Raw genomic sequence first — 72,089 nt, forward strand, 5'->3', positions numbered from 1 at the left:
ATCTCCTCCTTGCACAGTTGGAAGTGATTGGTAGGCACACCATTTGGAAGCAAGCATGCTACAGAAATCAACTGAAGTTACATGCAAATAAATGATTCTGAACTTGGAGTGAAAATCAACTGAGGGCCAAACTACAAATGACGAATGACACTTGAACGGCAAGTGTATTCCTCCCTGTTCACTTGTCCTCCACTTGCTCTCCACTCAATCCACTTGCCATTCAAGTGCCATTCGTCACTTGTAGCTTGGCCCTCAGACCAATACTTTGGATGAACATGATGCAGTATGGGATGTAAATTCTTTATTGGAAACCTTGGAGATAACATCCTGTAGAATCAAAAATAGAGAAGCCCCCAATGCTCTTTGACTTCATGACAGAGAAGAAGGCTTGGAGTGAATCAGTAGACAAGAAACAGGATCACATGCATAAAGCAGGTCAACTCAGAGTCTCTCTACATGAAACCTCCTACACGAGGATGCTCAAGTGAAGGGAGATGCAATATTAGCTGGGAAGCATAGTTTAAAAAGAGCCAAAGAGTCTGTCAATTTCACCTCTCTAGAGCCAGCAGAGATCGCTCCTCAGAAGGTCTGTTTATTTCATCTTCACCTCCCTGAAGGACCCTGAAGGACCCTCTGAGCAGCAATCTTTGCTGGCTCTAGATAGGTGAAATCGACAGGCCCTTCAGCTCTGTCTTTTTAAACTACGCTTCCTGGCTAACATTGCATCTCGCTTCACTTGAACATCCTCATGTAAGAGGTCTCATGTAGACTGACTGTCAGATTCTACCATTTGCATCCATACACAGCAGCTTCCTTCAAGAACAGTCATGGTAATCTGAATCTATTTGTTGTACCATCACTGCCTGTTAGAGATGGGCACGAACTGAAATATGAACCAAAGTTCATGATGAACCAGGCCGGTTCATGGTTCACGAACCAGTGGTTCGTCAGAGCCCATTTCTGATGAACCGCCATGAACTTTAGGCTGGTTCGTTTGGTTCATTTTTTGGTTCATCACTGCAGACAGCCTGGCACCGATCAATCAGTTTCCTAGGCAACAGGAGATGGACTTCCTGTAGACCTTCTGCTGACCTGGAAGTGACCTTCTGCTGGCCCAGAAGTGACCTGCTGACCCTGAAGTGACCATTTGCTGACCTGGATGTGACGTTTTCATGAGCCAAACGAACTGGTTTGCAAACCAGGGCAGGTTCATAAAAGTTCTTGGTTTGCGGTTTGTGAAATGCGATGAACCATGAATAGCACAGTTCATTTTTTCCAGTTCGTGCCCATCTCTACTGTCTGTGTCCACTAGACATTTGTGCCCAGGTAGAATATTAGTCATGTTTAAGCCCTAAACTTCAATAACATTTGTACATTTAAGACCTACAGATTAAAGTTGGACTGAAGCATACCCATCTTTTTCTAAATGGCATCCATTATGTGGAACTAAGTCCTCCTAGACTTTCAGATAAACATAACAACAACAACATTTGATTCATATACTGACCTTCAGGACAACTTAATGCCCACTCAGAGCAATTTACAAAGTGTGCTGTTATTATCTTCACAACAATCACCCTGTGAGGTGGGTGAGGCTGAGAGAGTTCTTATAAGCTGTGACTGACCCAAGGTCATGCAGATGGTTTCAAGCAGAGGAGTGGGGAATTGAATCTGGTTCTCCAGATTAGAGTCCCATACTCTTAATCACTGCACCAAACATATTTAAGGTTGCAGCCTTAGTTCATTTTTCTGCCTGCTTTATCTCTATTTTTTTTTAAAAAAGCAACAAGGTAAGTCAAGCAACATGGTAATTTATCACAGAGTTAAATGCCACGTACTTTGTGCTTGCTCTTTTATTTTTACAGTTTGTTAATTGCAGAGGAAAGGGAAGCAAAGCACATTTTCCTTCTTTTACCACCACAGCGGCTAGGTAGTGCCTCAATATTCAACAAGGAACAGATGGGGAAAGCAAAAAGTACTGATTAGTATCTCATGGAAAAGAAGATCCATGTGCATGCAGAAACAAACAATGCCTCTGTATGATCTCAGTTTGCAGTAAATCATGAGTGTTAAGAAAATGAAGCATTTTCCATGAATAGAAACTGGATTAAGAGCTCAATACTCATCAAGATGAAAATGCCTCATTTTCAACAACTATTGTAATCAACAAAAAAGATGTTGCAATGTCTTAGAATTTACATTTTCTATGACCTGTGCTGCAGAAGCACTGCTTCTCTCTATCCAACTGCCAGGGTAAATGACAGGAAATATCTATGCCTTGTATTGTCGAAGGCTTTCATGGCCGGAGAACGATGGCTGTTGTGGGTTTTCCGGGCTGTATTGCCGTGGTCTTGGCCAAGACCATGGCAATACAGCCCGGAAAACCCACAACAGCTATCTATGCCTTCTTTTCCATCTCTATTAGTAGCAAGTTGATGGAATCCTCAAAGATCTCCAGTTCAGAACTGGGGCTGTGAAGGTCCCAGGTTCAGTCCCCGGCATCTCTAGTTAAAAGGATCAGGTAGTAGGTGATGTGAAAGACCTCTGCCTGAGACTCTGGAAAGCCACTGTCTGTCACAGTAGATAATACTGACGTTAAAGGACCAAGGGAGAACCAGTGCGGTGTAGTGTTATAGAGGATCTGACTAGGATCTGGGAGATGCAGGTTTGAATCCTCACTCTGCCATGGAAGCTTGTTGGGTGATCTTGGGCCAGTCACACACTCTCAGCCTAAACTACCCCATAGGGTTATTATGAGGCTAAAATGGAGATGCGGAAGATGATGCAAACCCCTTTGGGGAGAAAGGCATGGTATACATGAAGCAAATAAAATACTTAAGGGTCTGGTTGAGTATAAGATATCTAGATCAATGGCAAGACAGTGTTTCACAGAAATGGATGCCTTTGTGAAGAAGATTTTTTCTTGTTTCTGGCCCATGGATATCAGTAAGGTGTTCTTCTTCTTTCAACAATGACATGAATATCAGTAATAGAGCATTTTTTCATTTGTTAGTTGTGTGCAAATCTCTGTTGTCGCCTTATTCTGAGCTCCTGTGTCACCCTACCTGCCAAAGTACTGAGATTTCCTATGAATACAAAAAGAACCACTGGCTCATTGTTACTCTTACTTAGATCATGTTCTTTGTATTAGATTTATTCCTTTTCCTCTTCCTTTTCTCTTTTTTCTGTGTTTAGAATTGTCATTGTCTTTTTAAAACTTACAACTATTTAGCACATTTCTGCTTTCCAGGAATTCCAGGAATTCAGGGTGGCACTCATATGAATAACACCTTTTATTCTAAAAAAAACCTTCTAAGGTATTTTAGACAGCGAGAAAGAATGTCTGGCCCAAAGTCATTGATGAATTTCAAATGGAAATTTGAGCTTGGGTATTTTCACTTAGAGTCTAACTTGGCTCTCACAGTGCTTAGAATTAAGCTTTATAAAACTAAGACATAACTATATCGCTGAGTTCATCCAAGACAATGAATGGGAGGCGTCTTCCTATATGCTTTTCACAGAAATTTTGCGGCTGATTTATTTTTACATTTATGAATGTACAGGAATTTTTTTTATGTGAGACATTTGGGCATATTGTGAAGAATCAAGGAAAAACCTAAATATATACTGAATACAAAAATGCTCATGCTCATGAAAAGTAAAGAAAAAAAACTTCATAAATTTTAATTCTCGTAAATATTTATGAGTTTTGTTCTAAATTCAGAATCAGGTTAGTTCCCATTTTTGTTCAGATGGCCTCCCAGTCTTTCATTTCATGAAAAGACTTCATTTCATGAAAGACTTCATCTGCAGTAGAATCCATTTCTCTAACCCACTTTCATATTCTTCCACTTCCAACTTATTGGGCAGGCCAAGTCACTAGGCAGAAAAATCATTCTGGCTGGAGCTGTCTGAATTCATACCTACAACCACTGCAAAATATCCGTTCCGTTTTTTTCCGTTCTATGTGGAGGCAGTTTGGTATAGTGTTTAAGAGCAGTAGGACTGTAATCTGGAGAACTGAGTTTGATTCCCCACTCCTCCGCTTGAAGCCAGCTGGGAGATCTTGGGTTAGCCCCATCCACCTCACAGGGTGTTGTCATGAGGATAATAACAACACACTTTGTAAACCACTTTGCGTGGGCATTAAGTTGTCCTGAAGGGCAGGATACAAATCAAATGTTATTATTTTGTGCACATGGAGCAGGAAAAATAGGGGGAAAACTTCCTACATGCTATTGTGACACAGCGAAACAGCTTGAGTGGGGAGGGAGGAGTCCCTCATCTCCTCTCAGAGGCATTCTGAGGTCTTTTGGGTGCCCCTTTATTTTTTAACAGCTATCCCCAAAAGCTGCTATATGACTGCAAGGAACCAAAGTTGGGTCTGGGGGATCCCGACCCAACTTGTTAAAAGCCTACTTGTCTAGCTTGATCATCAGTCTTGACCGAGGAGACAAATGAGAGGCTCTCTCAGGAAAATAATGTATAGATTGAGAAGGGAACTAGCCCCAACTAGAGGTGCAGGGATTACCTACTCCCTAATGGAAAAACTCTATATACAACAAATTAAATATAGAATTTTTAAAATCTTTTTAGAATAGCTTGAAACATATGTGCAACGTGACCAAATGCATACATAAATAACTACAATAAATAATCCTAAAATACATACAAAAGTCTAGTGCCATTCTATCAGTTAAACACATTCATATATATATTTATACGAAGGCATGCACAAAAAGCATTTCCTTCATCCAAGGATCACCGGCCATATATCAAAACAATATTATAATAAAGTCCAATATCATGATGACACATTCCCTCCTTTTCCTTTAGGTGTTCTGTGGAGGAACTCTCATGTAGCCATCCACAAGCCAAAGATAAGTAATAGAAAACATCAGACTACAAGTGTCTGTGCTAATCTAGCTCAGTAGATTCATGTATACACTGAACAGGATAAATGGCAGACTCAAACCCTAAAAGATATCCCAGAATAAAGAGTAGATTCAAACCCTAAAGGATCTCATAGGTCACTTGGGGAGGAGGAGTTAATTAATTAGGCAATTGACTTTCTTTTCTTATTTGGCTGGCTACCATTAGTCACAGAAGGTTAGGTTAGATACGTCCCAGGGCTATTCTGATGGGGCACCTTGCATTTTTAAAATGTTATGAATATAAATGAACAACCACAACTTTAAGGCCATGTGGTAACCATTCCCTCTCTAAATAAAGCTATGATAATATCAGTCAGCAAAGGACCAAGTAAATCTCTGTATAGGCAAGCCCTGTCCATCATCTTCAAGGCCTCCTGGAGGACTGGGGATATGCCGCAAGATTGGAGAAGAGCGAATGTTATCCCAATCTTTAAGAAAGAGAAGAAGGATGACCCAGGAAACTACAGGCCAGTCAGTCTGACTTCTGTTGCTGGGAAGATATTCGAGCAGATTTTAAAGGGATCAATCTGTAAGCATCTGAAGGACCGCTCAGTGATCCAGGGAAGTCAGCATGATTTTGTCCCTAACAGATCTTGCCAGACCAACCTGGTTTCCTTCTTTGATCGAGTGACCATCTTACTGGGTTGGGGGTACTCTGTTGACGTGATTTATCTGGATTTCAGTAAAGCCTTTGATAAGGTCCCCTATGACATTCTGATGGGCAAACTGGAAGACTGTGGACTGGACTATAGGACAGTTCGGTGGATAGGGAACTGGTTAGAGGACTGCACCCAAAGAGTGGTGGTCAACGGCATTTCATCAGATTGGAGGGAGGTGTCCAGTGGGGTGCTGCAGGGCTCAGGTTTGGGCCCGGTACTTTTCAATATTTTTATCAATGATCTGAATGAAGGAGTGGAAGGGCTGCTCATTAAATTTGCTGATGATACCAAATTGGGAGGAGTAGCAAACACCCAAGAAGATAGAATTAAAATTCAACAAGACCTGAATACTCTGGAGAAGTGGGCAGCTGTGAATAGGATGCAATTCAACAAAGACAAGTGCACAGTATTACATCTGGGCCACAAAAATGAGAAGCACAAATACTGGATGGGGGATACATTTCTGGGCAGTAGTATATGTGAAAGGGATCTTGGGGTAAGAGTGGACTGTAAACTAAATATGAGCAGTCAGTGTGATGCGGTGGCAAAAAAGGCCAATTCAATCCTTGGTTGTATCAAAGGGGCCATAGCATCGAAATCACAGGAGGTCATAGCCCCTCTCTATACTGCCTTGGTCAGGCCACACCTGGAGTATTATGTGCAGTTCTGGAGGCCTCACTTCAAAAAGGATGTGGACAAAATCGAGAGGGTGCAGAGGAGAGCGATGAGGATGATCAGGGGTCTGGAGACTGAGTCCTACAAGGAAAGGCTGAGGGCCTTGGGAATGTTTAGTTTGGAGAAGAGGAGATTGAGGGAGGACATGATTGCTCTCTTTAAGTCTTTGAAAGGCTGTCATTTGGAGGAGAGCAGAGAGCTGTTCCAGTCGGCAGCAGAGGGTAGGACTCGAAACAATGGGCTTAAATTACATGCACAAAGGTACTGGCTGGATATTAGGAAGAACTTTTTTACGGTCAGAGTAGTTCAAAAGTGGAATCAGCTGCCTAGGGAGGTGGTGAGCTCCCCTTCACTGACAGTTTTCAAGAAGAGGCTGGATGAATATTTGTCAGAGATGCTTTAGGCTGATCCTGCACTGGGCAGGGGGATGGACTAGATGGTCTGTATGGCCCCTTCCAACTCTATGATTCTATGAAGCAAGAGAGACAGAAAATAATCCAAACAGATATCACTTTTTAAAAACTTGTATTGAGACTTTGACTTATACTGAGAGAGCTATATTTCCAAAGCAGAAGTGAAATATTTGTGATTTAACAGTGCAATCCTATGCAGTACAACCCTACTCTAAACCTGTTGATTTCAAAGGGCTGTAGTAACTATGCATAGGAATGCAATGTCATTTATATTCAAGGTAGTTGGCCAATTAATCCTAACAAGCTGGTAATGACTCCTCTCCAACCAGATGTGAACATAATCCAGTAAGGGATGGTACAGAGTGCTGGTAGCTTCTCTTTCAAGTCCTCTGAGAGTGACAATACAGGTAAGAAATGTATGTTACTTTCACCCCTGTCTCCAACTGATTTACCAGGTTGTTCAATCACTACCCATGAGAATATTCTGATACACTAAAAATCCCAAAGTTAAAAATCCAGCAGAAGACCATTTTAATCTTCGAGGACATTCTATTGCTGATCTAAGAGTAGTAGTTCTCAAGCACAGAAACTTCAAAGGAAAATTACAACAAAAGATTGCTGAAATGCAGTTTATTTGTAACTTCAGAACAATGGAACCAGGACTTAATAGGGACATCACAAATCTAGTTTATCTTTAAGGCGGTAGTGGACCTGAATCTTGCTCTTCCTCTACATGAAATCTGAAGGTGCACTAGTAACCAAGGTTGTTCGTATCCCAACATGGTTTTTTAAACAATATAGGTTGGTTTGGGAGCAAGTGCCACCTGCTTTCTTGTAGCCTTCCTTCATCTACCTCTGTAACCCAGAAACCTTGTGCCAGCAATGATAGAGGAGAATGCCTGTCAGATTGCAGATTCATGTGACAATATGTACATTTGAATCAGTCATCAGATTCAGCACTACATATAAAATTTTCTTATTGCTTCAAAGCTTCTTCAGTATGACTCTTTGTTGTGCCAATTCATCTATTAAGTGAAAATCCTAACCTTCACATGCTCCAGGAACCATGTGATGATGTCATTTTCAGGAAGTGATGTCATCGCGCATGGTGCGGCTGCCCCCAGGAGCGCTCCTGCTATTCAGGCCCACACGTGTGCCCGTCTCTTAGCTGGGAGCTGGGCCCTCCACCATGGGCCTGGCCAGCTCTCTCCCTGGGAAGCCTGGAATGCTGAAGGGGTGAAAAAGCTGAAGGTTCAAAAGCCAGCTGGAAGCTTTGAAAGCTCAAAGCTGCACTTTTGAAAATGGGAGGAGGAGGAAGGGGTTCCCTTCCTCCTCCTCCCTCTCCTGATGGGAGGGGGGAGGGGATCCCTCCCCCCTCCCATTTGGTGAAATAAACAGCTGGATCTTCCCCAGTCTTCAGCTGGGAGGGGAGGAATCCCTCTCCTCTCAGCTGAAATTTAAAGCCCGCCTGGGGTTTCCCTGGCTTCAGCTCAGAGGGGGGACTCCCCCTCCTCTCAGCTGAAGTTTAAAGCCCATTTGGGGCTTCCCTGGCTTCAGTTGGCCCATGAGGACTTCCCCGCAGGCCAGCTGAAGCAAGCCAGCGTGAGGTTGCAAAGGGTCCCTTTCCCTGTGGCTTGCAAGCTGAGGGGAAAGGGCTCTTTAACTTTTAAAACCCAGGACTTCAGCTGGCTGGCAGGGAAGTCGTGGGCTGCATGGGAGGAAAGAGAATCAGGTGGGCGGGGCCACCAAATACAGTAGAGGTGTCGGAACCCCATTCCACCACATTCAGTCTGGAAAAAAGCCCTGTGTGTACATAACACATGATTGCCAGTGAATGAGTGAACTGCTCCTGAAACAAAGGAGTGGGTGAAAACTGAAGGTTCACAATAAGAACACAGAGAACAACAATAGCAACAATAAAAGCATATTCATACACCACAGGACAAAGTTCCTTGAGCTAATCCTGAGCTATCACTGTATATGCTATATTCCTTAAAACTAACATTAAACAAGAGTCCAGTGAAACCTTAAAGAAAAAAATTATTCCAGTACAAGCTTTCATGAATTAGAGTTCACTTCATCTGATGCAAGATTTTAGTCATTGAGGTGTCACTGGATTCCTGCATCATTTTGGTGCAGACTACTGACATTGGCAATCCATCTGGAACTTAACTCAAACAATTCAGCCTTCAGTGGCACCAGCTGTAGAGAGCATTCAAAGTGCTCTCCAAAGAGTCCACACACTGATGTGAAGAATGATCCACATGAAACTAAGCCAGGAGAACATTTCATTTGACAAATTTCATAAAAATCAGTTCTAAGAAACTCAGGTTCCTCCTTATCTCTAGTCCAGGACAAACCTTTACTATAACATGCCATGAAAGAAATCAAAAAGACCCTAGGGAGGCTGCAAAGACAAATTTTGAACTTGTAATTGGCAATATGGGGAAACCATATTCACACATTTTTTTTACAATGTGTCAGGGAAGCTGGAATATGGAAGCCGGAAGCACCTTTAGGGAATTGTAATGCCCTAAATAATACTCAGAATTCCATTGCTTTGTTCTACTTGGGAGTAGGTTCCAGCAGGGCATATTTTCAAATAAACATTCAAATTCAAGGGTGGCTACTTTAGTCAATGTGATATACATTCTGTATGTGTGCCCCAAAAGAAACAATGCAGAAGATGTTGAAAAGCCTGGCTATGACTGACTCTTCAGAAGAAAAATTAAGAAATTCTGACTGGGCTAGAAAGATTGTCCAGTGAAAAGAAAATAGTAAGCTAGGAGAAGCGCTAGCAACATCCCTTATCCTGAGGCCTGGTCATGGAATATGGATTTTACATAAGCTTAAGGAGGTTTCATGCAAATTTAAAATGTATTTTCTTGGAAAGAAAGACACAAAGGCAGATATCATCATTAATGGCTGCTTTTTAGAAAAAAGAAATCAGAAAGTTCTTCTGAAGCTCATTAAACAGGGATGAGCAGATCACTTGCAAGGTCACCGCTGCAAAAGAGGAATGTTCTGCTTATAAAAGAGGGGGAAACAGGAGAGAGTTAATAACCCACATTACACAGCAGGTTGTGTTCCAACAGCTCTCGGCATTCAGACAGGTTCATTTTTTAATCAGTTGCTGATCCCGGTTGAAAAATGTATAAATGCTAATTTGAAGAGAGGATTACATAACAAGATTCAACTTGCTTTGTTAATTACTTTTTTCCTAGGTAACAGCAGAAATTCACTAGCACGGATGTTTTAGTAAACCGAGGACACAGACCATTAAGAATGGATTAAATCTATATTTCTAACCACCCAAAGTTTCCCCCCTTCTTCTTTACCTTGCAGAATCTATTTTAAAATCTATTTTATTATCTTCCTGGAGTGAATGTCCAAGAACAAGAACAGTGCTTTGGGTTCCTCATTCTCTACAGTGGTATGATGGAGGCTGCTACAAAGTATATATGAAATGACATCAAATGTACCACTACCTGCTGCATTTTCATCTATGACCTTGTAAGAAATAGAACCTGTTTGTACCTGCTTTTGAGCCAATATTATTGGGATTTAATTAAGAGATTTCATTGAAAATGAACTTTTAGACCAGGATATGGCATCCCACTGGAGGATTAGTAATAACCTACTTATGGGAGATTAATGTGGAGGAAAAGTTGAAAGTGGGAAATGCATATGTGGGCACAATGGCTACCATAGAGGTCATACTGAGGATCACTGAAGTACAGCCACACTAAGGCAAGGAGCCTGAATTGATCCAAGTTTGATAGGCAGGTCCCAGGTGAGCTTCAAGCATGGTCCCAGGTGAGCTTCAAGTACCAGGTCCCAGTGAGCTTCAAGCATGAATGCGGATTTGCACCTGGATCTCCACAGTTTAGTCCATAGCAGAGCTGAACCGTAGAAGAGTGGTGAAAAGGAAAACTTGGGAGAATTTCATTACCCCCTCCCAAACAAAAGGAAGACAAAGCGAAAGCCACTCATAAATGTAGATCTCGCAAGAAGTTCCTCAGCCTTTTAAAACTACACCCATTTGATTTGCAGTCTGATTGTTTTCATGACAAAACAATGGGTGTTGTTGGATTGCAAGCCCTGACTAATCCACTTTTTCTATGATCCATAACAGGAGCAATCATGGTGTGTTTGTAGTTGTTGTCAGGTGCAAAAATATGACCATCAAATACATATGGTAAATATGGGAAAGAGTCAATTAAGCCAGGTAGCATCAGGAGCCGTTTGCATTCCACTCTCTGCTACAGAATCTGCATGTCCTGCTTATCAGTCACTGACTTTAACCACTTTCATAGGTTCAAAGAGTTGGTGAATGTGCATAAGGGGAGATCAAGATAGCAACAGGAAGCTCTGCCCAAGACCTGAACCCCTGAAAGTGCAGAATTCTCAATGGAGAGAACCTTGCCAACCTTCCTAGACTGAGTCCTTGCCTAGCTTTTCAGTTCATCCTCCCACGCTCCCTGTCTTACTGCTGCCACCCCTGAATTCACTTGCCTGATCTTCTGTCTGCACTAGCTCCAGCCTCTCAGACTTTGCCTTGGCTTCATAACTTTTCTGGTTATTCAGTTTATTTATGTATTTATTAAAACATTTATACTCCACCTTTCCCCATGGCTTAAGGTAGCTAAAATATCAAACTACAATGAACCCCCCCCCCACCTAATAACCCAAGTGTGCATAGAGTTATCATTATTTGGGTTGGAGCCACAGAGTGTTTATGCTTCACAGACAGATTACTCAGATCTAGATCTATTATGGATATGTTTAGTGATTCCCAGTCCATATGCTTCTTCTGTGGACTTAACATTCATACGTGGAAAATAACAATTCACCTCTAGAATATGAATGGAGTCATTTCATGTTCCCTTATAATCATTTTGTGAAATTTACTTGGCAGTGACTCTAGCATATTAAAAAAAAACTTACTAATGGAAAAAAAGGAGAAAAGATGATATTCTGGGCATGTTTCTTCTTTCACAGCAAATATGTAAATCATTAAAACATTTGAAATCCAGTCAAAGGGAGCTGGATTTCAAAAGCCTTCAGAAGGAAGTTGTCGTTCTGATTGCTCCTGGCAAGAAGCTAGTGGTGACTTTCCTGGCCTTAACAGTCCTGGTGACTTGATTTGTACGCTGTGCCTAGAGTCTGGGCTATTCAGACTGGAGGATACCTTCAGACAGACATGGAACTAATCCTATTTTCCAATGGGAGAAGAGAAGCCTTTGCAGAAGGATCTCTTAGCACAGATGCTATGCTATATTTCACCTCATGGTAAAATCCTTACCAGTTCAGTGGGTGATTAACCAATGAATTTTGATTGGAAAAACTCATACTGATAGAGAGCAGGAAGTTCAGCTCAGCTTAGTTTGTCCCTCTGTAGATAGGCTCCAAGAATCATGGTGTTTTATACTTTCTAAGTGTACTGGTATAGTCCTCCAGGGGCCAGCGTTCAGAGGCCAGTTACCACCTGGCAGCAAAGAGTAATCAAAGTCCAGTCCAAAAGTCAGGGATTCCAGGAACCTGGCTAGTTCAGCTGAAGGTCAAGAGGTCCAGATAACAAGTCCAAGTCCAGTCCAGGGTCAGGGGTTCTAGAGATGCCAAAAGTCAGACCCAGTCCAAGGGTCAGATTTCCAGAGGTTGGGTAACAGCAAGGACAGTACAGCAGCCATAAAGTGTACTTGTTGCATTCGCAAACTGCTGCTTCTTCTAACGAAGACACTCCCCCAACATTCTTTTGTTTCTACTTAGCCTTAGAAGCCTTGGGTGGCATTTTCCAAGACTAATTTATTTCAAAATAGTAAGTTAAAGCTATTTTAAGAGTGAGAGACCTGGGAGCAGCAGATAATGGCTTCTGCTCTGCGAGCCATCGAAACTATGCCCTCCCGTTGTCATACTTTTCTGAATGGGAACTGTACATGAACACTAATGGACTTCTACCACTAATGAACTTCTATATCACATGAACAGAATGTGTGCATGAGTGCCCGATCGTCTCTCTTTTTTGTGGTGTAATTATGCTTGTAAAAGGCCTGCACTGTATATTGAATTATAAGTGTGTTTGACTCTATAAGTCTTCATCATCCCTCACCCTATTAGGAAGCATCCATTTTGGTTAGGGAATGAACAGGTCCTACTATATCACTTCTTTTAAAATAAGAAGCACCACTGTTATTATAATGGCCCCACCGGAAGGCTGGCAAACCTAAGAAGAATACATTATGTACATTTTGAGTTGAGTCCTAGCTGTGTTGTGATAAAGGAAGGATATTCAAATAACATAAATAAATAGATAAATAAAATACTTTTTGACCTACAAATGGTCAGGCAGTTCTTTGACCTTTAGGTCATTGTTTCCTTTTATGCTAAAATCCCCAATGTTCAGTAACACTAACTAGACAGGACACCAGGAGAAACCTTACATTCATGTCCACTCATGCTGCCAATCTGAAGGTCATCTCCATCCCCAGACAAAAAAAAAAATCAAGACATATTTGTCTTGAACTTTTTTTCAAAGAAAATATGATTCTCTGTTTTGACAAGCTATCTAGAAGGAGAGCATGAAATAATCTACTAATGTAAGATGACACAAGAATGTTTGAATAATAGATACCGTAAAAACATTAAAGGAAAAAAAAGAGTACCACTGGTTGTTTTATATTCACAATTACTTTTTTACAAATTAAAAACTTTTAAGATGCCAAACTGCAATTATGTTAACGTTATGACTCAAATCCCAGAATACCAATACTGGTGCACATACATCAAAGAAAACACACAACCAAGGAAATTTTTGGTCTTCTAAATATTTTATGTAATTTCAGGCACAAATATAACATTTATAGCTTGGCCAAATAAGCATTTCCTAATGAGTAAAGGCAATTACATTTCATATTTTCCCCCCACCAAAGACTGGCCTCACTTGCAAACAGGAGATCAGGCAGAGCACACATCCTGAAAGTTCCTGGCAGCATTCGTGTTTGTTTATGTGGGGTTACTGCCTGCCTGCTACATTGCAACTGTGTTAGTCACATCACCCTATCATGCTTCAATTTCAGAAGCAGCTTAGAAGCAAAGTATTCCTTGTGCTACTCAGTCCTTTACAGTGCTCTTACTGATTAAACTCCACATAGTGGCTGGGTTCAATGTGGTCTATCAGCCTGCGTAGACTTAGAACTGTATTTTTTCCTTTGGAGAGGCAGGACTGTACACCTACCAACCACTAAGTATGGTTTAAATGTAAAAGCTATAATGGAGCATGTGTATTTATATAGCTGGTGAGAGACAGGAAACAGAACTGGGTGATTAATCATATAAAGATAAGAATGATGGGTGACTGTCAAAGTAAACAGTCATTTTAAAATAAATGGAAAGAACTCAGAAGCATAATCTGTTTCTCTGTCCCTTATTACACAGCAATTTTAGGTAAAGAAAAGGTGTATGAAAGAGAATTTTCATGCATAAGAATCTGAAGTTTCTATAATAAGTTAAACATAAGGCAATTTGCTGTATATCGGCCTGTGCCACATATTTAGGTTGTGGTCTTTCAGCCATGTTGAGTACATTAAATTTTCCTCACATCTCAGCATTTATTGTTCCTTCCAGCTACCCATGTTTTTAATTTAAAATACTTTTAAAACTCTCACTTTTTGTGATAAATTAGCTAACACAAATAAAGTAGCAAATCTGTTGAGTGAGATGAAATCTTAAATTTTTTTCAAAATGCTGATCTGCAATCAAAGAATTTTCATGTTGATTTAAAGAAACAGAGCTGCAGTTCCTGCACTTCTTGATTTTGGAATTTTGCCATGTATCAAATTTTCCCTGGCTTTGTATGCTGCAAATCTAATCTGGCAATATTCTGTGCGTATTGGAAACGTGATTTGATGTTTTGTCAAAGTGGAAAATGAGCAGTGAACATTGTGTCATTGGTCATGATGACTCAAAAAGAGCAATCCTAAAGTGGCATACTTGGAATTAGACATGGGCACGAGCGGAACCCCCCCCCCCCGAACAAGCTGTTCGTTGTTCGATGCCATCCATGAACAACAAACAGTAATGGACATGACCCTGTTCACAAACATGTTTGTTGTTCATGGCCATTTAAAGATCCCTTTAAACTCTCAGCTGGCAGGTGGAAGGGGGGATTCCCCCCTCCCGCTGGCCATCTGAGAGTTTAAAGGGCCCTTTCCTGCCACATGCAAGAAGCAGGGCCCTTTAAACACCCCACAAACTGACCTTTCTGATGTCCAATACCCACCAAATTTGCAGGGGACATAGTCCTCACTGTCCTCCAAAGACCCCCCAAGTTTCAGAGAGATTGCACCCTGGGAAAGGCATGATCCCTTTGCTGTCATTTTCTCTTTACAGTGGCAAAAACGGGACTCTCTGCTGGAAGTACTTTGAAGGGTTAAAGCCAGAAGGAAAGCCAGGAGTTTAGAGAGAGTTCATTCCCTGCCTCCGGTTGCCAAGGGAATTGATTGCAGGTGCCAGACTGTCTGGCTTGACGAACAGCTGACGAAGGCAACAAAGGAAGCTTGCAATGACCTCTTGTTCATTTAGAATGGGGCCTCATGAACGGCTTGTTTGCGAACAGACTAACGGGCTGTTCGTGGGTTTTTTCTGTTCGTAATGCTGTTCGTGCTCATGTCTACTTGGAATCCTACTGAGGTCTATTCAATGGGCTGATTCCCAGGAAATTGTTCTCAGAATTGCACTGTATGTTATTTAGGAAGAATAATAACACTTCATGTAGAAATTTCAATGTTCTAAATGATTCAGTTACATTATCACTGTTATCTTTACAACAGCCTTGTAACACAGACCAATATTATATATTATAGATATAGTTCGGCCCACTTGTCCAGCAGCTTGCCTGCTTAAGGATGGGGGCTCTTCTTTGCCTCCCTGCCAGAGGAAGAGCAACAGTCTCTTGCCTAGCATACAGGGATTGAGGAGGGGCAGAGCCAGAGAGTGTATAAGATGGTTCTGCCCCTCCTCTTTTGCAGTTGATCTTTTGCTTGGTGGAGGAACGGAGCTCTGCATTTTCCACAAGCGAGGCCTGCTGAGTGCTGCTGCTGAGAGCACCCTGGTGCTGCCCTGGGTGGACTCTGTTTATTGGCCTAAACCTGAATCATGGAGCATGCTGACGGCTTATTTTTAGAACCTCTCTATGTTATATGGAACTATTATGGGAAAAACTGGGGCCAGAGGATAAGTTCCTCACCGTACATGTCCCCCAACCCTATTTGATTACTTTTCTGCTTCACAGCTCAATGTGTTCTTGGTAGGAAAATGAGGAAAGCGCTTTTCTTCCAATCCAAAACATATCCACTCAGGGATTTATATATACTTTCAAAAGGTTCAGGGACTTTAAAACTTTTTGCATCATGAAGTGAGCAGGAAGGATGAATTAAAGCTAGGCAATGTAAATCACCCAACCCTAATACCTTTTGTACAGATAGATGAAATTGTTAAGAACTTTGGTCATCAAGCATGCAGAAACTCTGTCTCATTTGTAGGTGGCCTAATTTCATTGGCCTACCAATAGCCACACAACATTTGCAATTAGAACAAATGATTAGAAATACATACAAAAGAAAGTGAAATATTTAGGGATTGAGCTGACTGCGAAAAATATAGACTTATTTAAAAACAACTATGAGAAACTGTGGCTACAAATAGAAAGAGACTTGATAAAATGGAATAAATTAAATTTGTCATGGTTGGGAAGAATAGCAGCAGTGAAGATGAATGTGTTACCACGTGTGATGTTTTTATTGCAAACAATTCCAATTATCCGAGACTTCAAACAATTTGATAAATGGCAAAGAAAAATTTCAGACTTTGTGTGGGCAGGCAAGAAACCCTGTGTGAAAATGAAAGTATTACAAGATTCGAAAGAAAGAGGTGGACTGCAACTGCCAAATATAAAATTATATTATGAAGCAATTTGTTTGGTTTGGTTAAAAGATTGGATAACGTTAAAAGACCGTAAACTGCTGGCTTTGGAGGGATATAAAAAACTGTTTGGATTGCATGCCTATTTGTGGTACGATAAAGTTAAAGCGGACTCTATGTTTTTGCATCACTATATTAGAAGAAGCCTTTTCACAATCTGGAAGAAATATAAGGACTATATGGAAGATGGCATTCCCTCATGGGTGGTACCATATGAAGTAATAGATCCGAGAGCTGTCTATAATGAACAACAATGTTTAACTTATAAAGAGATAATGTTGACGGAACATAAAATGTTAAAAATAAAAACGGAAGAAGAGTTATCTTCTCATTATGGATGGTTCCAATACAGGCAAATCAGAGATCTTTACAACTCGGACTGCTTAAAGGGAGGAATAAGATGGGAAAACTCAGAATTAGAAGAAGTGATTTTACAAGAAGGTAAAAAAGAAATTTCGAAAATTTATAAAATACTTCTAAAATGGCATACGGAAGATGAGACAGTCAAAGTCCAGATGGTGAAATGGGCAATAAACTTTCATAAAGAAATAACAATGGAATCTTGGGAGCATTTGTGGAAAAATACATTGAAGATTTCAACTTGTACCAATATCAAAGAGAATGTTTATAAAATGATGTATAGGTGGTATTTAACACCAAAGAAAGTTGCGCTAGGAAATACTAATATGTCAGATAAATGCTGGAAATGTAAAAAGCATGAAGGATCATTATATTATATGTGGTGGACTTGTGAGGTAGCTAAGCAATACTGGGGAGATATAATTGAAGTAATTAACGGGGTTTTGCAAACTCAAATAAATAAGAACCCAGAATTGTTGCTACTGAACTTGGGAATGGAAGATGTTCCAATGCAGTACAGAACATTGTTATTTTATATGATTACAGCAGCAAACTTTTATACGCGCAGAAATGGAAAGTGCAAGAAATACCAACCATAGAAGATTGGATATACAAATTGCTGTACATGGCAGAAATGGACAAAATGACAAGAAAACTGAAAGATCTTGACCCAGGAGAATATATTGTAGATTGGGGGAAATTGAAACAATACTTAGAAAAAAAATGGGATGTGAAAGGAGGATTGTGGCAGTTTGAGAACTATTAATTTGTGATTTTATAAACAGAAGAGAGAAGTAACTTTACCATTAATGGGAAAATTTAGCTATTAATTAATCTAAGCTAGTATTATTATTAAGGAGACTTTATTAAAAATATACAGTTTAAATAGTGACATAGAGAATGGATATATTAGTGGATTTGATATAGTATATATAAATGAATTCGAATATGCTTAGAGTAAGAGATATAACATATATATGATTTAGAAGAATATAGTTGAAAATAAGTTAAGTAATAAGATAGGTTAAAGGTTGGAAAGCTGTTCGAAGTCTACAAGGAGGGGAGAGGGAAAGGGTGGGGGCTGATATAATTTAGGTAAGATGGGGAATGTGTGTATTAATTATGTACTCACCAATAAAAATTTAAAAAAAAGAAATACATACAAAAGTATCATATGTAAAATCTACTAAGTACGACCATTTCTTTTGAAGGAAACTTTCCTCCCCTTTGAAAACAATTGGAAACACACATATGATTGATTTTTATGGCAGATTTTCAGATTCCTTTTTCAACATACACATGGAAAAGGATGATATATGATATACGATAGAGTTTTAAAATTGACATAGGGGTGTGTATTCATTCGATAGGACTTGTATCCAGATCTTTGCACTGGCATCACAGTTAGTGCATTCCACTCTTACTTGGTGACACAGAACAATGTGGAAAAATTAGACTGGAAAAAAGGATCTCATCTTTTCTTTTTCCTAGCCAAAGAACAACACCAGGAGTGGATTAATTTTCTTTTGCATAGCTTTTCTGAAATTGAGAATCATCAATTCTTTGTTCTTGGACGGATCACTTTTGCCTCCCAATGATGCTGCCTTTAGAGGTTTTGTATACAACAATCCCGTCCAAGAAAAAAAAATAAGTAATTCCATTGATTTTGCAAGCAGAAGGCCATTCCTTCTCTTTCGGCTTAACTGGCTGTATTAGCACTGGACCAAATCACAGCACTTACTAATGATGTCAGCAGGATCTTTCTCTGCTGGACGACAGCCGAATTCTCTGGGAGTTTTAAAAGAGGCACTTGTGAGTTCATTTTTCCAGGATTTGAATTTCCAGACAAGAGCTCTGTCCAGTTCCATTCTTAATGTCATCATCATATACTTTAGAGACTAAAGGTCAGGTCAAGGACACAGTTTTAAATACTTTCAAAGGGATAAAAGTTGTATGTCTACCTAAATACAAACTGTTCCATTAATTTATCTCTGAGCTTATATTCTGTACTTTTTCATGTTTTTCATTCTAAGTGGAAGGTAATTGGTTCCTAACTAGTGTTCTTCTAATGGCACAATTATAAATATGCCTAATGTATGTCATATTCTGGCATTCCCAAATTTGAAGTAAGTAAGTATTCTGAAAGCTGAGCAGATGTCAAGTGTCTACTAATAAAGGGAAAAGATGGCAAAGGGAGGTTTTGCAATATTTGGGAAACTAGAAAGAAAGAAAGAGGCAAGCAAAGATTGACTTGTTTTCTTTAGCTGTTTTTAGAGTCCTACTGGAAAGCCCTCAAGTAGGTGGCTAGCATGACTAAGATCTCTAGGGCTCTTTACAAGCAAAACACAATGAACTGTTATTTAGGGAGGAGAAACATAACAATGGTAGCAGTGCTCCTTTTAGACACTTTTCTGAATCCACTGCATTTAAGCCAGTTTAGATTTATTACAATTCAAGGTCTAAATCATCAGAAGCTCAAGCAGGTAAGCTAAAGCTGTGCCATAAAAATCCACTTGCCTTTTCTTCTGTCATTCTGGAACATTTTCAGATGTAGTCAGGCACAAATCAGAAAAGGCAATAATAATATAATTTCTAACCGTCAACATCAGTTATAAAAGCATTCTGCCATTAATGCTGAAAGTACAGAAATCTTTTTTAGTTTCCATTTCAAATAAAGAGCCATTTCCAGAAGAATGTTTGGAAATAACTTGCTTGGATATGACCTAATTTTTATTGGAAAATGTGCCCTGATCTTTTTCCAAAAACATGCTTGGAGTGAGATATTGACTTTCTGAAGGCCATTCAGTGTTTGTTTTTTTAACAGCTAAGGTGGTATTAAGATATGGCTGATTCAATGTGGGAGGCAATTTCACAAATGTTCTTCATTGCCAAAAATGCCCAGTTCCACAATTTTTGTAAGAATTACTTTGTAACAGATAAAAATGTTGCCTGTTCAGGAATGCTGCCTGTTCTGTGGTTGTTCTCAGATTCCTGATTGGCTACCATCTCCCATGTGACCAAAAACATTTCCCTCACTTTACATCAGGCTCAGTTGCCTCAAGGATGTCAACATAAATAAATCTGCATGTATCATCATGAAATTATTATAACCACTGCTACTTGATTGAATGATTGACAGGACTCAGTCTGTAGAGAACAAAAAAATTCTAACACTTGGGAAAGCAATTATTATAAGCTGCAGATCAGAGAGGGAAAAATCTGAAGGAACGCAATGCAGTTAACTCTGACTCTTAGTGCACATTATTTATTTATTTATTAGTTCACTGATATGCTGCCTGTCTCCCAAGTGTGGATCCAAAGTAGCTTATATCATCCTCCACTCCTCTATTTTGTACTGGTGTGAGTGTGACTAATTAAGACATTCAGCATGGTTTCTTCTTCACAAAATGTGACCATTATCATATTACAGATGATCTCTCAAGGATAGAATGGCATGATGAGTTGGTTAGTGAAGAACATGAAAAAATACACAATATACAGTAAACAATGACCCAAGACAATGTTTTTGAAGACTTCAACTATTCAGTCTCACTGTCTGAAATATTACAAACAACATCATGGCTGTAGATTCGGTGCAGGTCTTGGGTGTATCCTTCAGGCTTTGAGAAAATGATGAAAACAACATCCAGATGTGAAAACAGAACAACGATGATTTCCTGTACTTAACTTGCTGTCTGCATGCTGTTCAACATTATATGAATATGGATCTCAACACCACTAATGCTGCATGTTATATGAATCCTCTTTAGTCTACATTTGCATTGCATAGGTACATGTTGGTGTACCTATGCATAGATTGGTGTACCATTGCATAGGTCACATTTTTGGTGTGAGTCATGCAAAGACAGATGTTGGTGTCTCACTGTAGCCTTTTTGAGTATCGTCTTGCACACTGTTTCAGAAGACCAAAATGCCTCATAATGCAATCAGTATGCATGTAGCAATTTTGATTTCCTAAAGTTCTGGATACAGAATCCAACTACACAAATCAGTAATCTTTCCATTTCATAAAACAGACTAAATGTAATGTCTTAAAATCAATTAGGAAAATTTATAAATTGTTTTGGAACCTCAAACATAAGAGTGAATTTGGCATATGGATACACTCAAGAGTCTGTGTTGATGCATAGTCCTGATATTGCATGTGGCAGCATAAACATATGCCTAGTGGTTTCAGCAATCCACTCCTCCCTTGCACAAATAGAGATCTAATTGCAGATGCCTATGTTACCAGGAAAGATTGTTCTTACGGATTTTATGGCTGCAGATAGAGCTAAAATAGTTAAGATAATGATTCTAGTTACATTTCAAGCACCCCTTTCTCCAAATTCAGGGAGGCTAAGAACATTTTAAAAGATCAAATGGCCATACAACAGACTAAATATTTACCCATATGTGGCAAGGTCTTGCAGCAGCAGAGTTGCCAACCTCCATGTAGGGAATGGTGATCTGGAGTTACAGCTGATCTCTAGACTAGAGATGGGCACGAACAGAAACCCCGCCACCAAACTTGATGTTCATTGTTCATTGCCATCCACGAACAGGGACTCACGAACAACCACGAACATGGCCCTGTTCAGGAACATGTTTGTGGTTGGCTGTTCATAGGGGCCAGCAGGCTCTCCTCCAGCCATCATCCAAGTTTGGCCAAGATTCCTACTGCACCACTCCCAGAAACCTGACCTGAGCAGGCAGCAGGAAAGGTACCAATAATAAATAATAGCTTGGCCCCAGAGCCTGGCAGCAGCCCTGGAACCTGAGGGTGGGTATATCCCTACCGCATCACTCCCAGAAACCCTACCTGAGCAGGCAGAAGGAAAGGTACCAATAATAAATAATAGCTTGGTACAAGAGCCTGGCAGCAGCCCTGGAACTTGAAGGGGTAGATCCCTATTGCACCACATACAAAGAAAATTCATGCTCCAATGCACTCTCCCTATCTCTCTATCAAAATGCCAACAGCAGCTGTCTCTCTCTCTCTCTCTCTCTCTCTCCCCAAAGCAAGAGCTGGGAGACCCCCCCTCCCCCATGGTCTTTGGTCTCCTGTAACAAATTTGGAGCTCCACACTTGGAAGGACGACTTGTCTATCAAGCTAAATTGGGCTTAGATTGGGGTTTCCAGGGCAACAGCAGGAGTTCAGACAGAGTTCAGACAATCCCTGCCTAAGTTGCCAAGGGAATTGATTGTACGTGCCAGACTGTCTGGCTTGATGAACAGCAACGAACGAGGCTTGCAACGACCACCTGTTCATTTAGAATGGGGCCTAAATAACAGCTTGTTCACAAACAACAGATTGGGCTGTTCGTGGCTTTTTTTTCATATTGCTGTTCATGCCCATCTCTACTCTAGACTAGAGAGATCAATTCTCATGGAGAAAATGGCTGCTTTGGAGAGTGGACGGTGGCATTATACTCCATTGAGGTCCCTCCTTTCCCCAATCCCTACCCTTCTTGGACTTTATCCCCAAATCTCCAAGAATTTCCCAACATGGAGCTGGCAGTTGTATGAAGCAGACTGCTTCTTGTAACTGAATGATCTACATCTTTTTTTTCAAACCATGAAGCAGTTTAGAACATTTGTTTTTATTATCTGATGTCCCCCTAGTACATGATCACCCTCATGCAGAAAACACTACTGATCCATGTTGACTGGAGCTCCCTTAATTTTGCTAAGGGGATTTCAGTTCTGATCACCTGTTATGGGATTGGGATAGAGGAAGGAAGTTTGCAGCAGTGGTATTGCTCTCTAATGTATTTTTTAAATTGCTTATTCCTTGTGCAGCTTTTTTAAAGACATAATAATCTATTTGTGTTTGAGGTAGCAATGTTCATGCAGTTGTGGTGGAACAGCAATTGAAATAGAAAAATTGCGACTATTTGTGCTCTTGTTTAGGTTTAGGTACTTACTAACGTACTTACGTACTTACTCGGTGGTGGAGAGTGCACTCAAGTCAAAGTTGACTTATGGTGACCCCCTGGTGGGGTTTTCATGTCAAAAGACTAACAGAGGTGGTTTTCCAGTGCCTGCCTCTACTTACTTACTTACAAGATAGTACAATATCTATGTTTTCTATTTTAAATTACCAGGTCATTATTTTGTTGTAATGACTATTTTGCCATATTATTGTAAAATAAATAAAACATTCAGCAATGTCATAAACCAACAAGTATGTCTATTTTTTTTAATGACCCCCTACTTGCATAAAATGTTTCCCCTTTTTTCATGATTCTACCCTTGTAGTACACTTACACAAGACACATTACATGGGAGACAATTCATATGACTGCTTTAATGGTTAGAGACTTGCTCTTTTCTAAAAAAGTAACAAAAAAATCCCATCAAATTTCAAGTTTAAACTGTAACCCTATGTCACAGCTGGATTGAGCAGCGCTATTGTGATGACAAAATTGGAGATGACCAAAGGAAGAATAAAGCACCCCACTGTGAAAGAAAGCCATTATTTTTGTTCTGCTGAGCACAAAGTGAGTGAGTATGCTTGGTTATTAATGGTACATGCTTGAAATTAAGTGTCCTTCACAGTACACTCCCTTCCCTTTTCTTTTTTTGTATAAGTTTACAAAGATGCCTGGAAGAAATACATCAAATATAATAAAAATCGATCTGAAATCAGACATGAAATGGAGCTTTCCATTCATTTCAGAGCTGAAGTTTCACATCTTGTTCCTTATTGTTAACTATGACTCAAAAAGTAATTTATATAGGAATTCAAAAATTTAGCCTGGAACTAGGGAGTAGGAATAGCATATGACTCACATAATATAAGACTTCTGCAGAGTGAACAAGTAGCAGTTTTTTGTTTTAAAAGGAAATGGTATATTTCTAGGAAGAGACTATAAAATGTCAGTTCTATGTTAAATAAGGGCATAATATAACCACTATCTTTTTTGAGTCACACAAACATAAAACGTTAAGTACAAGAATGTCATGAGGCCTGAACTTCCTTAAGAGAATGCTCCCATCTGTTGTTAGCTGACTCACTAATCTATTGATTAAACACACTGATTTCTTTATCCCTATCCCCCATACTTCACGCTGATCAAGGTCAAATGATCTGAAGCCCATATAGAGCTCCTTCACAAGAAGGGTTGGGGTTGGATTCAACCAGCTTTTCTGTTGGTGAAGGATGCTTTGAATGCCCAAAAGGCTTTGTTGAGAATCATGTGACCTGCATATACAAAATCTTTGTAGGATGGAGGGGAATTGGGTGAGACTGAATGAAAAAGCTGTTGGGAACCAACCCCATCTCATTTTTATACTGTCCTCCTTGCTGGGAGCTCAGGCAGGCATACGTGATTCTCCTTTTGTATCTGTATAGGCAATTGTGAGGTTGGTGCCCCAGGCAAGGAATACTCACCATCTCTGGATGAAAACAGGCCATAACTTTAACTTTATTGATTACAGCCACTGGAGTAATGGCTCAGCATAGGGTAGTGGATCCACTACATTGAACAGCCACTTGATGGCACACATCCTGCAAGGGTATAACATTAATCCAGGTCTCACCCTGGCGGCCCCTGCCACCCAAGGTGAAGCCTGCAATGGTCAGCCCAGACAAGTACCCTTTGGCTTCCCCCAGATTGCTTAAGGGGATCCTGAAAAGGAGGGGGAGGTGAACGGCCTGATCAATACAACTCACCGCAGTGGATCCAGCCCAATACCTCAAAGCCACTAAACTCCCACCGGCCAGGCTGGAATGGTGGCAGGGACCACAAGGGGGTGCTGGAGAGGAGCCAGGCCCCTCTTACATTCCTCCTCCGCTCGTCCCAGCATGCCCCTTGCCTTGGACAAGGGGCTTGCCCTCTGCCCCAACATCACCTCCCATTGGCAATGTTTCCCACTGGTGATTCTGCGAGCCCTTTTCCCAGGTTATTTTTACACCAAGTCTGTTAGGTGAGGTATACTGAGACACAAGATGAGCTTTAGATCCTCAGGTAAGTTTAGTTGTCAAGTGAGGATTTGAAATATTGAAGCTATTGATTCCAGAACTGGCACCTCAAAAGCTTTTGGTTGATTTTGAGAAGGCTTGTATGAATGCAGTGAGGATTGCCTTTCCACACGCTGAAGTCAAAGGGTGTTATTTTCACCTGTGGCAGAGTCTCATCAGGAAAATCAAGAGTATTGGCTTGAAGACTGAATATGAAACTAAAATGAACAGCCAGAAGTGACCTGCCTATGAAGAAATGGAAGCTTTCTTTGAACGAATTGTAGACATTTGAGTATCTACTCCATTGTACTTTTTGGAACTACATGCTTGCAGGCAGAACTGAATATCTTGAAAAGGCTGAAGGTATTTCATGTTTTGCTGGACCCAAAATAGCATCTAGGATCCATCAGGATCAGTTCATACATTATTTCTTAACATATGACAGCTGCCTATTTGCATGGGCCATATACCATGTGAACTGATTAATGGGTTTTGGACACAATGGCCTCTCTGTCAGTGAATCTACAAACTACACTTTTCTGGTTGTACAAGGTGTTGCGTCCTTGACTGAGAGAACTAAAATATTAGCCAGCCTCCTTTTCATACCTTGGCTAGTGTTACAGGCAGGCTACCCAAGTTTCATTTCATTCACACTGGTGAAGGCCAAATGTGTGTTCTATCTCCTATACAACTAGAAGAACATACTATTTGCTTTAAAATCAGTTTTTTGAAAACCATCTTTTGATTTGAAATCTCAAATCAGCTTGGATGATTTATGACTCCTTCATTTTAATGAAGCTCTCTGAATTGAACAGTCCAGAAAAACTCCATCTTCCTTAGTTGCTATAAATTATGTAAAACTTTAAAGGGGTATAAGAGAGCAGAAGGCATGATACTATGGTTATTATAAGGCAATTGGGATAGGTTTCAGAGGACCAAAGCTTTATCTTTTGGCTGTCATACATCCCACATAATTTTTGCAAAGTTGCTTAAACTCTTTACCATTATTTCACAGATCAATAAAGGAGAAAAATTGGCTTTGCCGCACATGGTGTTGAGAGCACTAAGGCTGAAAATCTAAAGCAATTTCTGTACCTTTTGTTGTGGAGTAGTCACACAGAAATCTGTAGGGCTTCTCTAAATAAATGGTTCAGGATTACAGAGTTAAATTGCAACTGATAATCATTAAAGTTAGCAGGAATGTTACCTTGATAGGATGGTTTAAGTGGACCTTAGAAACCAACAAGATTTTAAAGGTATGAGCTTTTGAGATTCAAAGCTCTCTTCTTTAGATTCAGGGAGGAGTGGAGATCCCTTGAATCTTTATATCCCAGTCAAGAGGTGGGAGGGATGAAGCAAAGGAGGGAGTCAGGATGCAAAGATAAAATGCAGCTTGCTTAGAGCAGAAATTAGCATCTGTAGTGAGATAAGAATCCTACACTTCTACCCCACCCCCAGGAGTTCCACTGTTCTGAACTCATGTTCAGCAACCTCACATTGCAATCCATCCCTGAAGTTTCTCTGCTCAAAGACAGCCATTTCCAGGTCAGCAGTGGAGCCTCACAAAAGATTAAAATGTTCTCCCATTGGTTTTTGAGAGTTGTGATTTTTAATGCCAGATTTATGTTGATTCATTCCCCTGTGTAGAGACTGACCAAATTTGTCCAGTAGAGAAGGTGGAAGGGCATTGCCAACAACTGATGGCATATATAACTTTAAAAGATGAACGAATGAATGAACCTGAGATAGCACAAGTGGTGCCACTGGGCTCAAATCCTGCTGTTGTACTGCAGACCACATGGCTACCTACCTGAAACTACCTTGGTAGGATGTGTAAGTCAACTGACAATTAATTAGAGAGAACAAAGCATTCTCTAGCTCTTAGATGAGCTGTTCTATATGTTGATTGTGAATCATTAAGCTTCTCTGAGGTGAATTTATTTTACAGTTGATTGGTACCAGGAATATCAAGCCATCCATCTGCAGAAAGCACATGGAGTTTCCCCACGTTCTTCTGCATTGCTGCAGATATTTCTAATCCTGGGAATGATCATTCCTGGGATTAAAGTATCCATGCAGAGGAACAGACATGAGGGTCAGTACGCTGCAATGAGGACAAGGAATGAAATAGCCCCTCCCCTCAGTAGAGGCGCAGTTGCAGAAGAGGAAAGAGGAGTGGTTTCAGCTGCTCGTCCATCTACACTCTATCCCTTCCCCTCGATCAATGCAGCTGTTTTTCCATGTGAGACTTGCTACCCTGAGATTGATCTTTCTATGGGTTAGAAAAAGCTGCAGCTAACTTTCTTCACACAGAATGGTAGGATACTGCCAATATTAGAGATACTTTCCACATAAATGTTCCACAGGTCTTTTAGATGTTGAGTTCATCTTATTTATTTAGGAAGTATGTTTCATGGCAGATTCATTTGCATTTAGTAAGGTATTATTGCACATAGCTCTTTTTAAAAAGGTGAAATCCTACTAATTGGTTGGTTGCTGAGGTGGCCCCACCTTTTACCCTTTGGACCTGCTCACCTGGCAGGCAGGTGGAAAAGGAGTGGGGAGGCAGCCCGGGACCCAATGTGGCACATGGCAAAATGGCAAGTGCATGCTCCAGAAACCCCAATGATGCACTTCCAGTTGAAAACCAGATGCTACAGGGTCTCTGTGGGGACAAATCAGCTCCAAACGTCATGAAAATGCAATGTTTGGGGCCAATTTTGCCTCCGCCGAGACCCCATCACTTCCATTTTTCAGCTAGAAATGATGTCATCAGGGCCGCTGGAGTGCACATGTAAGAGGAATGTGGATCGGGACTCCACAGCTGCCAGAAACCTCCTGCCCCCACTTTTGAGGTATGGGGGGCTGGCAACCCTATGCTAAGGGGGATTTTATTTATTTATTTTAAATATTTCTACTATTTTTCTCAGAGCAGGCTCAGAGCAGCTTACAACTATGCATGAAACATTAATAATGAAAGGCTAGAATATGTCATATCATCACAATAACCAAAAACCATATATGTCACCCATAAGCAGCATGATAACATCATCAGAAAACCCTTCAAAATAAGACACAGGCAAGAACGGAGCACCTCCATAGGCAGCCATTCTAGAGTACTGGAGAAATCAACAGAATAGCCCTGGTATGAGTTGTCATTAGACATGGGCGTGAACAGCAATATGAACTAAAAAAACCACGAACAGCCCAATCTGCTGTTCGCGAACAAGCTGTTCGTGAGGCCCCATTCTAAATGAACAGGTGGTCATTCATTGCTGTTTGTTGCTGTTTGTCAAGCCAGACAGTCTGGCACCTGCAATCAATTCCCATGGCAACTCAGGCAGGGATTGTCTGAACTCCTGCTGTTGCCCTGGAAACCCCAATCTAAGCCCAATTTAGCTTGATAGGCAGATCTTCCTTCCAGGTGTGGACTGGAGCTCCAAATTTGTTACAAGAGGAAAAGAGCAGGGGGGAAGGGAGCTCCCAGCTCTGGCTTTCAGGGACAGACAGCTGCTGTTAGAGAGACAGGGTGAGTGCATTGGAGCTTGAATTTTCTTTGTGTGTGGTGGGATAGGGATCTACCCCTTCAGGTTCCAGGGCTGCTGCCAGGCTCTGGGGCCAAGCTATTATTTATTATTGGTACCTTTCCTGGTGCCTGCTCAGGTAGGGTTTCTCGGAGTGGTGCAGTAGGGATCTTGATGGCTGGAGGAGAGCCTGCTGGCCCTCACGAACAATGAATAATGAACATGTTCATGACAGGATCATGTTTGTCAGTGTTCATTGTTCGTTGTTTGTGGATGGCAATGAACAACAAACACCATGTTCGGATTTTTTTCTGTTCATGCCCATGTCTAGTTGTCATCAACCAAATCACTTTTTAGGAAAGAACAGTGAGAAGGAACTGGTACAAAGCTGGCACATGTTTGTATTCTAGAGATGATCCTTCAGGTGTTAAATCCAGCTGGTCAATCTTGTTTTTGAGCAGTTGGGTATTGTCTTTGTAGCAAGGACTACGTGTGTGCAAATATTTGTATCAGGTTACAGAACTATGTGCAATTACTACTCTGTGTATGTGTAACAGCTACTGGGGTAGGATGACAGCCTAGACCACTTGGACTTCAGAGGAAAGCTGATGTGAAATAAGAATATAATGAAAATACCCTTAGACAAACTATCAAACTATGTCCTTGTTGATTTGAACAGCAAAAACCAGCAGCTTTATTAGGATACTTTCCCCGCAAGATCTAGCAAATCAATAAAATCTTCCATCTGTGAACTGATTTCACAGACTTCATCTCAGAAGTTATTTTATTTAGAGTTCTCAACTGATGAGAGGAAAAAGGTATGATGCTCTCCTGTGCCTTCCTCTGTGCAGAAGAAAGCATAGCTTGTATGAAACATGGACCTAATTGTCATTACTAAGGATATGCATTTGGATATCCTGAAACTGAAAACATATCCAGAATTCACTGTTTCAAGTGGGTTTGAGGATATCCAAAATATCAGAGGCATACTTGAAAAAGTTCAGGATTTTGAAATTCAGGCCCTGAAAACATTCAGGATTCCTGATAAATTGCAGGGCCTTGCCTGCTTCTCCTCTGTCTTGTTTTGATTTTTGCATCCTGGCCAACAAGAGGAAGGGGGGAAATGAAACAGCTCTCCCACACAATGGAACCCCAGGGAAGGATCAGGAGAGCTGTCTCGGGCAATGAGTAGGAGTCAGAGAACCTCACACAGCCTGGAAGATGGTTGTATAAACTGGTGCTCGCCAAGCCGGAGCAGCCATTTTCTTAGAGAGTTATTGTCTGCTGGCTGCTTCTGCTGCTGCTGACCTGGGGGACTGGCTTTTCCTCTGATTGCCTTGCTTCAGTCCACTGCTGGACTAGTTTGAATTGACTGGTCCATTCCTTCCTTCTTTCCTTCCTTCCTTTTCTGTATTTCAGTGGGGGAGGGGGAGAGTCTCTTTGGAAGGGAACACATTTGTGCTCTCTTGAATGGAGGGTTTTTTTTTTTTGGGAAGCCATCATTTTTGCTGTTTCTTTATTTACAGTTGTTTGGCTTTTGTGTGCATGTGTATTCTTCCCCTTTGCTGTATCTTGAGGAGTGGGAATGGGATTTTTAAATGTTAGGAGGGTTGTTTTTGTATTTAAGGGTTGCTTTTTTTTCTTTTGGGTTTATTTTTTGCCTTTTTACTGTAGGAGTAGCTCTTGATCCTCTGCAAGTTCTAAAAAATGTCTCTTTAAAAATCCATTTAAACCTCTTTTGGTTTTAACATTTTTGCTGCCTTTTTTAAAAGTAGTTTGTTTGGTTTTGTGTGTTTTTGTGATTTGGTGTTTGGGTGGTTTTTAAAAAAGGGTATTTCTGTGTTCTGGTTGTATTTTAGGCTTTTTTTAAAGCATTTCTCTATGTCTCTCTACACAAGATATCTAACACATGTTCTTCATGTGTTAGGAGATGCAATGTTAGCCGGGAAGTATAGTTTTGAAAGACAGAGCCAGTGAAGATCACTCCAGAGGGGATGGATTCTCTCACAGCCCTCTGCTGCCTCTAGTGTCTCCCATTTGGAGCCTTTGCCCTGTCAAGGCTCAGTTAATTCAAAGTTTTAAGCAGTGAGGGTGGCAGGGTAAAAGCTCCGGAAGGGGCGACAGTCTGGCATGCCAGAGGTGCTGGAGGGCTGTAAAAGAATGCGTCCCCTCCGGAGTGATATCCACCATCTCTGTCTTTCAAAACTATACTTCCTTGCTAACATTGCGTCTCCTGACACTTAACAAACACACACCCAGGTGTTCTGTGTAGAGAGAATTTTTGTTTGGTTTGCCTTGGCTGGTTTCATTTAGAAGGGCATTTCTATTTGTATTCTTGATATGTTTTAGTGAGAGGGTTTAGGTTAAAAACTCTAGTGTAGTCTGTGTTAAAAAAAATCTACTATAGGTCAGTTTTTAAAAAGTTGGTTCTATTTAGCTATTGGATTCATTACTTTGGAGGAAGCATGGTCTTTTCTCCATAGGAACAATGGGGCTGTAGTTGATTGGGAGAACTTTCTTCAGTGGTCAATCAAATCAAATCAAATCATTTGGTTAAAAAACAGCTGTCCCAATCTACAAGGACCAAAGAGCGACATTATGTTTAAATAACAATGTAACAGCAAAATTTGAGGTAAGAAAAGGTACTAGACAAGGATGTCCACTTTCACCTCTGCTATTTGTTCTGGTATTAGAAGTTTTATTGAGGCAAATAAGAGAAGATGAAGAAATCAAAGGGATAAAGAACAAAGGATTCTCATACAAGTTCAGAGCATTTGCGGATGACGTGATGTTTTTAGTGGAAGAGCCAATCCAGAGACTACCGATACTATTGGACAAAATTAAAGAATTTGGAGATTTAGCGGGGTTTTTTATAAACAAAACTAAATCAAAACTACTCTGTAAAAACATGAGTTTGAGTAAACATGAGTAAAAACATGAGGAGTTGACGAGATTAACAAATTGTGAAGTGGTTCAGAAAACAAAATATTTAGGAATTGATTTGACAGTCAAGAATATAGATCTGTTTAAGAACAACTATGAAAAATTATGGGTTCAGATAGAAAAAGATATGGTTAAATGGAACAAATTAAATCTATCTTTGTTAGGTCGTATCTCTGTAGTTAAAATGAATGTATTACCAAGAATGATGTTCTTGCTACAAATGATTCCAGTTGTAAGAGACAAAAAGCAATTTAATAAATGGCAAAGGAAGATTGCAGAATTTGTGCAGGCAGGGAAGAAACCAAGGATAAAAATGAAGGTGTTATGTGATGCAAAAGAAAGCGGGGGCTTGCAATTACCTAATTTGAGACTATACCATGAGGCAGTATGTTTGACTTGGTTAAGAGAGTGGGTTAAATTGTCTAATCATAAACTGTTGGCTCTAGAGGGACATAACAAGCTGTTTGGATGGCATGCATATTTATGGTACGATAAACAAAAAATGGACTCTATGTTCTAGTATCATTATGTCAGAAAGAATCTCTTTATGGTTTGGCAAAAATATAAGATGTTTATAGGTGATGGAAGACCCTTGTGTATAGTACCAGCTGAAGTTGTGAATCCAAGTCTGGAATATAAAGGAGAAGAATGGATAACCTATAAGGAACTGTTGAAGTGGGAAAGAAACGAGTTCAGGATGAAAGACAATACGGAGTTGCCATTTCAATATGGATGGTTCCAATTTAGACAAATTAAAGATTTATTTGAATCTGATGAAAGGAAAAGAGGTTTTAGACAGAAAAACGGAGAATTAGAGGAACTTTTGTTGGGAGATGGACTAAAAATTATTTCTAAGATATATAAACTTTTATTGAAATGGCATACAGAAGATGAAACAGTCAAAGTCCAAATGGTAAAATGAGCAGTGAACTTTAATAAAGAAATTACAATGGACACTTGGGAATATTTTTGGAGAAACACATTGAAAATATCAGCATCTTCCAGTTTAAAAGAAAATGGATACAAGATGATGTACAGATGGTATTTAACACCAAAAAAGTTAGCGAATGCCAACAGTCAAATGTCAAATAAATGCTGGAAATGTAAAAAACATGAAGGTTCGATGTATCACATGTGGTGGACTTGTGAAAAAGCTAAGATGTTTTGGTCTAAGATTTTTGCTGAAATGTCATCAATTTTGAAAAGCAATGTAGCAGAGTCCAGAGTTATTATTATTGGGATTAAATATGGAAAATGTTGATGTTAGAGATAGGGTATTAGTTTATTATATGACAGTAGCTGCAAGATTATTGTATGCACAGTATTGGAAGCAAGAAGAGCTACCGGAAACTTAAGATTGGATTCAAAAATTGTTGCACATGGCGGAAATGGACAAATTAACAAGAAAGTTAAGAGAACGGAATCCAAGGGAATTTGTGGCGGATTGGGAGAAATTTAAAAATTACCTAGAGAAGAAATGGGATGTGAAAGGTCAATTGTGGTCTCTCGATAGTTATTAAGAAGTAGATTTGATATAGAAGCTATTACTTTGCCTTGAATAGTAGGGACAAATATAACTTAGATATAGGGATAAGAAAAAGGATCAGAGTGCTGTTGGGAGTCAACTCAGAAAAGGGGAAGGGGTGGGTGGGATAGCATATGTCAAGAAAGGGGGAATACTTGTTCTTAAATGTTTTTGGAATGTATGTGAATCCATCCAATAAAAATTTTTTCAAAAGAAAAAATGTCCCAGACTCCCAAACTGATCCCTCCATAGGAAATAATGGTCCTGAAATTCTGGAATCTGAAGGAACTGTCCCCCTCAAATTGTAGGAATCCCAGGGGCCCACCAGTGGTGGGCAATCTCCTGGTGGTTTACCTTGATTGCCTGTTGGTCGCTGGTGAGTAGTGACAGGTTTTTAGCAGCCCAGAGATCACTTGCCACTGCAGGCACTCTGGGAACATGCGCAGCATACACGCTCCAAGTGGATGCGATGATGTCACTTCCAGAAGTGACATCATTGTGCCAGCCATGGGAATGCACCTGTGCTTTTGGCCCCAAATGGTCCAATTCTCAAAGAAAGAGAAGAAAAAAGATGAGTGCCAGGTCCCCCTCCCACCAGGTGAGTAATGGAACCTGACAATCCTACTCAAATGGGGCTTAGAGCTGGTAGTGGCACTCCCAAAATTAAGAATAACAAACAATTGCCCTTCCTAAAATCTGGATCTGAAATTACGATGTTTTTTTAAAGCACGCACCCCAGTCGTCACCTACTAATGTCAGCAGATCCATCTGCTATTAAATGCAAAATGGATGACTAAAAGAAGATACAACTGTCATTTTGTTTTTTGTCCCCTCTTTGTAGTTCACTGTATTTTAATTGCATCATAACCAGAAATATTGTATTTCTCTTTAATATGGGTTATTCAATTTAAATCAATATAATTTTATAGAGAACAAGAGATTGTACTGCTATGGGGAATCTGTTTGCAACAAAGCTGTCCACTAAATACTCTCTTGCTTTTAAATGGCAGTGCTCTGAAAGCTTTATCTGAAATTGACTTGAACAATAACCTTTTCAAAATGAGATTTTTTTCTTTTTTCTTATATCTCCCCACTTCCTCATAATTTCATTACTGCCTTAAAAAACTTAATATTAAAGAATTTAAATTTAAAACTTAAAATTATTGCCATTTAATTAAACATTGGAGCTGGTACGGAAAGCAACTGGTTAAGAAATCACCATTGAATGGTATAAAGTTAACATATAAACAAGCAATGAGGAGCTGGTGAATTATCCTGCTGGTTCCTTGCCTGTCCAATGAGATCTGTTTTATTAGTCCAATGAGATTGTTTTATGAGTCTAATTGTTGTTTATGAGTCTAAGTATTATTTATGAGTCTAAGTGTTATTTATTGTATTTTAAACTGTGGTTTTATGATGTTGTGAGTGTGACCCGCCCTGAGCCCGCTTGCAGGGAGGGTGGGATATAACAATAAAATAAAATAAATAAATATTCATTTTTATATCATACAACAAAACACATTCTGCAGTGAAAGGATAGATCAACTTACTACTTCTATTGAGAATCTCTGAGAGACATTGCAAATGAAAATACTAGCTGCCACTATGAATTTTGCAGACCAGGGTGACCTGGCTCTTGGGATTTGTCGAGTACTGTCTAGACACTAGTCACTAATAAGCTTCACGTAGAAGTATCTTAACCTTCATAATAACATCTTGGAGGCAGATCAACATTTCTATGGATTCAAGGATTTCCACCCACAAAGTGTGACTCCCTCTTTCCACTGGGGAAGCACATGGGTCTGTGGAGGAAGAGTCATGCTCCGAAGGCAGAAATCCTTGTGCCCACAGAAACATTTCTGAAAAAATTCATTCAAAAAGAAGCACTGTGGTATACTGATCAGTTTATTGGGTTACTTCTATTCAGTGTTTGAGTTCACTGGGAGGCCTTGGCTATTTTCACTCATCCTCAATGACCTCACAGGTTGCCTAGGAGGTGCCCCTCTATACTTCCTCCTTCAGCATGAAAGTGTAGAAAGAAGATGCCACCTACTCTTTCCCACATCCACCACTGTGGAGGTATAGCACAGAAGTCCCTTTGCTCTTCACCTCCCCACCACAGATGCTGCTGCATTGCCCATCCTTTCACCTCAGTACAGTAGGAAGCCACCTCTTGCCATTCTCAACCTTCAGTGCAGCAATAAGAGAACCGAGCTCCCCCATCTCACCTCGTACTGCATCCTGATAGAAGTTGGATGGATGGTTTCAAATTCTGATATCCAGGACCCTCATCCAATCATTTTCCAACAGTGGATTGGAATGTTGAAAAGAAAAGGAAAAACAAGGAGTGTAGGGTATGAAACTTAAATCCCTTGTTTCTAGGTCTGGAAATGGGATGTGATCACATCACTGAGATAGGAAAAGAGCATGCTCCTCTTGGTAGTGCACTGGGAGTGGTGCACCTTATGGGCGGCTGCTTGCTGTTTGCAGACCTGGCTGCCACACATGGGGGTGAATAGGAGACAGGGTTGGTTGCCTTCCCTTCAGCTCCGGCACCCTAGGCAATTATCTAAGGCTACCTAGTGGACAGGCCCACCTCATAGGGGAGAACCATATAACTATCTCAAACTTCTTAGAGGATGGACAGGATGAAAAATGTAATAACAGTTATGATGATGGCTGAAGCATTTTGAACAGCTCCCATGTTTGCCTTTAAGATTGTCAATTCTACACGATTTTGTTTTATTTTTTTATTTTATTTCCTTTCTGCCCAATGGGGTCCTAAAACCATTTATATTGTTCTTCTCTCCTTGATTTTATCCTCTCAACAACCCTTAGAGGTAGGTTAGGCTGAGAGATTGTAACTGAACCAATAATAGCTAGTGAGTTTCCATGGCAGAGCAGCAATTTGAACCTAAGTTTCACTCTGTCCAGTATACTATACAGGCTTTCTGCAATGATTCCAGGACCAGTGCCACTTCCTCCTTTATTTTAAACTACCTACTTATGATGGCTATTACATTTTCAGAGGTTCCAAGTCTTTCTTTCTGTTTTCTGATTTAAAGAAAAAATTAGCTTACAGAGACTTCAGGGGGGTGGTTTACAGTCTTTTAATATTACAAAATAGTTACCTCTTTTGAAAGTCTAGTATGAAGGTACCACCATGTGTAAATGTTACCAATAATCAGGGCTTTTTTTCTGAGAAAAGAGGTGGTGGAACTCAGTGGGTTGTTCGTGGAGAAAATGATCACATGGCTGGTGGCCCCGCCCCCTGATTTGCAGACAGAGGGGAGTTTAGATTGCCCTCCACGCTGCTCAGCAGCAATCTAAACTCCCCTCTGTCTGGAGATCAGGGGGCGGGGCCACCAGCCATGTGACCATTTTCAAGAGGTTCCGGAACTCCGTTCCACCACGTTCCAGCTGAAAAAAAGCCCTGCCAATAATAATTATCGTAGAACAAGTAATTCTGTTGCCCTCAGAATCTCTTACATAGGGATTTCTCTAGTTAATATAAACTGTTATTTTCCTTGAGAATGGGCATGTTCTGTCCTACTTCTTTCCACCACCATAGGACAATGTATTACTATTGGTTACTAAATTAATGCCCTGACCTGGATAGTCTAGGTGAGCCTGATCTCATCAGATCTCAGAAGCTAAGCAGGGTCAACCTTGGTTAGTAATTGGATGGGACACCTCCAATGAAGATCAGGGTTACAGAGGCAGACAATGGCAAACCACCTCTGTTAGTCTCTTGCCATAAAAACCCCACCAGGGGTTGCCATAAGTCAGCTATGACTTGAGGGTACTCTCCACCACCACTAAAATAAAAACACACACATAATCTTACAACATTGCAGGGGGGAGAAACCAACCCAAACCTGCAAAGCAATACAGTAGCTTGAAAATTTCTATGCCAGCGCCAAAAACATTACACACAATAAATCTGGTTTTCTATATTGAGCTAATTTTGACATCAATATGGGATCCCAGATCCTTGTTCATGAAACAGGAAGCTATACATACTCAAGCAGCCATCATTAAATGAACATAATTTCTAAATCTTCTGCAATAAATATATGTATCCTGTATCCTGTTTTAAGCTTTTGTTTCAAGTATAATTTTTGTAACCTATACACTGTATAATATGAAGAAAAAAACCACGTGAGGTATCTTGTGGTTTCAGGACATCTGTGAAACATATTTGAACAAGACGCTGCTAATACACTCTGTTGAACTAGACACATCTTTAGATCTTTAATTTGCAAACAAAAGGATTGCATCCAGTGCAGCATTTCCACTGGTGCAAGGAGCATGACTTCTGAGGTCCCCCTCCTGTGGCAGCCTAAAACACCCCCTGAAACCTTGATCCAATGGAATGGGCAGTCCCCAGGAACAGGATTTCAGGGGGCATTTTGGGCTGCCAGGGGAGGGGGAAATTATAAAAATTTTGTTATGCTGTACTGGACCCAATCTAAAGATCTTTTTAAAAGGAAATGACAATAATGCCTAATTTAAAGAATACAAATAGTGCATCTCTGCAGTTTCTTAATTTTGGTTAACAACACTGTAGAACTATTTACATTTAACACAAAGATCATTTTATAAAAACTCAATCTTTAGATGCACCTAGGCCTATTTACAAACCGTTCCCAACAGTCATGGTGGTCTTCCCTATGCTTTCCTAATGTTCACACATCATATTTATTCAGATGCAATAATACATCTTCCTAGGGCATTGCTGCTGCTACAACAGCCTTTAACATACGTATATGGTAACAATCAAATAACGTGGAAAATAATATGAATGGCTATTAAATCACCGCAGAAAACAAATCCTTTCCCATAATTATGAGCTGTGAAATGTTTGTTTTTAAAATAAGGACATGCAGAACATGTTAGTTGACAATTGCACATCTAAAAAGGGAAATGCAAACTGCTCATTGGCCAATTTTAAACTTTCTTTTGGTCTTTCATTAAAAACACTGAGTTAACTATGCAGCAGATAGAATAGGAACATAATGTCTTCCCTGAACAGAGAATGAAATGATGTGGGTTCCTATAAAATCTATGAGAATTTTCCAATTGAGTCAATTTTCACGTTTGCACCTCCAAATGGTGAGCCTTTCTTGACTTAGTATCTTCCTCCCCTTGGAAGAAAAAAAAGAGCCATTTCATTAAAATTTACATACCTATCATATTTTATTTCCTCATTTCCCCAAGGAGCTTAGAGAGAACATATGCAGGGATGGTCTTAGTGATTCTGGAGTCCTGCCCTCCTCTCATTGGTGCTACCCCAGCTCCAATCAAGTGGCAGCCCTTGGCCCATGGAAGGCAGTTGGGAGCCACTGGTGCCACAAGCTAGTGGTTGGGGCATGCACTTCAAAAATATTTGCTATTCTTTTCAGATCCCGGCAATGTTTTCATTAGCTTGCTTATTTGGAAATGTTACCAGTTTGGGATTTTGTTTCAGTTATTTTTTAGGGTCTCCCCAATTTGGGACCATTATTTCTGTCATTCCCTCAAGGCAGCAAGAGAGGGGAGAGAGAATGAGAGGAAGCTAGCCCTGTATTTACCATGTTGGCATCACCCCCACTGTAGGCTTCTCCCCTCTACTGGTATCAGAGACAGCAGAACCTACCCCTTCAGCTAGAAAATTGTTGGGAAACTGACAGGCTCCTGACTCCTGTGGGGCTTGGCTGTCACAGTGCCAATTCCTCCCCTGTCACCAAGGGACTTTTTATTGTTAAAAAGGGACAACTGAATAACCTTATATCAATATAACAGTATAGCAATGTGTGTGCCAGGTTCTCTGAATTCCTAACTTTCATTTAAAAAGTAAGTCTCTCAGAGTGCGGAACTACAAGTGACAAAAGGCACAGATTGGACACTTGTCAGCTTCCCTCAAGTTTTGATGGGAAATGTAGGCATCCTAGTCTTGAAGCTTCGCTCTCTGAGCGGAACCACAAGTGATGCCTGACACAGGTTGGACACTTGTCAGCTTCTCTCAAGTTTTGATGGGAAATGTAGGCATCCTAGTCTTGCAGCTTGACTCTCTGACTGCTGTCCAGTGGACTTTTCAACTGTCACTTGTCCAACATTCCGCCAAGCTGCCTACATTCCCCATCAAAACTGGAGGGAAGCTGACAAGTGTCCAACCTGTGTCTGGCGTCACTTGTGGTTCTGCTCTCTGACTGCTGTCCAATGGACTTTTCAACTGTCACTTGTCCAACATTCCACCAAGCTGCCTACATTTCCCATCAAAACTTGAGGGAAGCTGAGACTTCTGGTTTGGGATTCATGGAGGTCTAACGCAGCTCCATTCGCGGAGCTGACCGGACTGCCGTTTTAATCGGCCGGAGGGGTGAAAATAGCCCGCGGCCGACTGCTCTCAGGCGGGGAGCAGGCAAAGAACGCTCAAGACCCTAGGGTGAGCTAGATCTCGGACGAGGGGGGGCTCTACCCAACGAGTCTCCCCCCGATCCTTGAGGTCCCACCTTGCGACGGGTCGGCTATAATCTCTGCGGCAGTTTTGGGGCCAATTCGGCTGGCATAAGACCTACATACCCAAGCTTCGATTGGGGAAGGAAGCTGAGAGGAGAATTTAAGATCGAAACAGCGATTACAACCCGAGAAAAGTGAAGAGAAGGTAAAGATCGCTATCTTTTGAAACGGGACAGATTGATAAAAACAGAGAGGAAAGAAAGTAGATTTTTAAACTGCAACAGACTAGTGAAAAGGAGGTGAAGACTCGGCAGGAGTTGTATTTTAAAAGAGACTAAGTTTAAAGAAGTTATTACAGAAATCGGACTATTGTTTTGAATACCTGTGGTTTTGGAGCTGTGGGAAAAAGACACCATCGCGAGACCTGCTGTGGGAAGACGGGAGACAGGAAGTGCGTAACAACAATAGAGTGGCTGGAGAGAAGCGGCCCTTGCCGAAGGACAGGAAGTAGGGAATCGCCATTTTTGAAAGGGGAAGGGTCGCGGCTTCAGCGGAAGAGGAAGTAGGCCATTTTGGATTACAACAACATAGAGAAACCATAGAGAAAAGACGCCCGACATTTTGGACACTTTAAAACTTAATTTTGGTAAAGATTGGGACATTTGAAAAAAGAAAAACGTTTAATTATACGCCACGGAGTTAAGGAAGAGAGCAGATTCGTGGGAGCGAGCTAAAGCAAGCCCCACGATGTCGAAAAAAGAGTGGCAATCGGCAATAGAAAATCTGGATAAAAATTTGGACAAAAAACTTGTAGACATGATTAAAGAACTTAAGGACACGAAATTGGAGCTTATTAAAGAGGTTAAAGAGGTTACACAGACAGTAAAGTCGGAGCTGTCAGAAGTGAAAAAAGGTATGGAAACGATTAGTAGTGAATTACAAGGAACGCAGCAGAGAGTTAAAACAGTAGAAGACGCGATGGAGAATTTAATAGACACGCAACAAACAGAGATGAGATTGGTGAAGGGGAGGATGTCAGTTGCAGAAACTAAACACATGGAGAAGCAGCTTCGTTTTCGTGGTCTGCCAGAAGTGGAAGGGAAGTCAGCGCAAGAACAGATGACTGCGGTGTTGGCTGAATACCTGGGGAAGGAGGAGGAGGAAGTTGTGGCTATCCTAGATGTGGCGTACCGTGTGAACTCGAGAATTGCAACCCAGAGGAAATTACCAAGGGATGTGATTGTGCAGTTTACAACTAGAAACATGAAAGAGAGGATTGTGACAAAACAGTTTCAAGATCCATTGGAGATTGATGGCAAGACGATCATTATAATGAAGGAACTGCCCAGATCAGTGTTATTGGACCGGAAAAAATATAAAGTGCTAATTCAGACTTTGAAGGACATGAATATCAGGTACAGATGGGAGCTACCGGAAGGAGTGTCCTTTGAGTTTGGAGGGGCAAAAAAACGCATCAGATCTGAGCGAGAGATGGAGCGATTTATTAAGGACAATGAAAAAGACTTACCAACAAAACTATGAATATGGAGTGTAAAGTATTATCTTGGAATGTAAATGGACTAAACTCACCGAATAAGAGGAAAAATATTTTTCATTGGCTACTAAAACAAAAATGTGATATTGTTTGTTTGCAAGAGACCCATATCAGAAAACAGGATGTAAAATACTTAAAATCTGGAAAATTGGGCAAAGAATTTGTAGCGGCCTCCAACAAGAAAAAAAGAGGAGTGGTGTTGTACATAAAAGAGGAGCTGCAGCCAAAAATTGTTATGAGAGATGTGGAAGCTAGATTTGTAGCAGTGGAATGCAATTGGAATTTAAAGAGAGTGTTGGTAGTCGGACTTTATGCACCTAACGGTGCAAAGGAAAGCTTCTTTGAGGATTTAAGGAAGCATTTAGATGATCTTGCATATGACCAGATAATTCTTGCTGGAGACTTCAATGGAGTGACAGATTTGGAACTAGACAAAAAGACTACAACAGCACAAAAGAAAAGAGGACTATTGCCAAAGCTCTTTTTTGAGTTGATTCAACAAGAGACTCTCGAAGATGTATGGAGGAGAGAATATCCTAAAACTAGACAGTTTACTTTTTATTCTGCAAGGCATTTTACACTATCAAGAATCGATATGATCTGGGCCTCAAAAGACTTAGCGTTATGGACTAAGGAGGTAGAAATAATGCCGATGGTAGGCTCAGATCACAACCCAATTATGTGGAAATTTGGAAAAAGGAGAAAAAGGAAAGCCTGGAGAATAAATGAGGACTTGTTACAGGAAAGAGAGAATATGGAAATACTGAGAAGAGAGACAAAGTTTTTTATACAATACAACGTGAATAAAGAAGTACCAACCAACAAAGTTTGGGATGCGTACAAGGCGGTTGTAAGGGGCATACTAATGGACTTAAATGGCAGAGCAAGAAAAAAGAAAGAGGAGAAAAGACAAGAGATTGAGGAGAAAATAAAAGCCAAAGAAACACAGTTAAAAAAGAGACCAGGGAAAAAGAAAATATACCAGGAAATCAAAATTCTTCAAGAACAGCTAACAGCAATGAGTAATAAAGAATTGGAGTGGAACCTTAAAAGACTGAATCAAAAAGCGTTTGAGGGTGCTAATAAACCTGGGAAATATTTGGCATGGCAATTGAAGAAGAAAAGGGAAAAGAAAATAATAAATAAAATCTGTGAAGAAAATAAAACGTACTTGGAGCAGACTACCATTAGTAGAGCCTTTTATAAATTCTATGCTAAGCTGTATAATAAAAAAGAAGTAAACAAAGAATCAATAGCATCATATCTGGAGAAAACTAAACTTCCAGAAATCTCGGAAGCTTGGAGAAATAAGTTGAACAGTGAAGTAACTGATGAGGAAATAAGCAAGGCAATACAATCCGCAAATCTAGGAAAGGCGCCAGGGCCAGATGGACTTACGGCTAAATTTTATAAGACAATGGCCAATGAACTGGCACCATTCCTAAAAGAGGTGATGAATGGAGTTTTCAGGGATCAAAGGATTCCAGATACTTGGAGTGAAGCGAATATATCATTGATCCCAAAAGAGGGCCAAGACCTGACCAACGTGAAAAATTACAGACCTATATCACTACTTAACAATGACTATAAAATTTTTGCGAAGATATTGGCGGAGAGATTGAAGGGGTGGCTCTCGGAAGTCATAGAGGAGGAACAAGCAGGCTTTTTGCCAGACAGACAAATAAGAGACAATTTAAGGACAGTGATCAATGCTATTGAATATTATGACAAGCGTTGTGACAAAGAGGTTGGTTTCTTCTTTGTAGACGCTGAAAAAGCGTTTGACAATTTAAACTGGGACTTTATGTTTGCCACTATGGAAAAGCTACAACTGGGAGAAAGATTTGTCAGAGCAATTAAGGAAATTTATAGAGACCAGACTGCAGCAATTGTAGTGAATGATGAACTGACCAAGAAATTGACGATTAGTAAAGGAACAAGACAAGGTTGCCCGTTATCTCCATTGTTGTTCATTTTAGTATTGGAGATTCTGATGACACAAATACGACAAGATGAGGAAATACGAGGAATAAAAATAAAGGACTATTCATATAAGGTCAGAGCATTTGCAGATGACATAATGTTAATTGTAGAAGACCCATTGGAGAACATGCCAAAAGTGATAGATAAGATCAAGGAGTTTGGAGACTTGGCAGGTTTCTTCATTAACAAAAAGAAGTCAAAGATATTATGCAAAAACATGACTAAGCAGAAACAACAATTGTTAATGGAAACAACGGATTGTGAAGTAACTAGTAAGGTGAAATACTTGGGAGTTGAGCTGACTGCAAAAAATATAGATTTGTTCAAGAATAATTATGAAAAATTATGGACTCAGATAGAGAGAGACTTGATCAAATGGAATAGACTGAACTTGTCATGGTTGGGTAGGATTGCAGCAGTTAAGATGAATGTGTTACCAAGAGTAATGTTTTTGCTACAGACAATACCAATCATCAGAGACTCTAAACAATTTGAAAAATGGCAGAGGAAAATATCAGATTTTGTTTGGGCAGGCAAGAAGCCTCGAGTGAAAGTAAAAGTTTTACAAGATGCAAAGGAAAGAGGCGGAATGCAACTGCCCAACCTGAGACTTTATCACGATGCAATCTGCCTAGTTTGGTTAAAAGAGTGGATGACATTAAAGAATAAGAAACTATTAGCCCTAGAGGGATATAAAAATTTTTTTGGATGGCACGCATACCTATGGCATGACAAAGTAAAGGTCAACTCGATGTTCCTGCATCATTTTGTAAGGAGAAGTTTATATACAATCTGGAAGAAGTATAGAATTTACCTACAAGAAGGAACCCCCTTGTGGGTGGTTCCATACGAGGTGATAGATCCGAGAGCTGTTGATAATGAACAACAATGTTTAACGTACAAAGAAATAACTAAAACTGAAGTATCTAAACTTAGAATAAAGACGCAAGAGGAACTATCACCTAACTATGATTGGTTCCAGTATAGACAGATTAGAGACTTATACAATTCGGACTCTGCAAAGGGGGGCATACGAACAGAGAACTCGGAACTAGAGCAGACCCTTCTTAAAGAAGACAAGAAAAGAATATCCAAGGTATACCAAGTATTGTTGAAATGGTATACTGAGGATGAGATAGTTAAAACACAGATGGTGAAATGGGCTATAAATTTCAATAAAGAAATAACAATGGAGGCATGGGAATACTTGTGGAAAACTACAATGAAGATAACGACATGTACTAATATTAAAGAGAACATTTATAAAATGGTCTATCGTTGGTACATGACACCAAAGAAGATTGCGCTAGGGAACTCGAATACTTCTAATAAATGCTGGAAATGTAAGAAACATGAGGGCTCCCTCTATCATATGTGGTGGTCGTGTGAGGTAGCTAGGCAGTACTGGGGGGAAATAATAAGAGAAATGAGTGAAATTTTACAGTTTCAAATAAATAAGAACCCAGAACTCCTGCTGCTAAACTTGGGAATGGAGGGAATTCCAGCCCATCATAGGACGTTGATATTTTATATGACTGCAGCAGCTAGACTTTTGTATGCGCAGAAATGGAAAGTACAAGAAGTGCCAACTATTGAAGATTGGATCTACAAATTGCTGTATATGGCTGAAATGGACAAGATGACAAGAAAACTGAGGGATCTGGACTCAGGGCAGTTTAACAAAGACTGGGAGAAGCTGAAACAATATCTGGAGAAGAAATGGGAGGTGGGAGGAAAACTGTGGCAGTTTGAGAACTACTGAAGTATAATAAAAGTATAAAAGAGAGGGGTGACTTTACCGGGGGAGGAAGAGAAATGTGAATTTATAAGCAGTTAGATTAATAGATTGATATATATATAGATATGTATAGGTTAATTGATAGAACATTGATAGAGAATAATTAATGATAAGGTTTAAACATGAGGATTGAGTAACTAACAATATTTTCTTTCTTTGATAAGATTTATATGCACCAAACTGAATGTACAGAAGAGTTAAATTGATTGATTATGTGATGAGCTATATAGAATTGCCATAAAATGATGAAATGAGTAATATATAGAGAACAAATTTAAATGTGGGGAATTTTTATGGTTTATGATATATAGGTTTATGATATATAGAAATATTCAAAACTGGAAAATGGGATAAATTGTTTATCCAAAGACGTACAGTTTGGGTGTATAATAAGAAAAGTAGTTAAAGAGGTACTGCTTAATATAACGGAGAATGTATATCTGTTTTAGACAGAGGAATTTAATAGAAGTAAGGGAAAAGGGACAAAGGGTGGGAAAGCTGTTGGAAGTCAACAAAAGGGGGGGAAAGGGAGGGGGTTAGAAATGAAAAATTTGGGGAAAATTGAATGTAATGTAAAAATAATAATATTCTAACCCAATAAAAATTTTTCTAAAAAAAAAAAAAAAACTTGAGGGAAGCTGACAAGTGTCCAATCTGTGCCTTTTGTCACTTGTTGTTCCACGCTCTATCTCCTTCTGTTACAGAGATACAAAGGGAAAGACAGCTCTGCACTGGAAGGAGCTAGAGGCTCACTTAAAAAAAAAAATGAAAAATTCAGAGTCATAGCTCGGAATTCAGAGTCATAGCTGTATGTGCAGATCGATTATGTTATCCTTCCTTCATCCAAAATCTATGAATCAAATTTGTATCGGGACCCAAGAGACTTGAGGTTCAAATGCCCACTCTGACATGGAAGCTTGCTGGGTGACCTTAGGCCAGTCATACACTCTCAGCCTAAACTACCTCACAGGGTTGTTGTGAGGATAAAATAGAGGAGGGGTGAATGATATAAACCACTTTGGGTACCCTTTGTGGAGAAAAGTGGGGTATAAATGAAGTAAACTAATAAATATATGCTTATGTGTTGGACTGAAATTAACCAGACAAGTACTGAGTTCAATTCACCCTTCCTTCCATGATGGACTACACTTTTAAAAAGCTTAGAAGTGCTATAAAAACAGCTGAAGGACTATGAAGGATTAATGCTTCACAAAAACAGAGAGCTTTGAGTGACAGGCTACTCCAAGGAATCTGATTGGGTAGCATGAGGTCAACAGAGAAAGATTTCTGAACTGGATACTGGAGAGAAGAGAGTCTGATTTCAGCCCTAGCTGAGAGGAGTTGAGTACTGACAGTTTTGGGATTCAGTCCTGACTGAGAGCAGTTTTAACACAGACAGAAGAACTGGGTGAAAGTTGGCAAGGAAGTTTGGGGAATTGGCACAGGCTCCAATTTGGGCCAAAGAAAGGGGATAGATCTTTTAGTGAGTGGAGCATTTCCCTACCCAGTCAAATGAGGAGTTCGCTCTGAAGAATGAAGAGATCCCTAGTCTGATGTGGTTAGAAACCACCTTAGGAGACCATAAGGGTCAGTTAACAACTCAAGACGAGTATTGGTGTTTCAAGAGAAGGGGTTTGGGTATTGGAAAGAGGGCACCAGCCTTCTGGAAATCAGAAAGAGTAAGATAATACTCAAAGAAAGTGTACTAGAGTGTTTGGGAAAATACTGGAACAAAAGCCTCTCAACATAAAGATTTAAATAACTGTGAGGAGCTTAAGAAATGCTCATCAGTCAGAAACATTAGACCTTAAGTCTGTGCATGAACTGATTTTAACCTCAGAGTTATCTATATTGAGTTATCTCAGAAATTTTCAAATTTCATAACTATCTCTGGTCAAAGAGAAGAACAAGAACACAGCATGAAAGCCATGTGATTAGAGACAGTTTGATTAAAATTTGGGATTCAGTAAGAATGAGGATAAGTCCTCAGACATCACTGATAATGTTACCAATTGATGCCTTCTGTGACAAGAACCTGAGGAAAATCAATGACTTTATAATTTATCAAGATCTGATAAACCCTTAAGGGAAGATAAAATCGTGGCAAGAAATCAATGATGAAGGTAAGAAAATACAATGGCTTCAGGCAGCCTCCAGATTAAAGGAAGCTCTTAATGATTACGGAGGCCAATTGAGGGATCTAACTGATTTTAAGAAGATAATTACTCAGTGGAAGAATCGTATCTTGGGCCAAATCCATAAACTTTTACTCCAATATGATACAGAAACAGAACAAGTTAAAACCTGTATGTCGAAATGGATGCAAAAACTGACTGAAGAAATAACATTCCAGCAGTGGGAAAATTTATGGACTAAGGGCATAAAATTTACAGCAAGTCAAACATTGAGAGAAAATTGGTATTTTAATCACTTGTTGAGTAAAGAAATATTTCCTTTTGTCTATCTTGAATTAACTGTCCATCAACTTCATTGGATGCCCTCAAGTTTGAGTATTTTAGAAGAGGAAGAAGACATTCTGTCTACTTTCTGTCCCGTGCATAATTTTATAAACCTCTATCATGTCTGCCCTTTCCTAATAGAAAAGGTGCCTCAACAGCCTAATCATCTTGTTTGCCCTCCACTGTACTTTTTCTAGCTCTGCCATGTCCTTTAAGAGATACAGAAGCCAAAACTGCACACAGTATTCCAAAGGACGCCATGCCATAGATATATACAAGGGCATTATAATATTGGCCATTTTCTTTTCAGTCCCTTTTCTAATAATCCCCAGCATAGTGTTTGCCTTTCAGTGCTGTGGTACACTATGTTGACACTTTCATTATCCACTATGATCCCAAGGTCTCTTCACAGTCAACTTCACAGTCATTGTTCTGAATAGTTCTGTGTCATCTGTGAACATCTGTGAACTATGCTGTCCATCCCTGGTTCCAGAGCACATTAAATAGCACTGGCCCCAATACTGATCCTTGCGGGATCCTACTGCTTTCTTCTATCCATTGCAAGAACTTTCCATTTATTCCAGCTCTTTGCTTCTTGTCTCTTAACCAATTTTTAATCTTTAAGAGGACAGTGATCTCAAAGATCATACTGTCTAATCCTTGAGATTTAAAGCATGATGGTATGAATTAACGGAATTGTTCAAGCAAGCTAAAAATGCTTGCCCATTAGTGTCAACTGGATGTAGGTTTATGAAACAAATAGTACTCAAAATGCTTAATTTTGTCTAGGTCATGTGGTTTGGGTTGTTTAAATTTTGCAAATGCTTTTATAACCATAATATAATATTGCTAACCTAGTTTTGTAGATTTGTCAAGGGGTTTTGATGTGCGTTGAAGTTTGGAAGAATGACCCAGTTATACGCTAAAAGCCCTTGTGATGAGCAGTCAGAAGGAAGTACAAAGGAGCCAATAGGAACCTGATGCTTCCCAAATTAGCAAGGAATATAGCAAACATTTTTCAGCTGCTGTACTGTACAAGTCGCCAATTGGAAACTCTGAGATTCTTAATTCTTCATTTAACACATTTTTCTTGGCCACAAGGTTCTTATATGTTAGAAGATTATTATTACAAACAAAAATACAGTATTCATGCATTAGTTCTTCCAGGCAGCTGCAACCACAGGACTACAATGGATGAAGGTTTACAGCAGGCTGTCCTGGATTTTCAGAATTGGCTGCTATGGAGAAGTGTGCACAAGGTCTCCTATACCAAGTTACTAAAAAAAAGTAGATACAGAAACCCTCTGCCAGTTGATGCATTGTGTCTCTTGATTCAGCTCAGCTTTCAGAAGTGGTTTGCTTTTGTGACCTAGGTTATTCATGACTACATGGTTTGTTGTACAGATGTATTTTTTCTGATGAATATTCACATTTTCCAGCTATGATCAGAACAAATGCAAGCAGAGACTGGAAACAGTTTAATATGACTTCTATTTGGAAATGCTTTGTCATATATTTAATCTATAGCAGATGACTCTTTAATCCAGAACAAGTATTTCTTGATCCTTAATTCTTAAAACTGGACTCTGCTACCATCAATACTGGAATGAAGAACTTTTCTGATTAAATTGCTTTGGCAAACAGGGTGTTAGGGATTGGAAAAGCTTACAAATCTCATTACAACTCAGACTATTAAACCAAAACATTTAAAGAATTTAAATGAGCTTTTGATTTTTTAAAAAAAACCCTGTAAAACCTGAAAAAATTAACTTGTAGACTGAATTTAACACCAGCTCATTCCTAGCATGCACTAGCAATCTAGATGTGAAAGATCTGAAGAGCAAATGGTGTGTCTTCTGATTACTTCCAAAGCATATGACTCTGTTTAAGTAGAACATAATCCTGTGCTATTGAAAAATCATCATTTGTTATGATAATTGTTTGTAAAAGAATTCTAGTGATCACAGCCCATTAAGGTTTTTGCTTCAATTCAGGGTTAACATCTTGCTTAGTCCTGCTCATCATGATCCCCTAGAGGGATCTAAGTCTTGTGTAAGGAGAATCAAGTGATCCACACAGCTATACTACAGCTTAGCTCGATCTCTGATGAAGGATGATCTCTGGTTTCTGAGCCAAGAACTAACGCATGACGGTTCTGATCCCAGCAGGGCATAACCCAGCTCCTCAAACCTCTTCTTTCTATCAAAAGACCCCCTAAAACTACAACTCATCTTGGCAGAGGGTGGTTAGATCAGGAATATAGAACTGCCAGGAAAGAGCTAGTAGACTATACTCGACAAATTAAGCACCTTAAGAAAGGAACATCTATCAGCCACCTCATCTCTTTAAGGTCAGCTTATAAGAAGCTCCTTAGACACAAGAAGCTTGACTTTGCTAAATTTCAGTGGCAGAAACTAGGTCTAGCAGCCCAAGAAATGAGGGAATCCCGGTTCTGGGAAGTGGGAACTTGTTTCCTTCGGTTTAGGAAGATCTCACCCCCCCTTTATTGGAGGCTCAGATCTCAGCAAAGGATTTGCATACTCACTACAGCCAGGTGTTCAGTTCCCTCCCATTTGGGAGAATGAGGCAGTGGGGCAGACATGACTTTTAGATCTGTCCACCTCACCACAATGGCCTCCTGTCACAGAAGCTGAAATAAGAGGCCTCATCTGGTAAGTCTCCTGGTGAGGACCTGATCCCTCCTGTGTTGTTTAAATCCTTCCCTGACTGGTGGGCTCCCATCTTTGCCAAGTTGTTTATCCAGATCAATCTAACTGGTCTTTTTTTTACCTCGGAGTAGAAACTAAGTAGTGTAGTCCCAGTATTTCAAAAGTGCTGCAAATCAGTTTCCCAAAATTATCGACCAATTAGTCTGCTGGACAAAGCCTGCATGTTGTACGTCAAAATTTTGCTGAGCAAACTGGAGTCCTGGGAGACCTCCAATAATGTTATCCATGCTGAACAAGCAGGATTTAAGAAAGGGGTAAGCACTATTGATCGCTGCCTGACACTTCACCAGCTGGCTCAACAGAGTATTAAGGGTCCCACCAAGGCCATTTTCATAATGTTTGCCTTCAAATTAGTAGACTGGAACTGACTGTGGGCAAAACTAGCAGGCATTAATATCGATAAATGCATATTGTTCAGCAAGGTGAACTTTCTTGTAATAAATCTCACTTTGACCAAGAACTCCTTTGTCTAGACTGAGGATTCTTCCCCAGAGTATTTTCATGATAATGAATGTTCTGTCACTGGAATGCTTGATGATGAGCATGCTGGATTTGCATCATACTCAAAAAAGATTTTATCTTGCTTATTGAAAAATACCAGAATAGTTTTAAAGTCATAGCCTGCATCAAAGCAAACTCATTCTTTGGCTTCAGTAGCCACCTCTGCTTGTAGTATTTGAACTCATTCTGTTGTGTTTGGCATGTGCTTGTGATGTCATATCTTTATGTTTAACGCATCTGTTATGAGCGTGGGCTATAATGCATTAACACTCACAAATAGTATCTAGCACTTTTAAAAAGCCAATAGCACTTTTAAAAGCCAATTAACTTTAAGAAGATGTCAAAGCCTTTTTTAGTGAAATCATTGGGATTTAGAAGTGCATAATTGTAGCTAGATGGTGCCCATTCTGGCTGGCATTCACCATGGGCAAATCCACACTCACTCATCTTCTGCTTATCTTGCGCTGTCGTGGCAATCGCCTTTATTCTGCTACCAGGCTGTGCATCCTCACATCCACCCTTCCAGTGTGTCTTCATGGCGCAATCAGTTCTCCACACGCCACCGAGTAAAGCGTTACTGTGGGCAGTTCCATCCTCTGCCGTCAGAATTGACGGTGCACGTCACTTCCCTTTTTTTTAAAAAAAGGGGTCAATTATCCGGTATACCGATATCTTGAATTTTGAGAAGTGACAATGTACCCTCCCCCTTATCTTTGATTGGCTCCGGTGACCGTTTCTTTTCCCGCGCAAACCGCTGCTCACTACGGTTGGTTTACTGGTATACCGACCATTATGCACTGTTAAAAAAAAAGGGAAGAAAACGGATTTCAGCGAATATAACGTGGTTTGGAGGGAAGACGCAATAGTGGTGCGGTGATGGCGGGGAACACACAGAATGGGAAAGCGTGTGAGTATCTGCATGAATAGCGTGCCAATTGCGAAAAAGCTGCGGAAACAAATAGGTAGTGTGGATTCGGCCCATTACAATGGTTTTCTGCCACTAAATTATCCTGAAGAGAATAGTTCACTGTCATATACAAATGAGATTGAAAGTAGAGTTTTGTGGAATATATTTTGGATCTGAAGCTTAACTGTTTGATATTTGCACTAGGAAATTAAATGGATGAACAGGAACGTGATTATTGAACAGCACAAGTTTCTGTGGTTACACAAGCGTTAGTGGAGAGGAGATAATATCTAGGCTTTCCAGAAAGACTTGAATTAGAAGAGGCTGGTACAAGACACTGTCCTTTGTCTAGGGAGCTGCACAGTCAAAGACTGATGTGGACTGATGTGGAATTTCAGACTGTGAATGAAAGCAGAACTGATAGTAAGTGACGTGGTACAGAAATTGGGGGGAGGAGGCTTGTTTTTCCAAACAGTTGTAACAGGGGTTCTAGACCAGTGGTTGGGCCCCTCTGCTGGGTTACAAGCCCTTATACAGGTACCCTTTGTGGGAGGGGGGGCGGGGGCTGTTTTTTTTTTTAGAAGGGTCTGCTGCATAGAGAGTAAGGATGCCATGCCTCCTGCTTCTCTTTTGCATGCAGGATGGTAAACAGTGACCCCTCTAGTGAAGAAGATATAGCTCCTGGGGCTTGACTTGTGGTTTCAGTTCTCAGCATTTTGGGTTGGTTGCCCATGATCCTGGCATTGAGGGTGTAACTGGATTCCTGCTTCCTGACCTGTCACATGATTTCCTGCCACATGTTTGCAGCTCAGTAAGTCCCATATCCAGTAGACCATAGGTCTGGAGAGCCAGTTTGGTGTAGTGGTTAAGAGCACGAGACTCTAATCTGGAGAGCCGGGTTTGATTCCCCATTCCTCCACGTGAAACCAGCTGGGTAACCTTGGGTCAGTCACAGCTCTCTTAGAGAGAGAGCACACCTGGAATTTATAAGTAGAATTAGCTAGCACTGCAATCGGGTAGTGAGTTGGTGTAGGGTTTTAATTAAGGGTGTGTAATTCAATATATGCAGTCTGGGTATATTTGAGAATCCAAATCAAATTTAGGATTGTTGGGTGTACCGGTAGTGGATTCTCATTATTCCTTATAGGAGAATCTTGTTGGGTCCTGGAGGGTCTGTTTTTAAAGCAAACTACTCAAAAATTGCAGTGTAGTGAATGATGTCTGTCCTTTAAAGACTTCCAAGTTTCAACTGAATTGGACTAAGGAAACTTGAATGAGGTCCCTCCAGCCACTCTCAATTGTAGTCTATGGGGCAGGATCACTTTTTCCAAGTTAAAGAAGGCTTATCCAAACACAGAAGAGCAACCACTGACCCAAAGCCACTGCAAACGAACTAACAAAGCCCAACAGAACTAGAGAATCTCAGCAGAACCCATTTTGCTGAAGCCACCATACAGAAAGAATTACCATGATTGGACAGACAACACAGCAGCTCTTCCATTCGTCTTTGAGAGTCACTTCCCTCCCCCTCCCCCTCTCCTTGGCTAGGAAAGCAAAGAAAAAGGAGGGGGGGGGGAGAAGAAGCCCAAGCTGCACTTTCAGGGCAAGAGATTCTGTAGTGTTATGGTGTCATAATGTAATTTTGCAAATCAACTCCCTTAAAAAACTAGGTCATGGAGGCATACCTCTTTGATATCAGTGAATAACAGGAATCATGATCAGAAGAGAACCACATCCCATCTTGAAGTGAATGATTCAGTGATGCAATATCTTACATCATGTGTATCCTCCACTCCGATTTCATATGTAGCTAATGCCAAAACAGCATGGATTGGTTTGCAGAGAATGAGGCTTGTGCCAATGTGGAACCACTCTATGTCTGCAAGTTGTTATGAAACTGTATGATGTTCTTATGGTGCTGAACAAAGTAGGGAATGAAAAAACTGTAATGGGCTAAGGAATCCTCTCTTGTAAGTTGGTATTTTGGCTCCATGATAAAATCCTAGTTACAGATTGTGAAGGTTCTGGTTAATATCTTGATTTCATCAATGCATACACACTGTATATTGAAAGTTCAACCACAATGCAAAAACAACAACACTGATTTCTTGCCTCTAGTTCAGTGATGGCAAACTTTTTTGAGCCCAAGTGCCCAAACTGCAACACAAAACCAACTTATTTATTTCAAAGTGCCAGCAGCCCTGCTTGCAAGCACTCTCTCTCTCTCTCTCTCTCTCTCTCTCACTCAAGAGCCACGACTGAAAGTAAAGCAAGTTAAATCGACAGTTTGCCCTTCTTTAGACCAGCAGCCCTGCTTGCAAGCACTCTCCCTCCCTCTCTCTCTCTCACTCACTCAAGAGCCACGACTGAAAGTAAAGCAAGTTAAATCAAAGCAGTTTGCCCTTCTTTAGACCAGCAGCCCTGTTTGCAAGCTCTCTCTCTCTCTCTTTCACTCACTCACTCAAGAGCCATGACTGAAAGTAAAGCAAGTTAAATCAACAGTTTGCCCTTCTTTAGACCAGCAGCCCTGCTTGCAAGCACTCTCCCTCCCCCCTCTCTCTCACTCACTCAAGAGCCACAACTGAAAGTAAAGCAAGTTAAATCAAAGCAGTTTGCCCTTCTTTAGACCAGCAGCCCTGCTTGCAAGCATTCACTCTCTCTCTCTCTCTCTCTCTCTCTCTCTCTCACACACACACACTCACTCAAGAGCCACAACTGAAAGTAAAGCAAGTTAAATCAACAGTTTGCCCTTCTTTAGACCAGCAGCCCTGCTTGCAAGCACTCTCCCTCCCTCTCTCTCTCTCACTCACTCACGAGCCACGACTGAAAGTAAAGCAAGTTAAATCAAAGCAGCGTACTCTTCTTTAGAAAGCCAGCCCCAGCAGCCCGGCTGCTGCCTCCACTTCCTGCTGCTAAAGAGATGGGCAGTAGGGAGGCAGCCTTGAGGAAAAGGAATCACGTGGGCAGGGCCCAAACCCATGTGATCTCTGCTCAGAGCTACTGGAATGCCGTTCCAGGCGTTCCCCCTCCAAATGAGCCCTAGACCTAGTGATCGGGGACTTGGCTCACGTGCCCACAGAGAGGGCTCTGCGTGCCAGCTGTGGCACGTGTGCCATAGGTTCGCCATCGCTGCTCTAGTTGGAAAATGCTATAACAACTTGCATTTAAATTCGGACAAAAATTTGAATTTAAAAATAATTCTCTACAGCTAGGATAAGCAGTCTTCATTCCAATTCTTAAAAAAAAGATTAAAAATGTGGACATATCATTTGTCTATTTCATTTCTTAATGTACCTTTGAAATCATATCTTGTGGATTTAAAGGTTTAAAATTAATTCTATGTATACAAAAAGTTATATTTTCTTGAATGATTCTGATGTTAGTATTGAAATGTATTATTAATAAATTAATTGTATCATAATCCATATGCACATCAGTAAGGTGGCTGCTGTAGTTTACATTTTCTTTTTGTTCATTACAGCTGACCATAATTCAGTAGAAAAAATTGCATAGATGAAAGATAGTAATTTAAAAAACAGAGTGCAATTTGCAGTGTGCAAAATTGTGTTGCTTTGATAAATTAGCAGATGACTATTTATTCCTATAGCATAAAAATAATAAAAAGGATAAAATGCAGCAACAGTGAAACTAACACAATTTATTTATTTATTTATTTTTGCAATTTATATACCGCCCATCCCCAGGGGCTCAATGAAAAAATTACTATTGAACTAAAGTCATATATAGTTTTGTGTTCCCAAACTGGAAGCATGTCAAACCAAAGATGTCACTTTCGAGGCCAGCAGGAGAAGCTTATATGACTGCAGAAAAATAATATAAAATAATTTCTTGTGAAAATGATATCCAACTGATGTATTGGGTTTCCATTCAGTTCATGCAGTTTTGTCTATAAATTTCTAAAATGCATTTTCCCAAAACTCTGTCAGCAGCTGAACAAACAAAAGGTCTACAGTTATATTTTGGGGGCTCTCACAAGCTCTCTTGGGCTGGACTTGGACCCAGGAAAGGATTCTTCATTTTAGGATGAGCCAGGTACAACTGCAGTGCAAGAGATTGGGACTCAGGGGATACCTGGCACTGCCAGCCTAACCTCAGACCCAGGGCACCTGGAGTCTGGCCCTTGATCAAAGGGACCACCCCTGAAGTCTCAGCTCCAGACAGTACTGCCAGCTGGCTTGTTGCCAAGGCAGCCAGCCCCTCTCCTCACAGGACCAGATCCCAGACCACCTGGCAAGAGCAGCAGAGACAGCAGGGCCATGAAGAAGCAGCACAATGGTGACAAAGTGTCAAGCTTGTGACTCGTGTCCCTACCGTTTAACCAGACCGTATTCCTGCACATACAGTTCTTTTCAGGAGCTAGTATCAATTAACCCTGACTGAAGGAAGGTCAGGAAGAGATTGGGCTTCTTCCTCTGCAGGGTATTAAGCCTGGACTAAGCAGCAAGCCTTGCTGGCTCAACCAGTTCACATAACCTATGGCTATGGTTTCACTGTGAAACAAGCCCCAGAAAACCCGGACTATAAACTTGACCCAGACTTCTCCGCTGCCCTGGGGGCCAGACTCAGACTCCAGCTATTGTCTAGTTCCTTGCTCTTGAGGAGTCTGCAGTCAGTCTCAGGACCTTGCTGCTGAAGACAGAACAGAGACTGCCTGAAGTAATTTACTTTTATTTAATTTTAAATTACTTTAAAAGATTCGTGTCTTAGGTACCTCTAGCTATATTATGATTCCACAGCGCTCAATATGAATTCCTTGAGCTACATTTGAGGAAGTTAAATGGAAGCTGTTTTCCATAACCTGAACCACACACAGCAGATGCTTGAGGTAACAGGCAGTACAAAGTGGAATTCTCTTACATTTTTTCCAAAGAAATTTCAAAGAGATTTAGCTACAATGATACTTAATTTAGATGAAGATAAAAATAGAACTAGAACGTGCTTAATATAAGAGAATGTTTACTGCTATCTTGTTTTATGGCTTATTATTCATAATTGCTTACTTCGTTTTTATGATTTTATGGAATTATTTTTACTCTGTGAGCTACCTGAAGCAGGTCTCTGGGAGGTATCTCATATGTTTTCTAAATAAATAAATGAGTGTAAAGCCAAAGTGAACATAACATGTCTGCCTCCTTTGACCACACAAATCTTTGGTCATAGTATGCTGAAAACAATGGCAGTTAAACAGCTTGGCAGGCTTCCAATATCCATGGAAGTTTTAAGGGCATGCACTAATAGGAATTTTTCTGCCCTGTCTTCACAGTATGATAACATGCATTTAGCAAAACCTTTGCAAACCTATTTATGGAACTAGTTAATCAACTCTTTCTGCACTTCTCTTTTGTTATGCTGCTTTCATTGAGTCCCTTTTTATGAATGAAACAGCATTCTGGTAGTGACTGTGCAGAACTGGAAAAATATTTCATTTGCAGGACCTTTTCTGTGCTTTCAACTGAGTAACAACAATAATGTCAGCCGTGTACAAATCCATCATTTAGCTAATAATTTTCAGCACTGTTTGTGTTCACTTCCTTCTAAGGCTGTGATGTGCGTCCAGAACAGCAGGTGCTGATCGAAGATGGTCCCATTTCAGGAAGCACAGAGGGACTCTTGGTGCTAATTGTCTGATGTACTTTTTCTGCTTTCTCTGGTTTGGCACTGGACTTACCGGAGGATTCGAGCGGTTCTTGAATATCTTACTTTCAGTGGCGAAAAGAATTGCTGTCACGGGAGAAATACATTTCCAGTCAGAACCTTTTTGAGACTTGTGTACTTCTTCCCTTATTAATTACAATAATGACAAAATGATGTGTTTCACAGTTATTATAATTAATATGAAGAGAAAACAAATCCCCCTAAATAGCCTATAATGAAAAAACACAGTATTTTCTTTTGTTTTATTCTGGTTTCTTTAGATAACAGTTTTGGCTGGTTTCACTTCTACAAGGCAGCCAGCATTTTCCTAATAAGGGCATAGAGAACACAGGGTTGGGGGGGGGGGGGCTTCTGGACTTTCTTGATTAATTTCAAGCTGTAGCCATTAAGATTACACAGATGTGTGTCAGGGCTTGCTGCCGCCACCGCTGGGCAGGGCACCGGGCAGTCTGCTCCTGACATCATAGGGGGGCCATGGATTCTGCAGGACCCTGCTCTGTGGAAGGAGGGGTGATATACCTCACCCAGACTCCCTCTTGATCCACTCACTGGTCTGCTCAACCTGTGCCACTCACACCCTTTGATCTCCACCATCTCCTCCTCCATCCACTCTCCTCCTTGTCTCCACTCCATTACTCCTACTCAATCCCTCCACCCCAATGCTCTTCTGAGCCATCCTTTATAGGGCTTCCTTTCCCTGCCCCACCCTTCTTCCAGGCTCTTTCCCTCTCCTGACATAGCCAAGCTGTGCCTGCCCTCAGGTGTTTCCCTCCCATTACTAATCCCTCCTAGGCTTCCTTACCTTTCTGGCAGGGTGAGGTTAAATGCAAACAATCCCCAGCTGAGGTTTCCCTGGCCTTGCTCCTGAGGAGCTGCCCCGGCCAGCCTCTGGGCTGGCTGCCTGTTGATGCTGGGCGTGGCTGCCCTTCCCTGGCCGGCTTTCCCCTCTGGTTCTTCCCCTCCCTTCTTGGATGCTGGCTGTGCTGCCTTCGCTGGAGCCTCTGGACTCTCTGTCTCGACTGCTGGGGTGCCGCGCCTGTTCCACCCTAGCACACTCTCTGTCAAGGCAGCTGGGCAGTTGACTCCAGGGGGTCTCCTGTCCTTTTCTCCAGGCAAGTCCGGGGGACAGGCTGTTGACCCCGGACAATGTGGGAGGGATTACAGTCCTAAGTGATGCAGGGTGGGAGTTTTACCTTTTTCTCTCCTCCTAATGCCTGTACTACTGTGCCAAATTTTCTCTAGCAGTCAGCTGCATTTCCCTGCTTGCCTGCTGATCTCCAATCTTCTCCCTCATCCAAGTAAATCTACCACCAGGTTCTCCTCCTGCTGCCTACCCTCCCAGATATCTTTCCCTCCCTGTGCCACCAAATGTACTTGCCTTTTCACTCTGCCTCTTCTTCTTGCTACTGTTCTTCAAGCTCAATGGCTGCAGTGCTGTCTGTGTTACTGTTTGGAATCTTTCCTACCAGTTCTCTAATAGACTTTAATATTAAACATGGGACTTTTCATTACTCAAAAGAGAGCCAGTTTGATGTAGTGGTTAAGAGCATGGGACTCTAATCTGGAGAACCGGGTTTGATTCCCCACTCCTCCACTTGAAACCAGCTGGGGTGACCTTGGGTGAGTCTTCTAGGAGCTCTCTCAGCCCCCCCCCCTCACAGGATGATTGTTGTAAGGATAATAATAGCATACTTTGTAAAGTGCTCTGAGTGGGCATTAAGTTGTCCTGAAGGGCGGTATATAAATCGAATGTTATTATTATTTTGTTATTATTATTATAAAAGGAGGACCCCTTTATTGTATCAGCCTGAAACCTAGTATTGTGGATGTGCTAGGGAATTCTACACACACACACCCCAAGTTTTGTTCAATCGATACCATGAAGGCACAGGACTCAAAGGAGAGGCAGTCCCTTCCATTGAAGCCAATAGAAAATACTAATGAAATAAAACTAGAAAAACAAAACAATTACCAAAAGAAACAACAACAGTAACAAAATCATATGAATCAACCCAATAACGAAACAATCCCTTTGCAATTAATATTTTTTTTAAAACGAGAGAAACAAAACAAAATATGCATAAGTCTAATGTTTCCCCCCTCATTCAATTAGAATAGAATTATGAGGGATTGGACTTCTCTCCCATGGGATCCTCCCCTCCATATTTCAGGTAAATAGGAGAACATATCAGCAGTGAAAGTGCTTGTTTGCAAAGTCAGAGGAAGATGCAATTCATGGAAACTAGTGGGGGGCTCAAATAATAAATAGGACGATCCTAATATATGAGTCTCCCCTTTAACATCTAAAATGGGATCAGGGCATCTGTTTTTAAGCAAAACTGGAGCTTGTGGCTGAGGGAACCTCAAGTGTGTACCTCTACCCATGCCTTACTTCTAGTGGTGCTTGAAGGCCTAAGGGCAAGGACCACCCATTTAATTAAATAAAATTAAAATAGTATAACATTTCTTTAAATATTTGTTCTAGAAAAACAAATTTAGCTGTGCATAAGTGACTAGGGATATTTAAATCATAATGCATTCAAGTGCGCTGTTAAAATAGATTTAACTCATATTGTAAAAACAATATATTAAATTAACTTCTATTCTATAGATTTTTGAACACATATTTGCCCACAAAAAACATGTTTACTTACCAGGTTCCTTGTACTGGAGCCTATAAAACAGGGTTTTATATGATTATACTTTATATGAAAACTCAGAAGGAGTTTTAAAAATACCTTTTATTTTTTTGCCAGACACGTTCTACTTCCACAAGATAATGTTCTCTTTTACTCTATCAGAACCTCCCAAAGTATATGAAACAATTTACTTGTTACCATTTTGCAATATCACACCTTATTTTATATACTGTACTGTGCTGCCTCATATTAATGACTCATCCACAGGACAGTTGTTCAGAGGAAAAGTCTTAGCAGGCTGTATGCAGCCTGCAGATCATATGCTGTTGATGTAATGTTAACTGTTATTGCATGTGGTGCCATGCTTTCTGCAATATTACATCACTTTTTCATCAATACCATGGCTATTCTGTTTTTCATTGTTGCTTGACTGAACTTTAATTGCCCAGTGTGAAATGTTGTGTTATTATCTACTTTTAAGGTGGTTATTGCTCACTGAGCTTTCTGCAAATATTGGGACAGTTATACCCTTATTTAAGTCCATTGAAGTCACTGGGTTTAGAAGTATGTAACTCTGCTTAGGATGACACTGTTAGTATTGTCCCCCCAGTTGAAATGAAAGGCAGACACAAAGCTTGGGATTAAAATTGGGCCACTTTATTGATTACAACATAACTTGTCACTATGGCAAAGGATCTAGCTAACTAGCGGTACCGGTCAAGCCCTGGGGTCACCTCGGACCTCCGCCTTGACCTGTCTGGGTGAGCCCCCACTGCCCCAGGGGTGAACCATCCGATAAATGGCTGTACCCGGTGGCCAGGCAAATGGTTCCCCCTCCAAGTCTGCAGCACCTGGCAGTACAACAGGAGGGCCTTACTTATACAGGGGAGCCACGCGGCAGTCTACCCTTGCCACTGGCTACCGTACAGCCCACCAGCTGCTCCGGACAGACCCCCAATTCCTCACCAATGAGGATGTGCCAAGGGGTCACTGGCCCACTCATTTTGCCATCCTAACCTGCCAGTGGCCAAACTATGTACAGCTCCACCAGCCAAATACACAAAACAAATCCCACAGTGCAAAGTAGGCAAAAAACCCTTCTCCTCTTTCATGCCAATTGAGAAAAGAGAAAAAATTCCTACCTGGCCCTGACAAACAGTGACCAGCTAAGTCTGCACTTTAATAGGGAGGGTGGGTGGGCTGAGCAACCCAGCGTCCTACTGCCAAGGGGAGAAGGTGGAGCAGGCTTATATGCCCTTAGCTCCGAACACCCGTATGCCGGGGAGAAGGGAACTGCCTTCCCTTCATCCGTGGTGGCAAAAGTGGCCCCCACCCTAGCTGCTGCACTTTTGGGTGGGAAGGGGCCGACTTCTCAACAAGCCAGATCCAGACTGTTGTAATTCCTATTGGGTTGCTGCTAGTAGGTTTGTTTTGTGGGGTGGGGTCGGAATTTCTTTTTCCAAATTTTTCAGTTCCTCCTATTCTCTTTTTTCTCTTTCAAAAGAAGAATTATGTTTGATTTCCTATTCATTTATTTTGGAGGCTTTTTTTTAAAAAAAAAAGGTGGTGTAGTTTCTGTTTATACCACACAATGATGTTCTATGTGGTCTTTTGTAACTTCAACCCTTTCTGCCTTATTTGCCTCACAGGGTTCTTATGAGGATAAAAATTGAGACAGTGTTATGTAGGGGCTACTATGTCAAACTCAGTTGACTCCCACCCTTGTCACGGGAACTTCCTGTGTGACCTGGGGCCACACACTTTCAGCCTAACTGACCTCACGCGGTTGTTGTGGGGATAAAATTGAGAAGACATTGATATATGCTTGGGGGTGGGGGTGGGGATGGAGACTGTAGTGAGAAGGAGAAAAAAATATACCGTCCTTTACATAACTGGGGTGGGGGTGGGGTACTTTCCCTGAGCTATCAGAGACAGTGTGGTGTAGTGGTTATAATACATTACTTTTGTAAGATCTAATCAAATCTTTCTCTTCTTGAAAGAGGAATTGATTCAAAATGGAATTCCTAAAAAGAGGAATGCAAACAGATTGCTGGATTTCAAGAAGAAATTCAGCAAAGAAGAATTAAGAGAATTCCATTAACAGCCCTAGCTGTCCAAACAATGACAGTCACACCAACTTTATTACTATAGGGCATTTTTTTGTTTCATTTGGCATGCCTCCAGTAAACTCTTATTGACTGTCCTTCCTGGTTGTATGTGTATTTGTTTATATGGTGGAGGAAAGGGGAACAATGTAAGCCAACTTTGGGTCCCCATTGGAAGAAAGGTGAAGTAAATAAATAGATAAAATGCTTTTTATATCTTCTTCTTTAATGAGATTGAAAACCCTCAAGTTTATTGGAACATGACAATCACATTCTCTTTCACATTAACAACATAGATCATGTGAGACACACACGCTTGAAAGAGTCTCATGTGAAAGTATTCTGATTTAGATTGTAATTGAATGTCCTCCTTCTTGCCCAGTGAATTTTACATTTTAGAACAGTATGTTATAATTAAATTGTTGCAAAAACTTTATTATCTTTAAAATTGAAGAGAACTTTTACTCAGAATCATGACTGAACCAGGATTCTTTGTAAACTCCTTGTACATCTAAAAATGCAATACTGTCACCTTATGAAGAACTCTTAATCTTCCCATGGCACTCGCAAAATGAACTAAAATAGGTATACACAGAATGACATATCCATTACAACAGGCTCAATGTAAGCTGATAATTTTGCTTTTATCCACTTTAAAAATGGAATCTATTTAACTGTAAAAAATGTACTCAGGCTGGGAGAACATGGCCATAAAACAATTAATAATACATAACAATCTTTAAATCAGACCCATATGCACAGTGATGTGAAACTAGTTTTATTGCACATCTGTTACATAGCACTGTGACCTTCTGAAAGAATATATTCCCAGATGTTGATGATTTTGTTAATTGGGAATTTTGTGAGAAGATAAATGATGCTTCAATCGGCTTCCCCTTTGAAACAGATGACTGCTGGTGCTGATCCTCTTAAAATATATCCTTCTGATTTAGGGAACATTTTTGTAATCATGGGATGATCCCATGGATTGTTCACTGATAATACAGTCTTAATAATCCACACTGTATTGGTGCTTGCTACTCAAAGATTTTAGACTTTAAGCCTCGAATTACAGAAGTATTCACAGCCATCCATTTTATAGTTTTGTCATTGGAATAACAATATTAAAGGAAACCTACTGACATCAGTAGGGGTTTCCTCTTGTTATATTTTGCATAAAATCATTTTGGAATAAAAACATGTTGGATGATTTCACTGTTTCAATAAGAACATAAGAAAAGCCCTGCTGGATCAGACCAGTGGTCCATCCTTTTTCATACAGTGTTCAATCATAGAGGGCCAACAAACGTGGCATAGAGGCAAAGTCAGCCCTGATGCTGCCACCCAGCACTGATTTTAGAGGTTTGTTGGCTCTGTATATGGAGGTTCCCTTTAGCACCCTGGATCATAGCCATTGATGGATCTATCCTGCACGACTCTGACTACCTCATTTTAAACTACTTATTAAATAAAGAGATATTTCCTTTTGTACGTTCTGAACTTGTTGCCTATCGATGTTCTAGTAAATACGGGAAAGGAAGAAAAAGCTCTCTCTCTCTATTTTCTCAACCCCATACATACTTTTATAAACTTTCCATCTTTGTAGGGGCAATGTCCTTTTTTCTTTGCAAGTATGATGATGGGGGCATCTTGTTCAGGGGCCTGCAGAGTTGGACTGCTTGGTCCAATTCATTTGAAGTTTGTGGGTCTTTAGTGGAAAGGCAGTACAAGCTCCCCTGCAATTTTGGTGTCATTTGGTTGAAAAACAGCCACTCCACCCTCCTCCCCAAGTCCCCCATAGAGAATAACGGTAGACTTGCAGGAAGGGCCAAGGGGAGCTTCTGCAAAGGAAGCCTTCCTCACTTTGAGAAAGGAAACAAACCCAACAGATCACAGCAGGGAAAGATGACAAACAGTGTTTTCAGTGGAAAGGTAAAAAATGTTGTGAATCAGTCAGTGTAAGAGTAGGAAAAAGAAATTAATGCAGGCTTTTTTTAAAAAAATGCTGGTGACTGGCCAGTGCTCTCCTGCTAGGCTGCTGCTTGGCTCCCATTTAGGAATCAGTAGAAAGAAGTGTGCCTGCGCAGAGAAAAACTACTTTGTAAAATCGATTCCTTTGTTTCATCTGCTTGAAAGAGATGAGTATTTAGATTAGAGAGAGGACTGTTATTTCTGGAAATTTGGATTTACTGTCTTTATAAACAGCTGCCTCATCCCCCATTCAAAATAATGGTCCTGAACTCTGGAAACCCCAAACCCACACAGATTTGAATCCTGAATCACTAATAGAAAGCCCATTTGGTGTAGGAGTTAAGGGTGCTGGGACTAGACACGGGCACGAACCGCATTATGAACCAAAAAATCCATGAACTGCCTGATCGTCTGTCCGCAAACCGGTGGTTCGTGAGGGTCCATGGCCAACGAACTAGCGTTCGTTGGAATCCCGGTTCATTGTGTTCGCCTGCAGTTTGTGAAGCCAGACAGTCAGGCCCCATCAATCAATTCCCTTGGAAATGGAGCTGGGGGAATGCCTGAACTCTGTCTGTACTCCTTCTGTCGCCCTGGAAACCTGAATCGAAGCCCAGCTTACCTTGATCAGCAGGTCTTCCTTCCAACCATGAAGCTGCAAATTGGTTACAATTGGTTACGTGGGAGAAGACACCTGGGGGGAGGGAAGGGGAAGGTGGGGTGTTCTGTAGCCATGGACACTCCAATCTCATCCCTGCAAACCCTGATAGGCAGTTCTGATGGCCAACCCCTTGAACACTGGGCCAACATCAACTGGTGGCTCTAATTGTATCGAATGGGAGTTTCCTGGGGGCCTCAGATTGGAGAGGGTATAACTCCAAGATCCCTATTGCAATCTTGACCAAACTTGGGTGCTGGCTGGAGGAGAGCCTGCTAAACACTCCCTGGGAATATGGGCTCTCTAAGTCTAATGGGGGCCATTCTGACACCCACGAACCTCGAACCGGTTCATCAACAGGAAAAGTTCATTTTGTTTTTTTTTTATAATTTTTTTTATTTTCATAACTACGAAACACTACACCAGACTATCACAAGGAAAGGGGAGAGGGAAGGGACAAATGGGGGTGGAAAAAGAAAAGGGGGGGGGAATGAACTACAAACACTAAACACTACACTTCAATGTTTCCCTTCATACTGTCATAATACAAAAATAGCTCCATAGAATAATGATGGAGTGGTTAATCATACAGAGAATAAACATTTCAAATTCTGATTAAACTTTCCTCCCCCTTCTAGGTCCCGGACGCAGTTCTCTCTGTGCAACTGCTGTTGCGATGCTCTCCTCCTCCTCCCCCCCCTCCGGCTCCTCCTTTTCTTCGTTCTTGGTACAGCAGAGTTCTGGGTTTTTATTCTCAAAATCCTTTAGTTGATCTTCTGATAATATCTTATAGGCCTGATCTTTATATCTGAACCATATTCCTTCCGGGAATAACCATTTGTACTTTATTCCATGGTCCCTCAGAAGAGCTGCAAACTTTTTATATTTAAAACGCCGTTTCCGGACTAGAAATGGAACGTCCTTCAAGATCTTGACTTTCAAACCCATAAAGTCCAAATCCGCATTGTATGAGTTATATAGGATGGTGTCCCGAATCTTTTTAGATGAAAAGTCAATAATGATCTCACGAGGCAACTGTCGCTTTGTTGCATATTTTGAAGAAGCCCGACGGACCTCCAAAATGGCGCTTTTAACCTCTTCTTTAGTCATCCTCGCGGGTGTCGCCAGTAGTTCCGAGACCAAATCCCACAGATCCTCATTTTCCTCCTCTTTCACGTTTTGGAGACGCAAAATTGTCTGCGTTCGTTCCACCTGTAGCCCGATCAGCTGGTTCTCCACCAACTTCAGCTCCTTTTCTGTAGCCTTCACAAGTGACGCACTTTCCAGAGCAGACTTTTCTGCCCCCCCCGCTGCTGCCTTAATGGTTTTCACCTCGCTTTCAATTAAGCCCACCCTTTGATCAGTTTCGTTCAGCTTGTCAACAAAGGGTTTTATGGCTTCCACCACCGCCCTGCGCACCAACTCTTCGAGCGACTCCCCCTTCAAAGTAGCCGAGATTGACTTACCGAGAGCGGGACTTTGCTTCTTTGCTGCCATTTGGGGGGGGGGGGGCGCCAACAAAATTCTGGAACTCAACAAAGGGGAAGAGCGAGTCTTCTTCAGATCAACCTCTCCTTCACAAACGCTTGTAAAACAGAAGGGATTCGCTTGTTTACAGGCTTCCGCCTGTTTCTTTTACTTGCCGTTTCTCGTTGCCCGGCGGCACTCGAGGCGCCGCGCACGTCTGCCGGCCTCCATAGGGACAAACGGGCAATTCCCCCCCGCATTGATTTCGGGGAGTTCTTCCCGCCGCGTCCCGGACCCTGGCTCCCTCCCTGGGAGTCCTGGGGGCTAATCCTTGCGGATCAGCTGCCCGGTCAGGGTGCCCGGTCGTTTCCTCCCGGACCAGCCGAGAGGAGCGTCCGGCATGGCTGAGAAAACGAAACCGAATCAGGAAAAGTTCATTTTGGTTTGTTAGTTGGTGTTCGTTGGCAGCACCAAACCACAAACCGCTGGTTCATTAAATTTTTTTGGTTCGTGCCCATGTCTAGCTGGGGGACTCTAATCTGGAGAACCAGGTTTGATTCCCCTCTCCTCCCCCTGAAGCCAGCTGGGTGACCTTGGTTCAGTCACAGCTCTTCCAGAGCTCTCTCAGCTCCACCCACCTCACAGGGTGTTTGTTGTGGGAACAATAATGACATAGTTTGTAAACCACTCTGATGGGGTGTTAAAGTTGCCCAGAAGGGTGGTATATAAATCAAATGTTGTTGTTGTTATTATTTCCTATTCGGAAATAAGCAATCATGGTAACCCCTGCTCCCGCACTGAAGCTGAAATCTGAAATTATAATGAATTTGTTTCTGGCACACACCTCTACTAGTACTCACATATAAGGTTGTTCCAATTTCCACCAATTCCCCCCTCCAACTGCAAATCTAACAGGATGTTTGTGACAGTCCATTAACTCCCAGGAACAACATTTCAGAAGACTCAGCAGCCTAAATCAGATTGTTGCTGCTGACCCCATTAAGAAAAGGATACTTAATTTTTCTTGATAGTGTGGCTGGATACAGGCCATAATCTGGCAATCCTTATAACAACCATTTAAAGTAGATAAGCCTTAATATCTCCAGGGTCTAAACAGTGATCTGAGTCCGAAAAGCTGAGGCTTGCCTAACATAAAGCTACTTGTGAGTTCAAAGCAGTAGTAAGAGTGGATCTGTGTGCATTCTAATTTTATTTCTACTCGTCTTTTCAAATGTACACTAAACTCTTCTATTGTTGATTTGGTGGCAGAGTTTCCAACTGATGAGGAAAAAACTGCCTAATAAGAGGATGAACTGCAGAAAGCCTTTTTACAATGTGGAATCAGCCTTAATGTTTGTAGAGCAAGCTGCTGTTAAAGTCATAGAAGCAGGAGCTGATTGAAAAATTAACAACCCTCTTTGTAAAAGGTACAATTAGAAAGAGCTCAAAAGTTTAACTCACAAGTTAAACTTTTGCTTTAGAAGGAAAAAAACTCACTTCTTCTACTTGCAAGGGAGGAAGGGAGAGTAGGAGAGCCGGCAACTGACTTCCACTTTCTCCTCCTCCCCTTCTGGGCTCTGCCTCCCTTGCCCAGCCTCTTCCTCTGTCACCTTCTCTGAAGGGCTCTGCACCCACCTGGTTTGATGGGCAGCAGAAACTTCTTGCTTACCTGAGGCCACTGAAGTTAGCCCAGCCTGCTTTCCCCTCCTGGCCTCTTTGCACACCTGTTTGCTGTGTGTTACTTTTTAAAATGATCTGGAAGATAAATCATGGTTCTTAGGAAGGAGGATGACCCACCCTGCTGTGATTCTTGCGGGTCCCTCTTTGTATATTCTAATAGCAAAGAATATTTAGATCTCCAGATTGGGCCTGCTTGGACACAAGGGAGAATTCCTTCCAAACTTGGCGGACCCCCAGATATGCAGAAAAATCTAAAACTTACTCAAAGTGGAGGGATGTCAACTCCCCCCAAAGGAACTTTTCTGTCTGCACATGTAAGAACTGGAAGGAGACAAAGCACTGCCTGAATGGCCCCACAAGGCCCAGGTGGCATCAGGGAGGCTTGTGGCTTGGCCCAAAGAGAAGACTGCTGGGCCAGGGAAGTGCCAGGACACCAGTGGAGGAGGAGGGTCCACTCTAGCCACCTAGTGATGTGAAAAGATAGCTACATGACAGAGTGAGGAAGCTAGCACGCAGAGGAGATCAGGACAGAAGCACAGGCAAGGAGGAGGCTGAGTTGGTCCCCCAAAATGTGAGGCAGCCATCACAGCAGCCACAAGATGGCAATGAGCTAGGCCAGCACAACTTGGCCCTGAGGAGGCCAAGCAGAACAGTGAGGTGGCGGGGGAGTCATTGCCAGTGCCATTAAGGCAGCAAAGCTGAAGTCTGGTAGGAGAGGGGGGAGCTGCTGCCACTGTACAAAACTGGAGGGACACTGCTGGTGGGCTGGGGAGGACCCACCACTGTTGTGAAGCTGAGGGCAGGCTTGGGAGTAGGAATACTTGGGCTTGGAAGCAGGAAAGGCAGGGTAGGGAGGATGGAATCTCTTGTTACACCAGATTTCTCTTTTGCTTGCTGCCAGTAGCTATTGCAAGTGAGAAAAAACACTGCCTAAAATCCTGAATGCCCCCCTCCCCAGATGTATAGATTCCCCTGGGGGATATTTGGCCCTCATTAAGAATCACTGGGAGATGCAGCTTGCAACCTGAGCTGATGCAGTAACTAGCTAAGAACCAAACTAGACATTATGTGTGACATGAGTCAGAACGTGGGTGCATGACCTGACTCGGTCACACGTAACAACTTGCATACATTGAGTTTACTTACCTTAAAAGTGCTCTTTTGTATTGTTGGGCTCTGGACTGCTGCAAAGGGAAGGAGAGGCTTCCAGTTCCCTTCCTGAGATGTTTTTGCCAAGAGAAACAGCTGAAGGGGCCCGGGTGTCCCTTTCTCTGCCTCTGTGTGTCTAACATCTAGTTTGGCTCTAAGGCAAAATACATTCTGATGCAGCAGAAGTTTGCATGATCTCCCATCCAACAAACAGCCCTGCTTGGGAAATGGAGAATGTTCACAGGAATATTATTATGGAGCAGAATGTATCCATTTCTACACCCCTATTGTGCATGATAACAATTTTCTGACTGGGATATCATGACTAGAGATGGGCACGAACCTCATTATGAACTTCAAAAACCCATGAAATTGGTGATCGTGTTCCGGCAGTTCGTGATTGTCCTCGTCCAACGAACCTGCGTTCGGAAGAAGCCTGGTTCAGTGCGTTCGGCCGCAGTTAGGGAAGCCAGACAGTCAGGCACCAGCAATCAATTCCCCTGCTAACGGAGCCGGGGGAATGCCTGAACTCTGTCTGCGCTCCTTCTGTTGCCCTGGAAACCCGAATGGAAGCCCAGCTTACCTTGATCGGCAGGTCTTCCTTCCAACCATGGAGCTGTAAAGCGGTTACAAGTTGGGAGAATACATCCAGGGGAGGGAGGGGGAAAGGGGTGTTCTGTAGCCATGAGCACTCCAATCTCATCCCTGCAAACCCTGATAGGCAGCTCTGACGGCCAAACACAGACCTCCTGCGTTGCTTAATGGGACCTGTGCTTATAAATAGCCGTGGGCTCCCAGGCTGGGTTTCACTTTCAGTGAGCAGTAGAGTGGGACAGAGTTCTTGCTTGCCACTTGCTAGCCTTTGGGGAGAGAGACTGAGAGTATAATTGAGCTTGGATTTTTGAGGGAGTTTCCTGGGGGCCTTGGATTGGAGAGGGTATAACTCCAAGATCCCTTTTGCAATCTTGTCCAAACTTGGGTGATGGCTGTAGGAGACCTTGCAAAACACTCCCCAGGGATATGGGCTCTCTAAGTGCCACAGGGGCCATTCCGTGCCCCATGAACCGTGAACCAATTTGGCAATGGAAAATGTTCGTTAAGGTTCGTTACTTTGGGATCGTCATCGGCACCGAACCACAAACCGCAGTCATTAAATTTTTTTGGTTCATGCCCATGTCTAATCATGATCTCTTTTGCCTCTTTCCTCACTGCTAGCACCATTAACAGTGCAATCCTAAGCAGAGTTACTCCAGTCTAAGCCAATTGAAATCAATGGTTTTAGGCTTACGTAACTCTGTTTAAGATTGCACTGTCAATCTACCAGTTCTAGGCACTAAACTAATAGTGATCAGAAAGCCAACTTAAACTTGAGCTCTCTGGAAGAGACAGGAGAATTAGGCAGATATTACTTACCCAAAACATTCAATTTTTTTCAATTCAAGCCATATATTTGTTGTTTTTGAAACCCCAAGCAATGATTTTTCATTAGGTAAAACTCTGAAGCTTTCTCAGTGGAGAGAGATGTCCACTTTTCTGAATTACAGTTTTATTTTTGGTCATATTCACATATCTAAATAAGCAAGTGGAGCTTTCTTAATGACATTATTTATACATATTTATACAGACCATGTTGGAGTTTTGTTAACAGTAGTACAGGAAAGCTGTTACTGATGATGCATAGAGTAATTTGTTTTTTCAAAGATAAAATATCGTTTATTTTCAAGGCTGCTTTTAGGGGTCCTCCCCTTTGAAGTTTGTACTTCCATCTCATGAAGTTAAAGGAGAAAGAATTCTGCCATTCCTGTCTGTGAGATATGCTTCGGGCAGTAGTTTTCAAATTTTTCAAAGTGGGACACACTTCTAAGTTAATTTTCGAGACCCACTTTCAAAGTACCTCCATGCCAGGCTGGCTTTCCCCAGTATAAAACATTGGAACCTTACATCACTTAACATTGAACACATTTATATTTTTCATGTTTCACTTGTATAGATATATTGCATGGCTAAGCACCAAATTGTATTTCATGGCAACTGTGTACATTATATGGAAGCAAACCCTAATTTGCCATTGAGCTTCTCCCAACTCATCCTGCCTCCATCTTGGTCTCACAACCCACCAATTCTTGGGTCCTGTCACACAGTTCGAGGTCTATTGATTTAGGGCTTGCTATTCTACTGCAATGGAGGATAAGCTCCATGGTCCCATTCGGAATTCTTGTTTTCCTCTTCAGCATTTGAAGGACCTGGAAAGAAAACACACCAGACTTATTTTCACATAGTGAGGTTCTGCCCTTGCATAGAGCTCAACTTTTGACATGAAAGTTGACATTTGAGGGAGGTGAAGTTTCTGCCAAAAGACCAATATTTGGAAAAAAATGCTTATTTAAACTGAATGATAAAGTTTTGTTAATTAGGAAGTTTGCTTTGCAAAGGGCAGAGAATGGAGAGATATCTGCCACAGTAACATAGCCAACGAACCCGCCAAGAGAGGACAAATTATGCTGATTCTGCTGCAGATAACCTTTAATGCTTGCAAAGAATTAATCAGCAGTATAATCTGCATCCGTCCACCTCTGTTAGTATAGTTGCCAGGAGGGGAAAAGAGTAGGATCCCATTATGGACCACCGCTTTTAATATGGTTAGGGAAGTATCAAGCTGCAGATTACTTGCTTTACAGGAAGATTTGCCCATTTGTGAATGCTCCCAAAGACTGCCAAGACAGGGATCCTTTTTTATGGATGGGGAAAGATTTTGCAAAATGAGGGCCGTATTTTGTTTCAGTGTTGATTTTATGGACTAATTGAAATTCTGCATGCCAGATCCATTTGTCTTGAATCTGGGGAATATTTTCATGGTACTATTTCTGTAAGTTAAACACATTTGATCTGTCATCTGATGAGATAGCACTATCAGAATACATATATATGGACCCACTAAGTAGTAATAGCTATATGATTCCTAATGAATCATAAATATGTATCTACAGCTATATGAAAGTCTTGTTTATGTTTTGCTCCCTGGAGTTGGATTCAACCAGCTGTTTTGCTGGCGGAAAAGAGAGGAATTTGACTTCCAAACAGGCTGGATTGGAGATCATACGATGTGCATGGACAAAAAGGGGGAATTAAATGGGACTTAGTGAAAAAGCCGGCTGGATCCAACCCATTATTTCTTTACAGAATCTTAGGAAAACACCCCTAATGTTTAGTTATTTTCATTTACGTGTTTATATTTATACAATGTCTTAATATATACATAAAACACATGTGTTAATTTATGTTTGCTCTTGTTTTATTAAATGCTGTTCCATTATTCTGTAAAGCTTGGGGCATTAAAAGTAAGCATAAGGAGGTGTGTCTGTTCTCATTGTTTCTTGTCAGTTTCAATTAATGTGT

The sequence above is a fragment of the Eublepharis macularius genome, chromosome 1 (genome assembly GCF_028583425.1).
Source record: "Eublepharis macularius isolate TG4126 chromosome 1, MPM_Emac_v1.0, whole genome shotgun sequence".
In the NCBI taxonomy this organism is placed as follows: domain Eukaryota; kingdom Metazoa; phylum Chordata; class Lepidosauria; order Squamata; family Eublepharidae; genus Eublepharis; species Eublepharis macularius.